Source organism: Pezoporus flaviventris, unplaced genomic scaffold (genome assembly GCF_033815535.1).
Source record: "Pezoporus flaviventris isolate CSIRO_AGI_PZ_B2104156 unplaced genomic scaffold, CSIRO_AGI_Pfla_v1 ptg000002l, whole genome shotgun sequence".
In the NCBI taxonomy this organism is placed as follows: domain Eukaryota; kingdom Metazoa; phylum Chordata; class Aves; order Psittaciformes; family Psittacidae; genus Pezoporus; species Pezoporus flaviventris.
The window spans coordinates 88,783,183-88,855,271 of NW_026892550.1; the positions used below are offsets into that span (position 1 = coordinate 88,783,183).

The 72,089-nt window shown below is 35.6% G+C and overlaps 1 protein-coding gene across 1 annotated transcript; it reads right to left on the reverse strand.

Annotated features, from left to right (window-relative positions):
* Positions 1-2,013: 2,013 nt before the first annotated feature.
* On the reverse strand, positions 2,014-52,401 carry IGF1 (insulin like growth factor 1). The gene is made up of 4 exons (XM_061444995.1): positions 52,083-52,401; positions 47,651-47,807; positions 12,877-13,058; positions 2,014-5,846 (listed from the first exon to the last, which is right to left on the reverse strand). Exons 1-4 carry the CDS (start codon positions 52,143-52,145, stop codon positions 5,787-5,789), a joined length of 462 nt encoding a protein of 153 aa, XP_061300979.1. The 5' UTR covers positions 52,146-52,401; the 3' UTR covers positions 2,014-5,786.
* Between the last annotated feature and the right edge of the window lie 19,688 nt (positions 52,402-72,089).

Genomic DNA, 72,089 nt, shown 5'->3' on the forward strand with positions numbered 1-72,089 from the left:
AAAATCAATGATTTCATACCAAGGCCCTCAGAGTTAGTATTTTACATCTGCACTTAAACAGATAGATAGATTTGTCAGGTGACAGCAAAGAAGCGTCTTAAAAATCAGGTAATTTCTTTTGCTGTGAGAAACAAAGTAATGATCTAACTTGTGACACCCATATTGTACAATGTTCTTCTAAAATTAGATTCCAATTGGATTATTGAATATAATCCAAGAGAAAAAATGTGTAAAAAGCAAGAAGTTCAAATTTTACTTGAGAGGAATAAGAAAAGCATAAAATACACGTGCACACATACATGCACATACACATGCACACATTAGAACATTATATATACACATATACATACATATGTCTCTATATATGTATATATCTATATATACATACACACTTTATGCAACTAGCATAAGATTTCCTAATGTAAGCATCAGGGAGGTCCTTCTTGTTTTGGTCTCTGCTATACTGGTATCTCTAAACTGCACTATATGAAATCAAGTTTCAGATATTCCCATAACACCTTTCACATAAAAAAAACCAAGAAGATTTATATATATCAGATACTGTGTGTTTGGACAGGTACAGTTCAGTAGAATATTCCAATGCTGTGAGAAGAAAAATGTATAGTGTAGGATTAGAATGAGTAAAAACTTTGTGTTAATAACTTTTTTCTTTCTTTCATGATACCTTTAATCTACTTGCTTTACTTAATGTGACTTCCACACATTAATTGGATAATTAGTAATCTCATCAAGGCAAATTCTTTATGTTTTGTGGATTGTACTGAGAAGAAAAAATCTTAATCTCTTGCAAGCCTCATCTCCTCCTCCTGACCACTGCCTCCCTAATCAAAACAAAGTGAATCAAGCCAAAACACCCCCTACCCCAAACAAGGAGACAAACAATAAAATTATGTTGTAATAGTGTTTTAACTAGGTTTGCTGGGGGGAGCGTGGGAGGAGGAATGAATGTTGGTTTTGAATAGAAGTTTAGTGTTCGGAAGAATTGTTTGCACTAAACAGTATCCTTAAAAGAGGGACCAGAATAGGTTGAGTCCCCAAATAAATTATTACTATTCCTTTTCAGACTAAAAATAAAACATTTTAAATATATTGATTATACCTTCATCGGAACATAAGTATTCTATCTAGCCGGTAGTTTCCTAGAATCTCTATTTGGGCTTAACTTATCATCATTTCAAAACAAAACAATGAAATGTGTAACTTTGCACATTAGGATGTTTATAGAGACCACATAAAATAAAATAATAAAAAAAAATAAATCACAGACTCTTAGCCATATATTTCAACTTTTTGTCACAATTTGAAACTGGTGCAAGTTAAAAATAACATCAGTTTCATGCTAGGATTCTTTTTTTTTTATTCTTTTTTTATAAAATCAGATGCATTTCTTTATGCCTTTTTTTTTATTTCTTAAGAATTTGGACATTTTGGGGGCATGCCATGAGTGAAAAGGTAATTGAGTAAAAATGAAAGAATTATGCTCAATGAAAATCTCGAGTTTATCATGCCAATGACTTTAAGCCTAACTCAGCTGATCTCAGGCTACAGTGTGGCTTAGAAATTTTTGTTATGATAGAGGACTAGCATTACTCTGAACAGGCTTTCGGTCATATCCATTCTTCTCTGACTTGAAGTGCTTTTCTTCACCTGTATTTCTGACATAGAATAAAGATTCAGAATTATATTTCAAGTCTCTTTTTTCTTGCCCACTTCCATCTATTTAGGATTTTTTTTTCTGTTGCTGAGTGACAAAAAGTTGAAAAGTTACGGCTAGTTGTATTTCTACTTTAATAAGTATACCTATATAATTGACATTTTCATACATTAAAAAAATATTTATGCTTTCTTTTAGATTTTAGTCAAGTACTTTCTTAAAGAAAACAATAGCACCACTTTGGCATTGTTGGCCAAATCAGTAACAGGTAAAGCAAATATGCATACACTTTTCTGAACTCGTCTTATCACACACTTGTTAAAATGGAGGGCCAGTCTTCATTAGTCAACTTTAACCATTAATAATAAGTCAACAATCAGCTCATGGGGCAGCTGAACATAGGTACTTATAGTATATGGAATTTTCTTCTGTAAAAAAACCTAAAAAAAAAAAATTGACACTGTAATCTGTCTTGGGCAAAAGGTGCCTGCTTTGATGTATCTACAAGGGCTGGACGCAATATCCCATTATTTGATTCTCTTTTATCTCTTGACTCAATGGTATGAATATGCCTCATATAAGTCTTTCATACAAATGTAAGTGTAGGTTTGTAAGCACGTTTTGAGCAGAATACAGAATTAATTTTCCATTTAAATTTTAACGATTATGGTTACTATGGAGGTGGCGATCAAATTCTGCTCCCTTGGTGAAGGAGATATGTTAACTTCAGTGGGTTTAGATCTGTAATTATTTTTGAACTAACTGAAAATAATGAGACTTAATTCACATTTTTACTGCTGCACTTCAGTGACATTCTGTGTAATAACTGGATTTTTATGTCTGTTCCAGAATGCAAAAATCTGTGACTTCTGTCATGTGATTTACATGATATGGAAGGTTGGGACTCGAATTTTCCTTACCACTTAAGTGATTTTTGAGAATCAATGAAATCCACTGGGAGCCTGGTTCCTAAATATCTGGAGTGCTTTTGAAAATCCAGCTGAATCTTTCAATTTCTCTAATTAGAAGTTTTTCAAGTCAGACTACTTTGTACTTTTGGAAGGGAGATGTTTTGGCTCATGCTTCAGCTTCTTTAAGTAGTGGATTTACTGAGATTATTGAGCTAATGCAGCCCTTTATCTTTCACACTGACTGATATATCATGTGCTCCCTGCCATATGACTGGAGGTTTCTTATACAACTGCATATTTCCCATCCATGCATTTCCGAACTCTGTGGTGATGAAGCTACTCTCCATTTTGTGATACCATTTATTCTCTAGTAAAGCAAAGTGTTGCCTTTAAACCTTGTAACTATTCATTATTTATTGTAATTTCTTTCAAGGATTGTTCTAAATTGTTTAGACAGTTGTCAAGCTCTCGTGTTAGATATTGCTGTCTGAGTGACATTTTCTAATTATGATGTCTCAACAAGAGAAATATGGCGGCAGAAATGTGAGTGCATGAATCCCAATATAAGACCAAAATCTGAGTTTACAGGAATTAAATAGCCCGATGATGTACGGCTATTTAGTTATATTCACAGTGCACCTGTAAAATGCTGTCTGCAAAGAAACTTGCCACCACAGAGATCTGTAAGTTACTATTTGCCATCACACCTTTCTTCCCTCTTCCCCTTAGAACTTCAGAGGAGGTGAGTCAAAAAGAATCATTGGGCATGAAATGGAAATATGTATTATGTATGTGACATCAAAATAATGGCATATTCTAGAGTGTGTTTCAGAATTCTTAACAACCACTGAAGTAAAAATACTTCCATTTCCATCCTCTCTGCTAAAAAAAAGTCTGTGAGAGCTGTGACAGATATCAGAATTGCTACCTCTGTTTATTGAATTGGTGGTAAACAATTTCATTTCCCCATCTGTTTCTCTGTACTTTCTTCCATTTCAACATAACTATCTCAGTCAGTGACAGCTGTGATATATTCTTTTTATTCATTTAGTGTTCTGCTTTTACATTGCAATGGCAGCCTATTGTGGATATAAACATGTATCTCACAGAAAATGAAGGGTATAAAGAATTGCACAGGAGTCATAGAATCATAAAATACATTGCACTTTCCTTGGAAAAAAAAAAAATCTAGCTTTCTACAGGAACCAAAAAGGAACTATAATTACTTGTTGGACTTTTAAGACCTACTTTTCCTGCCTGTTTTACGAGAAACTACTTGAGTAACTGTAAAAAAATTCAGCCTTCAGGGATTCTTCTCTTGAGTTTCAATTAAGTCATCTGCTCCCATGGACATAGTAGAAAGAAAGGCAGATTTGAGCCTTTAAAAAGAGATACTTCCTTTACAGCTCTGATCCAACATCTCCCTAATCGCTCCCTTTTCTCTGCCATCTTTGGGGCTGACCAAGGGTTACTTTATCTCTTGTCTGAGCTTGCCGTGTACAGGGATTTTTTTTTTGGGGGGGGGGGGGTGTGAGTAGAACCATGTTGCAGTTTTGGACAGGGTGGAACAGTGAATTCTACCCTGCCTTCTCTTCCACTTTCTCACTGATAAATTTATTGCTCACCTTGGAACACTTGGCTACTTATCACTCCTTACTGTGTGGCTGATCCAGCACTGAGGTGACTTATGAAATGGAGCATAGGACACAGTGCTATTCAAGGTCAAATCAGTGCAGTACCTATCAATGTTACATGGCAGAGATTATCTAGAAATACGTCTCCCACAAGAGTGCATGAAAGGTGATTGTAACAGTTTGAAGGACATTCTGGTTCATCTCGAGGACTCTTTCTACACTGTAATTTGGTGATTAGATTAGCTTTTGTGATTTACAGGATGATGCAGCAACCTAATTAACAGTCAATTTAGTCACATCTGATTGTGGGAAGAATTAAAATGACAGAGAACTTGAGTAACCCTCTGTTATGTTTGAATAAAATGCCTGTATTTCGGAAAGATTTAGGTCCTGATGGACTACCCTTTAAAGTTATTTGAGGGTTGTTTCTCAAATTGTCTTCTCTGGGCCTAGGAATCTATGAATTTGTGTTCCACATAACTGCAAATGAAAACACCACCATTCAAACATCTAACAGAAGAAAGGTATCTGACTTCTCTTTTGAAGATGGGAAAGTTATTTCAGTGGTGGAATCTGAAGCCATTTTAGTTCATTTAAACTCAATATTGTTTAAACTGTTTTGTTATTTAATCTTTGGCTTGATCTTTCGATATTTGCTTTTGCTTATTACCATTTTGGCCAGACCCTTTCATGTAACAAACTATAAAATAGCACCGTTGTACTATAAAACAGAGATTTTTACATACTGTTTGATATATGCGTATTATTGATATGCTAAATTTTACATACTGCATTATATGGAGGAAGAAAGAAGTTACCTATACTGTGGCAAAATAGTTACCTGGAAGAATCATTAATGGGTTGAGAGCCTATGTATGCTTTAACGGCTTTTAGAAATCTTTTGTCTCACAAACTGCAATAACTTGCATCTTTGCAAGAGAAGAAAAAATAATACTGTCTTAAAACAAATGTATCTATAACCCATATTCTGTCAAAAAGCCACGGATGGAATTAATGGATGTTTAAAACTGTATATGTTACCTTACTGCTGCTGTTACTGGGAATGTCAAACTGTGCAAATATGAAGGGGTAGACAAACAATGTTATCAGACACTGTAAAACAAACAGCCTGTTGCTTGTATAGAAGTGCAAATAAAATAAAACACCACTTAGACAAGGCTGATGAATGACTCCAGCAGCCTGTGTTCATAGGTTAATTTAGTGCAATTGGATCCATCAAAGGCCCATAAATTTGTAGGCTTTTGAGGGGCACAGGACTTTAAGAGATTTTGTGCAGGACATTTAAAACAGATTAACAAACAGTAATATATCAACCACAGAATTTTTTAGCTCTGGGCTTGTTAAAATATTCTGTTCTCTAAAGACTTGGTATTGGAATGTTTAGTTGCATTGTTCACTGGGAGAATGCCCATTGGTTGAGATTGCATCAAGCTTATTAAACCATAGTTTTTTTTTAAGTCTTCCAATGTTTAACAAATAATTTATTTACAACAAAGTATCCTGCAGATGGCACATCCATTCTTCGTTCTTGTGGACGGCATGTTCTTACATTCTGTAGTTTCTGTTTCCTGTGTTCCCTCTACTTGTATTCTTCAAATGCACTTCCTGAAGGTGTAGAGAAAAAAAATTATTCCAGATAGGTTTTAATGCACTCTATGAAACTTTTATTAGTGGGAAAAATAGTAATAATGAATGGAGAAAACAGGTATTCCTTGACTCATCTGCACTGTTTATTTTCCTTGTGGCAACAACAGTTATTCTGAATGCTGGAATTGTTAGAGCCTTTTTGCCAGTTCACAGAAAACATAACTATACAAAACTTCTGTACACTAAATTCCTTGTTCTCCGAGACATAAATATTTTGATTGCTGTCACTGTTGATCTTGGCAGAAGAAACATCTACATACTGGAACGTGGATGGGCTTAAGCATAAGGCGGGTACCAAAGATTTTCTTTCCTTCAGAACAAGGACATTTGCAAACAGGATGTGTAGGGGCCAGGGAACTTCAGAGTTGTAACTGCAGGATTTATGGAGCCCACTGGGCTTTGGTACCCCGTGGTCAGAGGTTTGCAAAATTGCTGAGTAGGACACTGTTACCTACATTTTGCGTAAATCACATACTAGATGTGTAAGGTTTTTGTTGGATAAGGCGTTAGGAGGATAAAAGGTGTGGGTTCACTGCAGGAGCTGCGGCCAAATAATTTGTATTTTCAAAAAGAGACCAGGTGATGTGCCAGGCAAATCAAAAGGGCTTTGAAATGAATAATGCACTGTTCCATGCATAGGTAAGTTTCCAGCAACAGTGCTGGGTGTGGCATGTATCTTTGAGTTTGATTCCATATTTGCCATGCTGGTAAATATTACATGTTCCCAAATCTTTGCACACTTTGTACTAGACCAGAGGCAGAATTGTTAAGTGACAATCTTCATCAGAAGCTAAATTCTCAGTTAGCTGAAATAATTTTTGTTGTCCTCAGAAACTGGCAAAGGATCACAAAACTTGTGCTCGCATAGAGCTTATTAGTTTTCACTGGTTTGATTGGGTTCTGGTGGATATGAGTTGAATTGTTCTTTTCGGAATATAAAAGAACCTCAACAAACAGTACTAGTAATTGTTAACTATACCACCAACAAGTAAGAACATTGAGACAAACTAAGATTTATCATCATTGACAAGCCAAATTTGTTAATAGCAAAGTATTCGTAATGAAAAAATGTCTTTGTCAGGAACCTGCCATTCTAGATGTTCTTTCTCTAAATGCAATACTAAATGAAGATGAGATTAACCATCTAGTCACTACTCCTGTGTTCAGTAAGGTACTGGCTTGTCTTCATCAAGTTTTGCTAATATTGCTATAGAACAGATTCTTTAACATGGATCAAATACAGAAACAAAAATGTCAACAGAATTCTGCTTATCCATTCATTGAAATAGCTTTTGCTGTTTCCATTCCTGTTTCTCTTCCAACTTTTTGAAAACTACCTTTTTTGTCTTTAGTTTTCCTTAAGTTGTTTGTAAGTTTTCACCTTGAAGTACGTATTCTGAATGAAACCTCCAGTTTTCACTAATTTTCACTATAGTCAACATCGCTGCACTTCACAGGAGTCTACCACTGTTAAGGATCCTGCCTTGTGTTACAAACGCTTATATTTGTAATAATGAACTAAAAAAACAGGAATTCCCTGACTCATCTGCACTGTTTTTTCTTCATGGCAGAAAAACAAAATATCCTCCTCAATGCTGTTTCTAGGTTCTTCTCTTTGACAAGAGTTTACTGGCATGTAGGAAAAACGATATGCTATATTTTATTTGCAAAAAGTCATACATATTTAAACGCTGCACACTCATGACCTATAAAATGGACAGTGAGAACCTTATGAAACAACAGCCATTGTGCATTACAGTGGCTTAAATTGAAAATTAGCTACATGTTTCCCAAACAAAAATATAAATTCTCTCCACTACTGTTGTGGTCTGAGTTTAAAATGGATTTATTATCCAAAGAAAGCAAATAGTAAGATGTAGCAGGGTTTCAGTTATAGCTTTTAATACTGACATTTTGCCTTGAGACTGGGGGAGGATGGTAGGTTATTTTCAAACACTTCCTTCTCTGGAATCAGTATTTTGATGAATAACTACAAAGAGGTGGCACTGAGGGTGGCAGTAGTAACATGCATGCCAGAAAATGCTTTGACTCTCTTAACAGATTTTTTTCAAGTATGCAGTTTTGAGACCATTGGAAAAAAAATCAAGAAATGTGAATGCCTGATTCAGGTTCTCAGACCTGCATTTTTCTAGAAAAGTTTGCCTCATTTCTCAAGTCTCTGAAAAAATGGCAATTAGAAATTAAATTGTTATCTGTGATGCTTATTTCATTATCAGATACTCTTAGCTGATACTCAGACCCACACAAAGACATAATCATTGTAAGATGACATGCAAAATGTCGACTTTGCATTAGTTAGTTAATGAACAGAGAAGCAAAGACTTTAACCTATCACCTTAAGGATGGTTCTTTGAGGACAACCCAGTCTTAAAGTAAGATAACAACTACCTCAGGGATGGAGGGGTATTGGGAAGCATGCAGCAGCATTCTTATCCTGTGAGGATGGACGTTCAAACCTCATATTGGCATTAGAAGATCTTTTGCTTTATTGGTAATAAGTGGAAAACCTAATGTTTGTAGTAACAGGTATGACGTCTTAGCTATGAATTCTCTGGGGTCTCTTTGAAAGCTTTTTAGTTCCGTGGGCAGTGTGATCAGTAACATAATAACAAGGCTGTAAAGTAAGCAATGGGAAGAAATAATTTTCTGAAGTGAAAAGGCCAAGTTCTTCTGTCTGTTACGCCTAATGATTTTCTCATTGGCTTGGTAATGTGGCATGGCTGTAACAGAAATTAGGATTAGTGCCACTGTGCATACTTTGGCCTGTAATTGCATCTGTGAGTTGATACTGAGCCAATTACAAAATAATCTGGGAATTATAGGAAGATTAATGACAAACAATGCAACTCTTTTTCCTATTTCTTAGTGGTATTTTGTTAAACTAAAAATATTAATATGTTCTCCCTCTCTCTCTTAGTCCCATGTAGTATTTATTTAGATTTTGAAGAGTAGATGAAATATGAAAAGGATTTTTGAGAAAATCCACTTACTTTATTCTGTTAATACTCTGTTGATACATATTTATGTGTATTTTCCACATATTAGGCTTAAAGAAGAATAAGGACTAAAAATGAGGGAAAGAGAAAAAATATACCAAGATGCAACTCTAACTATTCTATGATTCTATGTACACCTTTCAGATTCTTTCGCTTGGAGTGCAAGTGAAAGTCATGCACTGTGGGTTTTTTGCTTTCCCTCTTGTTTATTTACTGGACTTTAAAATCAGCCTTACCAGTGTTCACATTCATGTAATAATTTTCAAGATACCTTATAGCCTAAAATTGGTAAGAACTTTGTGCCACTGGTTCTGTGAAACTGCTTCATTCAGAAAGGTCACAGTCTTCCCTCATAAACACAATTGTTGTGTAAATAGCTCAATTAATTCCTTTGCTTGAACAGAGAGCAATTGTTTTTCCAAGTTCTGTTCCCTAATTTTTCAAATTGCTGTTAAAACTTCATTCACTTAAGGGTAAATAGACTAAACATTTATTAGCATTTCTCAGAAGAGAAAAAAAGTGAATGAAAGAAAAGCTAGATGGAACTGTGTACACTGAGGACAGAAGTTTAATTCCTGTTCTTTCTCCAGTTTTGCAGTTTAAAATGTTTCTAACTGCAGTTGAGGTAGAATTTTATAATGGGTTTGTATTACGCAGTTGATTAGTTTCTGGTTTTTATCAATCCTGGCAAGATGAATACCTAAGTATCTCTCATATTTCAGTAAGAATTTTACTGAAAGCTTTCACCAGAATCTTCAAATAACAAGCTAGTAAACAAAACAGGCTTTGGATGAACATAATTGATGAATGATCAGTAAATGAGTGAACAACAGATCCTGCAGCTTGGTTGGATTTTTTTCTTGATTTCTTTTTTTTTGTGACTCTGTTAATACCTCTAAGTATGTAATAACAATGTGTTTATTTTTTAATTTTTAATATACTTTTATATGTATTTGTGAATGCAGGTCTTGGAACAGAAGAAATAATGGCCCTATAGAGAAAGAAATATTCAGAGGTTCAGCTACAAACAAAACTCTACATGTACTGTCTCTGTAATGGGCCTTATAGCAGCAAATAGGCATTTTGTGGGTTCCCAGCCCACATCAATCGTTCATTGTCTGGCCTTCATCATTCAGATTTGTGCATGTAGTGTAGCAACATTTGTTTGTAATACAATGACTAAAGATCAGTATTAATGTAACCTTTAAAAGAAAGAACAGCCCTGCTCCATTGAGATAAGTTATTCTACCAAATAGTGCATAGGACAAATCATCCGCTCAAGGAACTGGGAAAGTAGACCACTTACAAAAACACTTAAACCAAAACCCAAATCCTTGATTTGTTGATTAAAATGGTTATGAAAAGATGCCAAATAAAAACAACATTAGAAGTATGAAGGGTGTAAGCATCTGATTGTGTATGAAATCTGAGAGTAACTGTACATATTATATATTCCACTTAATCCTGCCTTAAATCTTGTACCTAAATAAGAAAATATTAAAGAGGTCATATATATTCACTTTAGATGTATAAGATATATATTTCATACATAACATAATATTGAGACAATATTCTAAAGCAGAAAAAAAATTGCTCAACTGAAAAATAACTTTAGTATAATTATTTTTTAACCAAAATCAGTGACACACTGTGAATTAGCTAAATGCATTCATACTGTGGGACCCTATCCAAAGAAGAAAGTATGAACGTAGCATTGTCTGGTTTAATGGAGGCATGTACAGCTGACTGCATAAAGAAAAAAAGGAGGAAAAAATAATTATATTTCATGTAGTTATTTTCAATATGTACCGGAGCTTTTCCAGATAGAGCTATGCTTAATGAATTCAGTTTCCCTTCTCATCCCTTCCCTGTATTTCCTATCTATTATAAAAATTAATAATAGTTTATCCTACCCTTTCTATATATTTGTTTCCTCAGTCTAATTCCCTCCACGCACAGATATTGATGAAAATTTCAGTTTGTTTTTCCCATCAGATTTTTGATATTTTATTGCCAAATTCACATCAAGAAGCATTTGTGATTTTTCTGCTTCTGTTCACCTCCCTCCTCCTTTTCACACACATCTTCTTTGAAGGTGCTGGGATTTTTAGGTTCTATTTTTTTTAATTTTATTTTTTCTCCCCTTTTCTCAAAATCCTGTCTTTTCTGTGTGATATACCATGGTTCATATTCCTTATCTTCTGAGGCTTTTTCATCCAGTTCTCTCCCCTTTCTTTTCCTCTGCTCTTCACTGTCCTTTTACTGCCCTTTTCACCTCTTGATTTTTTCTCCTTTTAATTTCCTGGATGATTTCTTCTACAGCTAGATTCTCTCAATTACTACATGCTCTAATTTTTTTCTTCTTCCAGTATCCCCACTTGAGCATTACCTCCCCTGCTGCTGCGGAAAGACGCAAGGCCTTTCTTCTGCTCCTTCCTGCTTGTAAGAAAAGAGTTTTCTTGACTATCTTCTGGGAAAAGGACAGCTGCCTGAAGAACGGTGACATCATTCCTTAGCTCTCCAAGGAAATTGGTGTGGAGATCCATCAGAAAGCTGGCAGGTATCTTGTCTCCCTTTGCTTGAAGTTACAGAATGTTTTACCCATCACCTTAGCAACAAGTATGGGAAGGAGCGCACAGATTACGGGCCAAGCCTTTTTTTTCTTTTCCTGCAAGCCTCAAATATATGTGTGCCCAGACAGAAATAAACCACAGGGTTTTCTTTTCTATAGTTAAGCTCTACCTGAAGAGTAGAGGCATACACTTGTCGTGTGTGCCTTTCGAGATGTTCATGGCTAAGTGATACTTCCAAGGAAGAATCATATAGCCACTACTTAAAAAAGCTGAAAACTCTTGAGGAAGAGGTGGAAGGATTCCATTCTATGGATTGACTTATGGAAAAGAAATGGATGCTGGAATGACTACAATTGTTCTTTACAGTTAGATGATATTAAGGAAATAAGTATATAGTGCTGATTTCTTGACTTTCTAGGAAATCTTATAAATTCATGCAATTCTGTTTTGCATAATTTCAGGATTGGGGCCAACATATATGTAAGACAGACAGGGTCAACAGCAACAAAATATATCACTTGAGGCTTACAGCAGATGAATGATAACATGTAAAACAGATGTTCAGAACTCAAACAGGAGAGATGGTTGGATGTGAGCTTATTGGTAGCTTGGACTAAAATGGATTTTCTGAGCTATAGGCTGTGATGAGGAGAAATGAGATTTAACTACATATATATACAGTATATCTAGTATGACAAGAACAAAAATCTGAATACCCTGTACTCCACCCCAATGAATATTTGAAGTGCTTGCAGAATATACATATAAAATATTAAATAGTTAAAATGAAGTGTGTAATGATTGCAGTGAGTATCCAGTTAATTTAGTTTTGATAAATAAATAAATAAAACCAAAATAACAAGGAAAGAAAAAAAAAATAGAATGTTTTCATTTACATGTAAAATTAATAGCAGAAAAGCTGTTTTTTCACTCTTGATCACTCACACTACCTTTTCCAGACAAGGCAGATGAATGAGGAGGCTTTGGATAGATCAGTTGTTCAAAATTCAGTGTTTGGTTTCTCTTTTGAAAGAAATCTTAGGTGCCATTTATGTCTGGATGATGTGAGTACTTGACATTTACTACCCAGGACAAAGCCTCACAACTACTAGCTTAGCAATTCCATGTTTTATTCAGTGTTCTAAGAGATGAGATGAAACAAATAATTTCCTACTTATTTCCTACTACAGAAAATATTTTCCAAAACTCCTGTAAATCTCAGTGTCCCTAGTAGGCAAAACACATCAGTTCGCAATGTTAGCAGCCTAGAGACAATTTTACTTCCCTAAAATAGGTAGGTTTGTTGTTTTGTTGGGTTTTCTTGTAGTTTTGTTTGGTTTTGTTTTGTGGGGCTTTTTTCTCTTTTTTTCCTCTCCTTTTTTCCCCAGCCTGGCCTACCTTTTGTGCTTTTGGCATATCAGTGTGGCGCTGAGCACGTACAGAGCGTGCAGATTTAGGTGGCTTTATTGGAGCACAATACATCTCCAGCCTCCTCAGGTCACAACTCTGGAAGCAGCATTCGTCCACTATTCCCTTGTGGTGTAAGCGTCTACTGCTGGATCCATACCCTGTAGGCTTACCTATTCAAAACACAAATGGAAAATATTTATGTTAGAAAGAAAATGCAATGATCTCAGAAGCAGTCATATAAATTGCATTATTTTAACAGAATCACCAATGACAGTTGTAGAAGCTGCCTGCGTGTCTCAGTTCTAAGACCCTGTTCTCAGATACAACTTTGAAAGGTATTCCTGGAAATGGCCACCTTTGATCTCTGCCTGGTTGCTGTTTAAGCATTTGAGCAAAATTATATCTTCTTACAATAATATTATTAAAATATTTTCTTGAACTGTCTTGACATTGTAAGATGGAGCGGGAGGAAGTTAAAATCTGGCATTTAGAAGCCTTGCAAAGGAAATTTGCTCTTTAGCTTTCAGATGAAAACTGATTGTTGAGCTGACTGAGGTAGCTGGTGTTTAAAGATCATAGGTCATGCCTGTGCTGTAGGCAAGTATTTTCTAATGAAACATTTACACTGAGCCACTCTGTGAAGTCAGTGTATTCCAAAAGGGAAATAAATACCATATACCGCTGCACAGGCTGTAAGATCTGCAAGCGCAAAAGCTAGTAGGAATAAGAACTAAAGTAACAAAGTAACCAACGAAATGCAGTAAAAGTAGAAAGATGCTTGATAGGAAAGGTTAAAGAAGAAGGTATTATATTCTGTAGCTTTGCAGAAGATAGGAAATGGGAATGGCATAACATGTCCTTTCCTGCATTTTGAGTTTGCACTGGCCATCTGTAGAAATTATTAAATTGGCGGATGTTCGGTATTTTTCACTGAGCTCCCGTAAAGGGTAGCATTTTCATTCATAGAACTTCTACGCTTCTCTTTTTCTTTTTCTTTCAGTGATTTATGATTTCTTTAGCAACCACTGAATCTTCTGCTGTATTATGCAAAGATTACAGACCCATTATTTCCTAGGCTTGTTTGTGTGTAACCCATGTGAATGTGCAGTTGCCCTGCTATGACCAACTAGAAGTGAAGGAACAATAAACTCACAAAAATAATTAGTTTTTTACTTACTACATCTATTTAAAAATTCTGGTAGAATTTGGTTTCAGGCAGTAAAATTCTGAAAAGATTAAATGTTTTGTTTTGACATTTTCAGCATTAAGCGTTTCCATTTACAGAATGATCTGCATTGGTTAAGAACACAAAAATATGGAACAAAGGAAAGAAAATTGCACCAAGAGCCAAAAAGTGAAGTAACTCAGATCAGTCATCCCTACCATTTCTTTTTTTTTCCTTGCTTTTTTCTTTTTTTTTTCCCCCTGCTTCAGTTTTATCACTGAAACCAAAAATCTGTTATTCACAGAGCTTGGCAGGAGTTTACATTTTAAGAAATTACTCAAGCTAGATAAAAGATAAGGGTACCAAAAAAAGATGAAAACTCAGTTTCTCTTTGGGAAATTATTGCCTTTAATGCTTATACAGCAAATTCTAGGTTAATAGCCATATACTTGTCCTGCACTGGTCAATTTGAAGACAACGTTGCATTTTGCAATTCTCTGTGATTAAAACATATGCCCAGTGGTGAAGAACCCGTGAGGCTTTAATACATCTGTAAATAAAAAGACCTCTAGTGGTACAGTGTGCCTAACATTTTAACCAGCAATAGAGTCAGCTAGGAGCTAACTCTCCCTATGAGCTTGGTAAACCCAGACAACAGGTTTTTAAATGTCCTTTTTTTCCAGGGACTATAAATTAAACACAAAGAAAAACGTGCTTACTTAGTATATTGCAATTCACCAAGGGCCTCTATACTGTACCTTGTCTGCTAAATCATTTGTTTCATAAGACTAAAGAGAACAGCAAGCCAGGAGTAGATTACAGTAATATTTTGATTTGTCTGTGTGTGTATGTTGTTTTCTGTGTTTCACTGGAAAGTGTTATAAATATTAAGACAGAGTTTCGGGGTTTTACTTCCAGACTATTTTCACTCACTAATTCACTCACTGAATTATCATATAAAGTACAAGATATTCCCTGGAGATTTTACTGGTCTGTTAATCAGGTTGTCTTAGCCTAATACTTTTAAAATTTAACAGTTATAAGAAAATGTGGAGTGTCCTTACTGTGTAGGATTTCACTTTTTTTCCTACTCCTATATAAGACATGAAAGGGCAAATTCTGTTCCTGGATATGCAGGTCTAACTCTTCCTAATAGATCCAGCTGAATGTTGAAATCAACAAATAGTTGATGAGTTAAGCTTTCCTTAGTCTGCCAATTTTTCATAAGAAAACATACTAAAAACTCCTGTTCAAGAATTTTCCTTTCAATGGTATTTCGTAGCAGCCTAACAGTCATAGACATTTGTTTTATTCCTATTTTACTATTGGATACTGCTAACACTAAAAATAAGGATGTACTGTTCATTGGTTAATTTAAAGTGGCTTAACATGACTTAGCATGCTTAGCATCCCTGGCAGTGTTCAAGACCAGGTTGGACGAAGCCTTGGGTGATATGGTTTAGTGTGAGGTGTCCCTGCCCACGGCAGGGGGGTTGGAACTTGATGATCTTAAGGTCCTTTCCAGCCCTAACTATTCTGTGATTCTATGATTCTATGACCTCTCTACCTAGAGAAGAAATTACCTATCAAAAAACCAAAATATCTATCAGTCCAATGGAAGATTTCAGGATTAGTAATATTTTGCACTTCTAAGAAGCTTAACTATGTTAGCTCCTTATGACATTCATATTGAGTAGCTAATTCTGCCTCTAAGTGACAAAATTTAGAATCAGCAAGATAAAATGTGTTGTCCAGGAACTTCTATGAGTTAACAGAACTTGATAGAAGAAATCTTTCTTCCATGAGCAGCAAGACTATCAATGTCTAATGACTGAAAGCTGCTGTTTTATAGGATCCATTGATATGGATTATAAGGGAAATAGTCAAATGAAGTGCGAAGTTTGCAAGGCCTCAACATTTTGTTGCTTAATATGGTTAACATTTAGCTTTGTTGTGATTAAAGCCAAAGATGAACTGGTTGATAGAGGTGATTTCTTTTTTTTCTTCAATCTTTCATCTCCTAACAATCAATAGTTCTGTCCAATTTGTCTATGTTCAGCCTGTAGCTATACAGCATTGCTTGCATTCTGAATTTTTAATTTAGCTCAATTATATAATCTGATGTTTTGTTTTCCTTAATTATATTTTATTCAAGGCATAAGGTAAAACAGTGACATGTAAAGGGTTACATAGCATTCTACCAGATTATTGTTATAATTTCTTTTAAAAAATCTATGATTTATTGGTAAATACAGTCATTTCAACAGGAATATATTTGGGATTTTTTACATACATAAAGTAGAGGAACTAGAGCCATCTAATCTAACTTCTAATAATATCACTCCTTTATTTGTATGTGATGTCTTCCCAATAAGTCAAACAGGAATTTACACAATTTTTCTGTTATTTGTAATCTGAAAATTCTGATTGTTATTCTCATCTAGTTACTATCTTGTGTGATTACATGGAAGTTATTTTGCCTCTTAGTGTTTAAATTTGAACACTTACAAAGTTTACAAAGTGCCCATGACAAAATACCCATGACAAAATAACTCATGAAACATTGTGTGCCTCAGTAGCAACTTTTTGCCTGCACTATCATATACATAGTTAAACCAAATCCTGAATCCTGGAATCTTTCAGAAGAAAATCTCAGTTTACTTCAAAATTATCTTTACAGTAGCCATATCGAAGACATCTAATGAGTTGGTTTACTTTCTGACAGAATAATAACTTTATGAAGGAGGATATAATATCTTATAGCTCCTTAAAAAACAAGTTTGGAATAGAATCACATTCAGTGATGTTGTCAGCAATGAAACTTGCTGTTTATTTACAAACTTAAATATGTATTACATGGCACACTAAATGCTCATCCTTCATAAAAAGATAATATTAGTTTGGTGAAGTAAAATGTTTGATGTTTGGGCTGGTTTTGTTGTTTTGTTTCCCCAAGGTTTTTGAAAGACTAAAGCAATCCAGTATACTTAAAATATGGATGAAATAGAAAGTGAGAATACAGATAGAGCAAATAAATAGAAAAAAAATAGGAAAAAATTATTCTTTTTTAGTAATCGTGATTCTGGACTCTATTTCTGAGAAGAATCTGATGTTTAAATTAGTTTTAAGCTAGTAGATTTTAGATTGCTGCTGTCCTTGTAAGTCCTGCAGAATACAAAGAACAGTGTTATCACAAAGACAAGAGAAACAATTACAAGGAGATATTGCCACTTCTACAGATATTAACAGTATTTGGCCCATCTTCTTCTGGAATGACTGCAGGGTCAGATGGTCCCAGTTCATCAAGTTAACAAAGTATGCACTTAGTTCTGGGCAAATGTTCAAGCTTCTACAAGGTCTGTTGGACTAAGGCACATATTCAACAGTAAGCACATGCCTGAGTGCTCTCCTACGTAGGGACTGACGTAACTAAACACTTAAGTTAATTTCTAGACCAAAACCCATATTAGCAAATAAATGGCTGGTTGTTTTGCACATTTAATGCCAGTTTTCTGTTTCTTATTTTTTTCTTATGATATTACCTTAAAATACTGACTGGTCCTGCTCTGTCAGTATACTGGGCATCCATATAGTTCTTTCTCATCCTTCTGACACAATTTGAGCACTGCCTTCCAGCTGTTATCAAAAAGTCCCTTGTATTTACTCGACCTTCAAAGTGCTGCCTGTGGACATGTAACAGTCCTAGGCATTCTTTTTTGCTGAGGTACATTGATCTCCTTGGAGGTTTCTTTTCTTTTTTGTCAGTTGCTGTCTCAAAAGAGGTTTCATATCATGTAGGTCAAAGTTCACTTAATAGAATTTTTGGCTCTCATTTAATCTGCTGAACCAAATATGTGAACGTTTCTTTCCATGTGCTACAAGCAGATACGAAGTCTAGTTACACTGTTCTGAAGTCCACTGAAAGCAGGCCAAGGTACAGAATCCCAATAGTTAAACAGCTGGCTTCTATACTAACAGCGCTTCCCTCTAAATAATGCAAAGTCAGTGGAGTAATTCAGCAGGGCTTGTTTACACTTTGTTTCTTTGTTCCCGCGGGGCTTATTTACGCTTTGTTTCTTTGTTCCCCCTGCTTCCCTCCAAAATATCTCACTGGTGCTGCCATTGGTTCTGCTGTACCAACGGTTTCAATATAAGAAGCACTGGTGTAGGTGGATTATGGAAGTTTCAATTGTTGAACTATCTAGGCATTCTGTGGAGAATTATAGTCTATTGTTGTAGCATTAATGTTAGAAATTACATGAGAAATAGCCCAGGATAAACACAAAGTTAATCTACTATTTAGAGGACTACAGGAAGAACTCAGGTAACATATAACGGAACTTTTATGTGGCTCTTTATATTTGTTGTAGATACTGTTTCTTAGCCCAGCAGTAGAACCCGAGAATGCCATTTAACTGAGAAAAACACCATAAATCTGAAAACCAGGGAACTTATCACTAACCTAGTATTACAGTCAATCTTCATCTATAACTGCAACTTTTAAATTTGGAAGGGCTATTGACCTATTACTGTACTATAATATTTTACATGGAAACTCAAAATGTTTCCATCAAAACACTTACTGCTGTGTCCAGTTCATAGCTCATAGTATGTGGATGTATGTAAGAATATTATAAGGCAGTAGGTTGGTCAAACAGAATTTTTCTGTGGCCTGAGCATCAAGGTTGAGAGTTTGTGGTGTTATAGTACAATGTAGTAACTTAACGAGCACATCCTGTATGCTAGATCCAGACAGGGGGCTGGTTGGAGTGTTTTTGTGTTGCATGTACTATCTATCTGCCTTCTGGTGGCAGGGAAGACTAGGGATGCTGGGTTTGAGATCCATCTTACACAGCTGCACTATCTGAAAATTAGGGATCTAGTCTAAGATAGTCAAATCAACAAGCAGGTGTGTTTGGAGATGGGTTTATTCCTGTTTTGAATGCTTTACTTAAACTGAAATTAATACCTGCCCTCTGCAGGAGCCTGTGCTCTTTCATCAACTACAGATAAAGCTGTTTGATCCAGCCTTAGCGTATATGCACAACTTCTAGCAAACGGAACTCAAAGAAAATGAACTGCATTTAATGTAATTTGTCCTAAATCACAAAATATATCACTGTTGTACTACAGTGCCATTCTCTTTTATTTCCATTTTAACAATTAAATATAATGACACATTGTTCTAAAAAACATACCAGCCAGGCTGGCTACTGTTCATTTATGTATCTCCATACCTCTTTTACTATATTCTGTATATCAGGCTAGTATTCTTTTCTATTTTTACATTCTAAATGCGTGTATATGCAAAATAAGAGATTGTTGATGTCACTTTTCATCTCCTTGTGATCTTAGAGAAATGTTTTCATGTTATATTGGTAATACTTCTTGAGGGTTCTCTGGAGTTTCTAATCTGTATTTGGAAAATTATGAGTCAATGTTCAATCAGCAGGCAATGTCTGTATTTTGATACTTCAATGAACTGCTACAACAAACAAACAAACAAGCAAACAACAGATCTTGTGAATTGTTGTACAGAACTGTAACAGAAATACCTCAAGGTTTAAACGTTGCAAAGTAGGCAATCTGATTTTAATGTAAACAAGTGTCATGTGTTTTGAAGCCACAATATTTAATATTTAACTTTCATTTTCCTTCAATGTTTTGCTACTGCCAAAGAATAATTATGCTTAGACTGATTTTTGTTTGTATTCATCAAAATGAGCATATATTAGCATTTATAAATGCTCAATGAATGGATGCTCTAGCTCTGAAGTCTAATTTAATATGCATGAGAATAGAGGATAAGCTTTATCAGTATGCACGAGTAAAATCTTTATGAAAGCATATGCATTCTTTAATACTGAGATATTTCACTAGAGCTACTGCTTTGTGGAATACTGGAGCGCCTTAATTACCGATTCTAAGGCAAAAGGATGTTTGCTTATTGCTCTGAAGTTCTAGGTAAGACTGGGAAAACAGGCACCCCATGTTGATCTATAAAAGAAATCTATCAAGACTTCACAGAGTTTTTTGCCTGAATAATTAAGATTTATAAGCTGCACCTTATAAAATAATGAAAACTCTGGTTTTCATATAGAGGATAAAATAACTCTTTTACTTCTTTAAAGTCAGTTAGCTGACAAATGCAGATTTATTCCAAGCAGTGTTTTATTTTTTATTTTGTATGTTTTTGTTTATTTAGTCTGCCACACAGTAGTATAAAGTAATGTTTTCCTCTAGAAGTATGCTTTCAGAAGCACTTTTTTCTCCATTGTGTATTTAATTGGGAAAAAAAAAAAAATCTCTTTTCCCCCTAAATTTATTTCCAAAGTACAGCACTTGTAACAATTTCCTCTCACATATAGTTGCACTGTATCTGCCCTTTTTATGGAATGGCTGCTTTGGAGGCCTTTAAGTATGCTAAACATAAGATAGAACCATTATGCTTCATATGGTAGTTCCTCAGCCAGTTGCAACATGTGAAGAGAAAGACCTATATTTTTGTGAGTGTTGAGCTGGGAATGAAACAGAAATTTCAGAGTAAAAAATTTCAGAAAGAGTGAGAAACAATATAATGTATTATTTTACACCCGTTCAGTGCTCTAGAGGGTGAAACTCATGCCAACCTAGCACAATTTGCAAGCCTACGTCAGATTCCAGGGCTGGAAAGTGCCAGATGCTGCCAAAAAATATATATACTTTGGCAAAGTAAATGCTTTGCTGGAAAGAAACTCACTATTGCAAGAATAGCCAGGTTTATCAGGGTTTAGGACAAGATAATTAGAAACCAGAAGAACCAGTAGATCCTTGTTACATTTGAATGTTGCCCCTCTAGTGCATCAAGGATGACAACAGTAATAGAGTCATCCATTCATAATGAGAATACATTCTCTCTTCTTCTTGTATATGTAGTTAGTGCTTACCCTTGTGTGTGGTGTGGAAGGTTGATCAATCATAAGACCTTCCCATACCCTTCTTACCCCATAGTAAATATAAACCTGCCTTTTATTTGGATTACCAAATTAATAACAATGCCAAACCGTAACTGAGTGAAATCGTGCCATCACTGACAACACCAAGAAATATTTTAGTGCAGTCAGGATTATGACCTGATGAATCAGGTGCCAAAAGTTACTTATTTATAACCTGATCCAAGGTCTATTAAAATCAATGAAAAGACGTCCATTGCCCTTAGTAGGCTTATAAGCATCAGGCTGATAAGAAACTATCACTTGCTTTTTCTTCCAACCTTACAGTTCAGTGAGTAAATACAATCTTAATGGCATTTAGAGAGATTTGCAGGGAATGGATGTGGTATGATTCTTCGAAGGGGGTGAGAACAAAAGAAAGAATACTGATGTAAAATGTGAAGCCAGAACGACTGCTATGTGGTTAATGGCACTGACCACATAACTATCATTACATTGCTTTTAACTGTGTAATCAAGATTCTTCTCTCTATAAATACTCTTTCTCAGCTGTATTCTGAGACATTAAAGCAAGTAACAAATGGCAAACATTTACAAACAGGTACTTTTGTTCCTGCATTTTGGAACCATCATCTGGTTAGAAGCAGAAGGTATGAATGGGTGAATGGCTGTTGACTGAAGTAATTCCTGTTTAATACCTTTCACGCTATCCAGGAGGGTGCTTATCAACATGTTACAATTTTTATTTCTATTTATACAGTAGTAGCACTTACAGGAGGGTAAGCAGTTGAGTGCAGGCCACTGTCATCTTGTCTACTACAGAGGTAGAGATTTTTCATTCCCATATGAGAAACAAGTGTGACAATATAAAAGAAGGCAGGAGGGAGAAATAAGGTAACAGTAAGGGCCCAGCTCACTTCTCACACTAGTTTTGCAGTTTTGCACTTGTCTAATGCAGTTAACTTCAGTGGATATACTTGAATGTGCTTTAAGTTCTAGAGCTATAAGCTCTGTTTAGTAAGATCTGATATCATTGTTGAGGGCTTTGTCAGCAAGAAGCATCTGACCTTGTACAATAATGCAGCAACAGAGCATAAGGAATAAACAAGATTCAGCTTTGTATCTGTACAAGTGTCTGAGTCTGTTTAGATTTACAGTTATTCAACCTCACTGTACAAGTCAGGATGACATTACTTTAATTACTTCAAAAATTACTTTAAGCATGGTAAAATGACGTAATGTTTTTGAAAGAAGTCCAGCATGTAGTTTTCTTATGGCCAACATTTTAAATGTGAATTATTTTCCAGAAAACTTGGTTTGGATTGTCTGCTACTTTTGGCATATTGGGATACTTTTGCTTGTGAAGATTGACTTACGAGATTCCTGATTAACTAGGACAAATTAACCGCTACATGAAGAAAGGGAATTAAGACAGAAAGACTAAGGGACAGATTCTTTTGTCTTCACTGACGTTAAACAGTGCCTTATCCTAAATTAAGAGAGCTCTTTGCAGAGAAAGATAGTTCTTAATTTGAGCAGTATTTCTGGAGTCTACATATCAATTATTTGCACACGAGAAGGCTGTGACAGTGCCAGGAACTGAACCTCCATCAACGTAAGCACCAGGTCAATGCTTTAACTGTATACCTGTCTTGCTTTAAAGTTATTTTTGCATCAGTAGGACATATAAAAATTTAATCTTGAAATGAAACACTCCTTTAAGGTCATGATGCTCCTGTTAAACTTGTCTTATGAGATAAAAGGATTGAAGCTTTCCAGCAGAGTACATGGTTGTTAGGGAGTGAGGATGAAGTCACTGGGATGAGAAAGGGACAGTAAGATGTGTCTGGAAACAAAGCCAGAACTAAACCTAGATAAAATATGCTGTTGTGCTTGATTTATTTTTCACTCACTCTGGTTTTCTACCAGTTGTAGCTCCACTCTTTAGTGATTTAATACTGCAATAGGAGCTAGGAGAATCAGTTCTAGTGACAGGAAGGTAAAGAAAAAGAAGTCACTGCTGAATAATAGGTTAAGCTATTCTTGTTACCCTTGACCATCCAGCTCACCTTTTAATTACTGAAGACATGCAGAGGGATTATAAAGGAATACTGGTACAGTGCAGGGAGAAATTCGTTCCAGTATAACATTTAAAATACCAAACCTATAGTTTCTGTAGGATCATTGAAAGTGGAAGTGCTTATAAGCAGTAAGGTTGGTTTATGAAGCAAATAGGAAGTAATAATATTTTTTACAGGGCTGACAATGCCCTCTCCAGTCACAGTTTTTAAAGGGGAATGTGGTTTCTGAGCAGATTCTTTAAGTTCTCACTTGCTAAGTTTCAATGGCCTTTTCAGGGAAGTTCAAAGGTTTTTTAAAAGTTCATTTCCATTTAAAGAGTTTTTCTAAGTGCACAGAATTGTTCCTTTCTTTTACTATTTCCTTTTCAACTTGTTTAGACTTGATTAATAATTGAAATATCTTCATCATTTGAAGGTGTTTTTCAATGGCTTCAATTGTTTTTTGCAATCTTGCTGGCCTTTTGCTTCACTGAGTTTATTCTGTGGATAATGCAGGAATACTGTAAACTGTAAAAGGTTTGTGGCAAAGTTGAAGTTGATCTGGCTTTTAAATTCCATGTGATCACTGACTTCTTTTGAGCCAGAACTTCGTACATGCGTAATCATTTAAGCAAGCAAGTCCAGTTCAGAAGCATGATGAATAAGTATGCTTACAATGGTGTAGACTTTTTCATTTATCTTATTGGCGTACTAATGTTAAAACTTAATGGTGAGCCCGTAAGCACTTTTAAATGTGCTTCAGTCTAGCAAATCATTCTCTTCAACACTGGTCCAGTGTTGTTGCACATCATGGCATCCACTTCACCAGGCTGAGCCTATCCCTGTTCCAGAGCTATGGTCACTATGAAAGAAAAAAAGAGTACTGTGGAAGAGTGAGAAAAATACTTGTCTTAAGCATATTTGGCCAGTGGAGGGCTTACATGGTATCTCAGGCTATGAGAAAGTAGAGCCAGTTAATTTTTACAAGGGCATTTTTACAGAATCTCTTTGATTCCTGTATTGGTTATTAGAAATAAGAGACGTTTTTAATTCTCAAGCCTTAACACCTATCGTTCAATATTTGTTCCTTTAAATGCTAATAAATCTCAAAGCCTGGAGGACTTTGAAGAAAGATTTTGATCATCTGAAAGAACAGATTCTGAGTTGTTTCTGAAGGTATTTCTCTGACATTGGCATCAGTATTAAGCCCTTTTCAAATATTTATGTTGTGAATCTTTAGATATTTATTTCTGTACTTACAAGTTACTTAGCTGTATTTGAAATTCATAATCCATTATTCAAATCTGACATTAAAAGTCAATCTGTAAAAAGGAAAATTATATTCAGGCATATTCTGTTACTACCCAAAGTTTGACTTAATAAGGTAATAAATATTTTCAAATAACTATCCTTTAGTAGTTAATTATAATTAATCCTACAATTAAATCTGATATTGATATAAACCAAATAGAATAGGGTAGAAAACAATGCTTCCACACAACCCCCCCACCCCAAAACACCAAAATCCGTGTAATTTTTTTGTTTGCTGCTTCTATCTAATTTAATACAACTAAAAGAATGCGCAAATGCCCAGGGGAGGTTAAGTAATTTTCAGGGATTATAGATGCTCAATTCCAAATTGTGACTTTGGGTTTGTTTTTGGTTTGGTTTGGTTTGTTTTTTTAACATATTCAAATTACCTTTGTCATTAGCTACACAAATGTCATTAAAATGTCAATAATCTATAAAATTTCCTCATATTCCTAAAAGTGCTATTACATATTTGTGATAGTACTTGCAACTTCCTGCACTTTTAGTATTTATACACTTTGAATGTGGATGTAGATGCCAGGAGTATTGCTTTCTCTTAGCCTTTCTGCACCAAAACTGTTTAGAGTTCTTTCCATTGAGAGTGATATTTGGATAAAATATGACCATTGCTCTTACTGAATCTTTGGTCAAAATGTATACCAAATGAAAGTTCTCTGTGGTTTGGGAAAGTTGGATTAGGTTTTTTCCCCTTGTTTTTCCTTTTACATTCCTCTGAACTCCCCTTTGCTAGCCAGAAAAGGAGGTGCCAAAATAACCCAAGGAGCCTCTGCAGGCTGTCCAGAAGTGAGAATTTCAGCAAGTTCAGTGAGAGTCACTGCTCATGCAAGATTTCCAGAGTAAAGACCTTAACCAGGACAACACTTTAATTTTGCAGAATCGTTTTCCCCATCAGTGAAAGTTTCAGGTCCGCAGCCAGTATAAAATCCTAAATGGAATTGAAATCAAGTCACTTTCACAATTCTCTTTGTATAAAATGGGTCTGAATTTTCTCTTCTTTGCTTCTAAGTGATTACCTAAACTGCATCTCTTGTGATTTTGCTTGGTTATTTGCAATCTAACCTCATCTGTCAGTTACTTATTCCATTCATGCATCACTTCTTGTCTTCTTCTAACATCACTTCATAACTTTTAAAATGAATTTCCTAAACTCATTCCAGCATTCTAGGTATTCTTTGTTTATCCCTCTAGCAGTTAGACAGCAGGGTATTCAATAAGTTGTTATCAATTTAAACTTTATAATTGTTTTGACTTTCTATCCAGCATTATAAAACTGCTATGCAATCAACTGTGATCACTCTAAAGATTAAAAACACAAGCATAAACGATCGCATATGGTTTTCCTTATACAACTTTAGAACAATATTGCTTTTAGACTGGATAAATTTAACATATATCTCATTTAGAATTAGTGACATTAAAATACAATCAACATAAGCATCATCCTTGCTATTTATTTTAATCTTAGTGATACAAAGCACAAACTTAAAGTTTTGATGCAAGAAGTATCTACATATTATGGATCTGTGAGGGGCTGAATCTGTCTTTGACTCTTTACATATCTGCCTCCCTCTACTAGCATGAATGTGTTCTTTTGCCAACAGCTACTACACAGTGTCTTCATAGAATACTACCTGTACCATGGAGACAGGCATATCCTGCCTCTCCAATGGCTTTTTGTGTCTTCAACTGTACATATTATGTGAATATTACATTAATTACATGCTGTAGTGAAATATATGGATTTTTTTCCTCTGTCATATGAGACAGAGAGATGGAGGTGTTGCAATGAAGCCGTATCACTAGCAAATAGATCTGAGTGCTAGAATTTCTTGAATATTATTTATATTATAGAGCAAACTGGTTATGCCTCTGGAAGAGTTGAGTGATCAGCACATAACATATTAAATTTACCTTAGTATGTAAGGTTTACAAGAAAAGCTTTCTGTCATTTTAATGATTTTTATAAATTGTACTTTATGTCAAGGTCTACTGAAAAAAATGTAAAAAAAAATCTATCTGACAGGACTGCAATTTATGTCTGCATAATTCTCAAGTTTTTTGATTCCTTTTTAAATTAAGACTGGTTTTATGGCTGCTCACATATTAACCCTGAAATCACATTATCTGTAGCATCCATTAAGACTTGCTGTAAATATTTATACTTATTTTCCTTCAGCTTTGTGATCCAGGTTTTATAATTGTTGCATCTTCTAGGCAGTGTGTGTTGCCGGAATGCCTGAACACTGACAGGAGCATTGTAGTCATTGTTTTGTGACATTATTTGTGTGTAAAATATGGGTGGTAGGTTCACTTTCTTTTTTACACTAGAGGGCCCCTTCACACTTGGTTAGCAGTGTGGCAGCACCTACAAGTCAGAGCAGTGGAAACTTGCTGCAGTGTGCCTGAACTACAGGATGTAACAGGCTCACTGTGTCTTTGCTTCACAGAAATTGCTTCTGCACATTGTGAAACTGTCACCTCACCTTTGATAATTTTCCTTCATTCTTACCACATAAGGTGGGAAGAACAGAAACACTCTGGAACTGTTTCTGAACAGAGAAGTTAAGATTCATTCCCCCTTCAGTTTATGAATACACATGAGAATGAAAAATGCCTTAAGCCAGGTGTCAAACTGAAAACCTCACCTTGAAGGTTTCCTAAAATTGTGGTCACCAGGTAAGATTTTTAGGGGCTGCTGAAAACCACTTCAACTTGTCTTTCTGCTGTTGGCGTGCCTGAATCAATCTAATTTCAGTAATGGGATCAGTATTTGTACGGATTGAAGAAAATGCTTATGCTAGCTTTTCACGTTGCAGTAGCTTTTCCTGTCAGTATTTGGACCTTGGGCTACAGTGGCTCAAATAACAGACAAGAACTAGAAAGTGAGAAGAAAGCTTAACTGCTGGAGATAGGCACCCCCGTGTGATAATTCCTCTTGACTTTTTTTAGACCAGAATTTCAGATAATTTTGATCTGCAAATACAGTTCTGGGTTTTGAAAAATAGATTGGTTGAGAAGGTGTGCAAATCAGGAAGTAAAACTTTTCTCAGGTATCTGTCCCGTACTCTGTCCTTTGCCCTCTTTTTTGCATTTTTAATAGTTTTTTTAATTGTCTACACAGAAATTTCTTAGTGTTAATCAGGATAGGCTTTCTTAATTTCTAGTTTACATAAAGTGTTATGGTAGAAAACCAGGAAATTTAGAGACAAAATAGTTGTGTGCTCTACTTTAGTAACCTTTTAAATTTCTATAATAATTGAAGTGTATTCATTGCGGTTGTGTAGTAAATAGTGTTGTCCATTCAAGTAACTATATCAGAAATTTTTCCCAAAACAGAGTTATGCTGATATTTTAAAGTATTGCTACTGACCTCCACAGATTAATTTCTTAAGCCCTACCCTGCTCTTTGTCAGCTTCATGCTTGGGAAATGTCACTGGAGTGACAGCTGGTGGAGTGAAGGCAAAGAGGAGAAAGAAAGCAATGAAAAATGCTTGGAACATTTTGCTGTACTGTAGGGAGGAAAGATACCTGATATATAAAAAAACAATACGTAGCTTTAAAAATCCACAATATGTTCCATGCTATGTAAAAGACTGATTAATGTTGGTTGTAATTAAACTCATATGCATAATGAGCAGCATATTTACTAGAACTTCTTGTGATTCTTCAATAATGCAGCAACAAGGAAGATTATCCTTTCTCTTACTCAAGGACGACGTCACTGTACTGATAAGTAGGACTTAGGAAAGGTTTATGTTCTTAGCACTAGGATTAAACACTGTAATACTGCTTTTAATATAGTAATTTCTAGCTCTACCAATTTTCAGTGATTATCATGCAAGATCATTAGGAAATTCAGAAGTCATTTCTCTGGTCTGTGAGTGAAAGAGTGGGGTAATCTAAGGATAAATAAACTCCCCACTGTAATGTTCCTGTACCACTGCATCACATCTGGCAAATATCTACAAGGTTTTTCAAAATGATATGCTGTAAAATTGCTAAGAAATGCAGTCTTCAAAAATTTAAACATATTGTTAACATTTTAGTGTTGAAGCTGGTAGTGATTATTGAGTACTTTATTTCTTTCCTAATAGAACAGACGTTCTTAATTTATTATTTCACATTAGATTTTCACATTTTCAGGGTAAAATATCAGTGATAGGACACTTGTTCTTGCTTTCTATTCAGAAGAAACCAGACATTATTCCATGTCCTGTATCTTGCTCAGATTCGTTTTGACTCATTTCCTTATAGAAATTGCTGAAACCTCTCCAGAGTTCTTCATGGACCATTCATTTGTTATTGTCTCAGTACTCTGGTGCAATAATATAAAGTTGTATTTACTGGATGTAGAAGAAGAAAGATTAAGAGTTAGCTCTTCTGGATGGGCTATATGGCATCTGGTATAGCTCAAGCTGGAATCTTTGAGGGGCAGCCCAATCCCTAAAGAATAATTCATCCTGCCTTATTGCACAAAGTGTCTGAAAATTAAATACTTCTGCATAAGAAAACTAAATATCCCGTAACATTTTCATTAACTGGGCAGCAGAACACAATGTTTGGTAATCAAACATATAAATTATGATTGTTTGGCGCCATAATATTGCCATTGACACTAACAGTTGGAGCAAATAACTACACCTAAACTATACTTTACCTGACACTTTCTGATATTAATCTCTGCCTCAATGTTATAGCTTAACCAAATCTTAACTGTCTGGGTTTTAAGTTTCGTGCATTGTGTGTCTTTGGTACATTTTTAAGGTTTTTTTTTTCTTCTAGTGAAGGAATGGGACAGAGAAAGTTGCAGCTAAAACCATTGAGTCATTTCCAACAGTAAGATTAGAAGCCACATGGTTTGCCCCTATTAAAACAGAACCCCCTCTTCTTTGAAGTGTATGGCTGTTTTATTGAATAACCCTTGTGCTTCTGCAATGTGAAGGTGGAATTCAGGGAGAAGGCAAAAAAGAATTTTCTTTGGTTCGGATATGTGCACTTGTGTCCTGCATATGGAAATTCACCTAAAATTGCAAATTTCCAAGGTTCTGAGGTACTTCTCAGTAAAGGTAGGTATAGCTATTAGTCCAGCAGAAGTGTTTACCAGTTTGGTTCTTTGAAGAGCTGGGCTGCAACAACTGGGTTTTTTTTATACACCCCTCATTATAAGGTCAAGGAGTTGTCATCTGGCAACTCTCCTCTTTAGAATGGCTGCTATCATTTGTTACTGCTACCACAGCTGAACCTGCTGTCTGATACCGACATTTTCCCATCTGAGCATTGAAATGAGCGTTCTCTTAATATTTTTTCTTGGACTCAACTGAGATTGAAGGTAAATGAGACACATCTACTTTGTGGTTAGGTGATCTGATGTGAGTATTTCTATAGACATCTTTCACAGTTTCCTTCACAGTCTGCACTAACCAGGACTGCAAGATTGATACTTATATAGCTATTCCCTGACATGCAATTGCTAGTACACAGTGCAGTCACTGACCAACCCAGATCTGGTAGGAAAAATTGGACAAAGTTGCATGTGCAGAGCGTTTGTGAGAGGAGAACTGTCCTTGAAACCTGGTTCAAACATGATTCACCCTCAAAGGAATCAAAGTCCTAGTTCAGGTAAGGTAGCTGCCAAATACAGAGCTTTATTAGCAACTTTTAAAAGCCTCTCTGTCTTAAATCATGTTTTCTTCTGACTCATCACTTTTACGCCTTTACAAATGAAATTTTTCTGCCTTGTTTGCAATGCCTTTCTCTTACTGCTAATTCTCGTGTTCTTTTTTTTTTCTTTTGCATGTAATTCTGATGTATAATGATTGTTTTTAAAAGAAATATACTAGAATATTGATTCTTTTAAATTAATGATGGATATCTCAAAGCTCAGACTAAGGGGTTTTGTTGGGTTTTTTTCCCTATTGTTCCTGCCTTAAGAATAGTGGAAACTTTTGAACAGAGTTTCTATTAAACTTGAAAGAGCAAAACTTTTCTCAGTGTTTTTTTTTCCCAAATCAAAGTTACTTAGCAATTCTGAAAAATAATATGTTCACAGTTCATTAACACAGTATTGACCCAGAACCGACAGATATCCTACCTGCAGGGAAGTCATTGACTTCAGGAAATTAACCTCATGGGAATATTGATAGGAACAGGGTTAGGAAAACAGCATGCAAGGCAAGTGCACTCTTCTCTGAGGCGACTTTTTGATTTATTGCCTCATCTCTGTGTTAGCATTGGCAGAATGTTGTGGAGAATGAAAAGAAATTGCTTACTAGACTCTACCACTTTATTGAGAGGATGCAAGGAAAGTGGTGCGAAAAGTGGAATGTGTGGGGAATTAGAGTGAGAGCACAGTATTTTGCTGCTGGCAGATGTCTGCTAGGCTTCACCATTTTACTGGGGTGGTACAATTCAGTTGTTATGACACATCCAGGAAGAAAAACAGAAAACACGAGCTGGAGGCTGGAGAAAATTAAATGATGATGACTCAGAACTTACATCCCAAAGTAAAATGAAGATTGAAACACTGCAGTGTTTAGCAGAGGAATCTGAAGCACACATGAAGAAATGAGCTTCCAATTTGCTGAAGCTTTGCACCCATCTTCAGATGAAGAGGGTAATATTAGAAAGCTAGTGTCAAGGTGAAAAGCAAGGATGATTACAAATAAACTGAAAGCTGAGCCTATGTTTTTGCTGCCATTCCTTTTCAAAATATCCTTTTTGTTCAGTGTGTAGTCAGTCCCACATCTGCTTCTGCTGAAATCCAAGGAAAAGTGTTTCAGCGCCTAGAAGTGTTATTGTTTGACTCGTTTGGCTGGGAGAATGAGTCTCAAGTAACCTATGAACTCTGTGCCATATACTTGCAGTAAGCAGAGGGCCTGCTGGGGTGATCTACTTAACTTGCCGTTAAGTTTTATGTAACTGTTATAGTACTGTTTAAAAATGGTTTGAGGGATTCTCTGCAGTAATATGGCATGCATTAACTTCTAGTTTTAAAGTAGTAGCCAGTTTTTATCCCTTATGTAAATATATCTATTTTTATTGTATTTACTGAACTGTCTTCCTAAGTCAGATAGACTATTACCTATAATTTATCATCCTTACTGCAATGTGGCGTTTTGCTTGAAACTTTAACCCTTCTAGTGGTTGCGTTATATATGAGTTACATATGAGCTTCTGAAAAATAATATTTCTGTGGACCTGAAAGGTTACCTGAATCAGGGGATTTCAAAAGCATTTAAGTGGTGAATAAATATCATTGCCTCATTTTCACACATGGTGAAAGTAAGACAAATACAGATAAAATTGGTTTGTTCAAGGTTATGTAAACTGGTTAGTCCCAAAGCTAGAAATAGTCATAGCCCTCCCAGCTGCTTTATTCTTTATCCATTGCCTATCTATAGAAGTACTTGATCTGTCCTCTGAAATATGAAAGGTGAGAGAGAGTTTACACCAATTAGGCTTCTCCTATTAGGAAGTCTTATTTCTGGATTTGTCAATTGCATAGAAAGGGAGTGTGTTGGCCATAATTGTGCACTGCTGGACTAATACATTTCACTAATGCATTCACCTTTTTTTTTTTTTTTTTTTAATGAGTGCAAAATTTTTTATGTATTTTCTGTACATATGAGAAATTGTTTGGGAACGTGATCATCTTATGCATCATATCGAGAAATCAAGTTACTATGGGTTTGATAGTGGAAGTAATCTGTGTCCTGAATTCTTGTGCACTTTAAGTGGCAGTTAAAATTGTGAAGTGTTGAAAGATGGGCTGGTGGTCTTGTTATTTATTACCAGAGAAATTCAGGTCCTTTTATCTTTGCCAAAGAAGCTGTAATTCAGTGTAACCCAGATTATGGTGTTGTATGGGATATATCATCCCATATCTTGTGAAAGCATAGCCTCAAACCTCATTGAATAAAATGGATCCTATAGAAAGCCCTTATTTCATATTTTTATGTGTCATTATGTGTTAGTGGTCTCCTCAGTAGATTATTGAGAGGGCAAAGGCTGCATTACACCACTGCTAATGACTGTGATCACATAAAAGGAAAATCAGTCCAACATAGTGTTTCTGGTCTACAGCTCCAACATAGTGGTATTGTAAAAGGACAGCTAACAGATAAGAACAGATACTCCCTACTGCATGTCACTTGAGACTAAGGGTATGTTTCATTTCCTTTAGCAGTACCTGGCAATACTGAATTTTGTTTATCACCAGACACTTGGCAACAAAAAGTATTCCTGGTCAGTACTTTGCTGCTGCCTTGCACAGCGGCTGCACTGGAATTTCTGCAGCTCTCAGGAATGAAGCAATTTCTGTCTCTCCAGCGAGAGTAGGCTAATGATTATTTGGAAGAGTGCTTATACTTGAAGAAAAGGAGAGCAGGATTACATTCCCAGTTTCTGCTACATGCTGTTCTCCATTGCTTATAGTTGTCAGGCCTAATAAGGACTAAGTTAACTTGGACTGATAAATAGACCATTTACTCACCAATTTGGGAGTACCATGCTTTTATTTATTGACTGCATATGTTTATTTATTGACTGCATATGTTTTAATGTAGAAGCTCAAGTTTATTGTCTTCTATTAAGGTGATCAGGACTAGCTGTTTTAACAGACTATACCACTATGAGTTATGCTGATGATGAAACTTGTTCTTATTGTGTCTCTTTTCTGAATCCAAGCTTCCAGTGTTAACACTTGCTTAACAAGTTCTAGATTTTCTTTTCCCCTTATAAAACAAAACAAAACAAAACCCATCAACATAAAGGGATCATACTTCAAAATAAATCTCCTGAATTCTACTTGATTTAATATCTTGAGATCTTTTAATCTCGATTTATTTAACAGTTGAGATTTTAAGCTGCTGAATGCACATATTATGCACTTTTAAAAGTGACATTGCTATGGTTATGAGTTACACAACAACATGATGTCAGCCCTCTGATTGGTGCCATGGTATTTAGCAATGCCACTTGGACAGGAAAGTTCACACACAGAAGCATGGCCAGCAGTTCTAAGAATTTTATATCTTTTGAAGTATTCAATATATTTCTTTATGTGTGGAAGCACTGGACTTCCAAACTCTTGTTTTTATTTTCCAGCAATCTCAGTGAACTTAGGGTCATTGGATTGCTTGCTTTCTCACTAGCTGCACTGAAACCAAGCAGCCATCAGCTAAATTACTATAGTTCAAATGTGTCTAAAAAGAATTCAAAATAGTACTTTAAAAAAAACATTATGACTCTGCTTTCAACATGGCATAAGGATGTAATGGAAACTGAAGAGGTAGACGTGATTCAAAGAAAAAGTGGATTTTCTGTACTGACTCAAGAAACAATGGAACTTTCAGATTTCAACTGCCTACTTCAGCCACAAGCTTTCTGTGATTATAGTTGTTTCAATAAGAAAACAATCTGCTGATGATACAAACTAGGTAATGAGGTCTTAGTTTTCCAAGACATCTCTCTGTCTCCTGAGACTACAGGGAAACAGCAAAATGAAAAATTTACCAAAATATTATCAATCTATACTGGTAATATGGCAACAATGATAGTCTATCAATTTCTTTGTCTGAAAAGAGTCAAATGAAGGACAGTTAGGATGGACTCAATCAACAGAATCTTAATTTACCTGTTAAGGTCATTCAGAACAGTTTTCTAAGTAAGTGTTGGGTACAGTATGGTGATGCACAGTGGGGAAAGCAGGAATAAAAGCGAACTGAAATATGAAGTGTTTTTTTTTATTTTGTAGATTATTGTTCATTGCCAACAAAGCTTAGTATGTGAAAAAACATTATGTTTTTATAGTGACTGTTGAGAAATGCACTGGTCATCTCTGCTAACACTCACATCATAAATTACTTGAATGAATTCTTGTCTAGTTGGTAGTTTCAACTGACTACCCATGAATTGATAAGCCTAATTTATGTTGTCATTGCCAAAGATAGGAGTTTACTTTTTCCAGCTGCAGGTTTAGCATGGATCTCTGAGAAGTATCTACATAACCACAGTACTTCATGAGCTTGTGAACAGATACAGGTTTTTTCCGTACCACCTTTCATGAGCTCCTTCATTAGCTGAAAAGGAAAAGAAATGGTTTATGTTTTTCTTAATTGTTTTTAACTTTTTAATCTAAAATCAGGTCTCCTGATAAAGAGATTTCAATCACTCAAAATTCTAAATGATTAGGCACTGAATACTATTTATTACCAGCCGCTTGGCAACAAGACCAATTCCTGGTCAGTGCTTTGCTGCTGCCCTGCGCAGCACCTGCTCTAGAATTTCTGCAGCTCACAAGGATGAGGTAATTTCTGTCACTGCAATGAAAACAGAGGCTAATGATTTTTTGGAAAGGTGCTTAGATTTAAACAAAAAGAGGAAGATTGCATGGCTTTTGTTTCCAGCTCTCCTGGCAAAAGTGCTTTGTTAGCTCAGGTAGGATAGGGTTTATGCTGAAGCTGCTTTTGAGGAAGCAGCACACTTACAGCTCCTTGGTTTAAAATCTACTTATGCCTTTTTGCTTCAGTTTCCCCTGTGTAAAGAGAAGTTACTACTTCACTGTATTTCTAGGTTAAATTAACTGCCATTTGTATTCTGTGTTGAACATAGAAAGTACTAGCAGAAATGTTAAAATTTCTGTGCAAAAAAATCCTGGCCATCTCCAGTTGGACATGCAACTACTAAGGCAATAAAACCTTACAAACACTCAGGGAAACAGGTGAATTCTTGCAAAATTGTAGGGTATAATGTATTTGTTTTAGTGTTGGTATCAAATAGTTTTACGATGAACACTCTAGGAGAGTTTACAAATAAAATATTAATTCTTATTGTCTGCAATGTTTGAATCTTAGAAATCAATAGGGCATGAGACCATCCATTACATAGTGAAGACAAAATAAATATTAGAATGCTTTTTTCCTTCTCAGAAGGAGTATTCATCCTGCATAACCATGGATACAATTTTCGTGTTAAAGACTGTAGTCATTTAGTGATGGACAGTATCATGATGTGAAACTGATTAGCCTGTGACCAAAATTAAGGCTAATATTCCCTGATCCTTAAGATCACAGCTTCAGTCACTAGTTGTTTCATTAAGCTTTTCTGTTTGAGTTGCAGTACATGTTTTTAAAATGCCCGTAATTCATAGATCCCTACATTATTTTTTGTTACACAAACTAATACTTTTTAATAAAACCTGCAGACCTACATTTTATATTATAATGTATTTATTTGGAATTATTGCAGTAAATTCAAATGCTGGCAGATGGCCTCACTGAAGTGGAGAGTAGGTCTAAGTCACAAGTACATGAAACTCCAAAATAAGACACCCTAAAGAAGTTTGTGGAATTTTTAATTATATTTTTCTCGTTAGAAAACAAAAAACCCAATAAGATATTCATTGTCTCCAACTTCCTTCAATGGTTATAATTTTTCTCATGTTCAATTTTTATTTTGTATTCTTTGGGATCCACATTTAGACACTGGCATCTTGCAAATCAGGTTAGTAAAAGGGTAACACTCACAGTACTTACTAACCACTGTCTGTTTCAGGATGTCTCCTATAATTTTTTTTCAAATTCAGCCTTCATTATTTTTAGCTCACTTGGGAACTTATTAGCTTTCATCTGATGCCTCACATATTTATGCTAGAAATAAGAAGATTTCATACTAAGCGTATTAGTATGTTTAACGTCAGAGAGGAAGTCAAGTCATTATGCCAATTCTTATTTTAAAGAGCTTTTAATAGTTATAGCTTTTTCACAAGCAGTCAATAAGGTCCATAAGCAAAATTTAGACAAGTAGCTAAGGACCCTGACTCATATTTCCAAAGATACTGAAGCAACTAAAAACACGGACTTGGACAGGCCTCTGCCTAGGATTACCTTTCATTGATTTCAGTGGAAATTAGATACATGATAGTTTTTGAAAAATCTCTCGAGTGCCCATCTGCCTCTTCAGTGCCTAAAAATTGTTGAAAATCTGCCTCATATGCCTTTACAAGCCTCCAAGGTCTCACTGACTTCTCATACTTGTTCTACATTTTGATAATAGATTAACACTTCTAAACTTTCAGTGTTCAGTCTTTCAGATGTAGCCATCTACCTGCCACAAAATCAAGACCAATTTAGACGCTTCAGCAAACACTAAAATATGAAGAATTATTAATTTTTAATAGTTTGTACCATGAATGGTAGATAAACTTAAAAATTATATTACAAACCTTTCAGGCTGGTTTAAATGAATGTTAAAAATTAAGTTTTTTGGTGTGCATGTACTCTTTTCAAATCAGACGTAAGTAGTATCTATTGATTGCTCAAAAGAGCTTCTATTTGCTGTATTTATAATACAGAAGGAAAAATATCAGAAGTTCAGCTGGTAGTTCTTAGGAAAAACAGATGACTAGTTAGAAACCAGTGGGAATCCAGTCAAGGGAAAATATTTGTGGTGCAATGACACTTATGGCCAAAAGACCTAGGAAAATCAATGATCAATGTTTTCTTTAGTAAGCATAGAGAATTCCTCAAATTAACTCACACTATCCTCAGTGTACTGAGCCTAAGCCAATTGAAGTTAACAGATAACTGTGCGTGAGTAACCCTGGACTCTTGATTGTAGATTATGAAGTGAAGAAACTCCTGGATAGGGCTAGCCTGAATTATTAATGTCACTAATGACCCCTTCTTTGCTATCATCTTTTCCCCTTTTTTTTATACTACATATCAGTTTTTCCTAGACAATGTCTCTTTTCTCTGCCATATGCAAATGTAGATACACACTTTTTTATTGTATGACATCCTAAAAATAAAAAAAAAAAAAAGAAGCCAGCAAAAGCACTCCCTCCTATTTCATTATTCGAAGATAATTGTTTTGCATTCAAAATCTGTTGCAGGTTATTTGATTCTTGATGGGGGGGTTCAAGCCTGATTTATAAAAAAAAAAATTGCTCTTTTTCGCAGATCTGATCTTCACCTGTTTCATATCAGGGTATAAATTTCTATTTAAAAAGAGCAGTGGACAATAAAAATATCACCACTTATGAATTCTGCTCATTTTGTTAGTCTTCATCTTAGTGATAACAGGAAATAATTGTCTTTTATTGCACCAAATCCTACTGCTTTCAAAAACTAATGTAAGATGACTATGTAGCAAAAATTATGGTAGTTGGTTTAACACTATTAGAGATACAGTCGCAGAATTTCATTCCACTGTTTGCAGAAAGAAAGCTGAGTGTTAAATTCTACAAACTATATCTTCCTATTTTTTTTCAATGGCCATATTATCTTGACTGTTCCACTTCTTTAAATTATTGTATCTTGGGATAGTTATATTTTATCTACTGTATCTAATTCTTGAAATAGAGGTGGAACTCTGCAAGTGCATGAAAATCAAGCATGTATCTCATACAGGATCACCCTTCCTGACTTTTAAATGCAGAAGTCAATAAATAACTGTGAATTGAGAGAATGTTGTGGCAATATTACCTTCATTTCTACCCTATTACCCTCAAGCCAGAGCAACTGGGAATGGTACAATGCGCAATATTAAGGGTAGCCTGAAATAAACTAAATTGAATATATGTTTTTTTTCATAGAGAATAAAAATAATCCTTTCTGGTTTTTTTGTGCTGTACTCTGCTTCAAAGCAATACTTACTGAAAAAGGTTTATCAAGATCTGAACAACCAAAAGTACAGTTCCTACCCTCCATAGCTGGTTTGGAAATTTTAACTACTGCACTGCTGTTCCCTGCAAAGGGGTCACTTTAGAGAAGATTGTGGAGTGTGGTTATCTTTGAAATGGCTCTGTACTGTTTCTATATTGCCTTGGATGAAGGGTCGACTTTGCTCTCCTGATTCTACTTGTTGAATGGATAACAGTTCAAGCAGGTTTTGTCTTAGTTCTGTTGTATTACTGCTTTTATAGATGAGCTTGTTAGATCATCAGCTATTTTCTAAATCTTCAAATTACCTGAGTATCTCAAAACTGTATGTCATTTATATCAATGAGTCTTTAACTGTACTTGAGCATCATTCTGTGTTCTTTCTCCATGATGGTGCTTCATGCACAGTACTCTAACAGAGAAAATGCTTCTTTAATGACTTATGATATTTAGAGGTCACTCTAGGTTTTAAATATTATTGTTGTCTCAATTTCTTAAAAAGACCCCTGCTGGACCACATATATCCATAGGAATAGAAATGAGTCCATGTGAACAGCAGTGTGAAAAAATGTTTCGTTATTTGCTCATGGATAAGGTTACCTTGTCTAATTAGACAGTAATAAAACATGAAGGAGTGTTACTTATTGTGGCATGTAAGAGTATATTCTACCTATCTATTGTATCAAAAAAAAAAAAGAAAAGATAGATAAATGTTTCCTCCTACTTTTACTAAGTGCTTTCTCCAACAGGATTCACACTTGATCAGACTAAGGCCTGGGAGTTTGTAAAGGCCAAAGGAGCAGCTCTAACTGGTTTTACGACATAAGGCATGCTCTGTGTCTTTGCTTAACTGTATCATACCGTGGGAGCTAAAAGAAGCTTGGATTTGCTTTGATCTGAAATGTACTCTGCATGAGCGCATGCTTATCTCCACCCTGAAGTTCACTGTATGGTTTTAAATAGATTCATCCCATCAAAATTTAGGCTCTTAATGAAGTGTCCTTTACTCAATTGACTTAACTAACTTACGAGTACAATTACTGTAGCTTCCTTTCTTAGTTTAGTGGAGGAGAATATCCTACTAGATATTTAGTACTTAATGAGAGCTGTGAAAGTTTCTTGCTCCTCTCACTCACCGTAATAAGCTTGAGTAGGCTCTTAATTCAGATACCTCATTTAAATGCACCAAAGTAAAAGGAATTACTCTGAACCAGGATCTCCTTGTGTATATTAGATCATATGTGGGTAACTGAAAATGACGTTTGTCGCAGACTGTTTAGAAAAAAATGAATTTAAAAGACTTCTGTCTGAAAAGAGGTGAAAAGAACCTTACAGTTAACAATATAAAACATAAATTAGAGCTTTTTAATGCATCTATCCTTCTCTATATGACTTGTGAAGGGATAACAACATCACCTATTCTTTTCACACCTCTATTCCTCTATCCTCCCTTGAAAAAAAAACCAAAAACATCAGTAAGAAATACTTTGATATTACTGAATTCCAAAATATAAGTAGGGTCATAATGCAAATTATTACAGTCGTACCTCTGTTTTTATTCAACGCCTACTGTTTTAGAGTAAAATACCTGAAACAATTAGAAAAACAGAAGTGTCCTAAGGCAAATATGTATGGTTTTGCATTTAATCTTAGCTATATATTTCAGGAATAAACATGGCTTTTATTCAGGACATGTATTTGCCAATAATACATCTGATTAAACTAGAAAAATTAGACATACTATCAGCAGCTTGCTCCCAAATTACACAAGAAGAAATTAGATACATTTTCAGTAGCTTGCTCTCAAATCTCTTCAGTCTATGAGTCACCAGATTCTTCCTGCCAAACTAAATATGTCTGTGAAAGGCTGGAAACTTTAATGGAAAGAAACATAAAACTTGAAATACGTAGGAAAAACTAAGTTTTTTCATGGAAGACCTGTTGACTAGTAATTCAGGAATTCAGGGGATGTAGAAACAAATTATTACATCTTATTTGTCTATGGAAGCTTCAAGGTACGAAACGTATTCAGTTTAAACCTGCTGTGTTAACCTAAAATAGATGTCCTTACTAGCTTCCATGTAACCTAAAGTAACCAATTAAGACTTACAAATAGAAGTTGTAAAAATTTCAGTATAACAGTAAAAGCTCTATCCAGTCATTTTGATGGGGCTCAACTAAAAGAAACATTCAGTACTGTTAATGTAAGTCTGAAGAAAAAAAAATAATATTACAGAATCCCTGAATCAACTAGGTTGGAAAAGACCTTTAAGATCATCAAGCTCAACCATTCCCCCAGCACTGCCAAGCCCACCACTAAACCATGTCATTAAGGGCCTTGTCTACATGGTTTTTGAGTACTTCCAGGAACGGTGATTCCACCACTGCCCTCAGCAGCCTGTTCCAATGCCTGAACACCCTCTCGGTGAAGAAATTTTTCCTAATATCCAGTCTAAACCTTCCCTGACGCAGCTTGACGCTGTTACCTCTTGTCCTATCACTTGTTGCTTGGGAGAATAGATTAGCCACCTTCTTGCACTATAAATTCAATAAATCCCTCTATTGTAAATTGAATTTGTTATACATACTTTTGATGGCTGTGTTGTACTAATTAGGAATGTACTGATCTTTTCAAATCCTCAATCATAACATGTTCTCTACCATTTTCTCCACAACACTTACACTTTCTCTAGCTTTGCATAAGCAATACATTTGCAAATATTCTTTAGAACTTGTGAAATGCAGAGTGTGTGTGCATAATTTAAGCTTTTATCCGTTGCCTTAGTAAGATATGGCTGTTAATTAATATTCCTTTGAAGTCAGAACAATTTTCAGTAGTGTTTACTTTCCTTAGAAGTTGCTGTTTATAGGAGCTGGGGGAGTTACCTCAGTGTTTTCTTGTTTGGAGATAGAAATACTTAATAAGTATTGCTAGAATATTTATTTTCAGAAAGAAAACAGCTTGTTCACTGAGGTGGTCTGAGAAAACCCCTTCCTATTTCTGCGTACTCAGCCTTGTGGAAATTTCTGCCCAGCACACAAAAACACTATAAACAAATAGTTCTGTATCAAAAATAATCATACAATTTCAGGTTTGAGTGTAAGCCATAATTTCCTAATGGAAGTGTTTCAACAAGACACTCTATTCCTTCTTACACTCTGTTATGAACACATAGGGAACCAGAAGGGTTTGATCTCTGAAGACATTCTCTTACTCTAGAACAGTCATATTACATAGATGGGAAAACTGCGATCACAGTTGAATTTCTAAAGTGAGATAAATATATGAATATACTGTAGACTTAGCAAAAAAAAAACAAAAAACCCAAACAAACCGTGAGCCCTAAATTGTTTCTTTGATAAAAGGAAGCTACTCCAGTTTTCACTAGCAAACAGTTTAACATTAGGTAAACAACTTCCACTCTTTCTTGTAAGATTAAGAACACTGAAAACATTAAACTTGACTGCACATGGGATTCAAACTGAAAATACAGCAAGTATTTCAGACTTGCTTTCCAAACCAATGTACGAGGAATTGACATTGGAAAGGCAATCAGGAATTTAACCTAAAAGTTTCCTAGATAAAACTGACAAGAGAAGCACACCTCTGTAATTTGTCTAATACTTAAAGAAGTCTGAAAAGAACTTTGACTTTACTTGCTTTAATAAAGTAAGAAAAGCAATTTATCCCATTATTCTGAAAGTTATGTGTTAAACAGTGCCTAAGGTACAGCCTCTTGGTTGAAATTGGCATTTAGTATTTAACACGATTCAATTTTAAAACTTTTATTTACAGTGACAATAAAAAATTTTCTAGAATTTGGAGTGACTATCTGGTCAGTATACAGTATGCCTCTCCAAAGGCTATGGGTTTGTTAAAATTCTTGTTCTCACAACCTCATTCACTGATGCAAACATGAAATATGCCTGTCATTACTGAACTATTAGACACAGTACTTGGGTATGTCTTGCATAGTGATTTTGCATTAAATGCATCACAAAGAAAGTATGAAGAAATGGCTTTTTCTTTGTTCTGACATGGAAGTTCCTGTGGTTATTACCAGAGATAAATTTAGCATAAATTCTTCAATAAGTATACATTTGTGGTATTACTTTTGTCTTGATTTCTAGACTGAGAAATTACTTAACTGTTGGTTACCCCTTTCATTCATTGTCATATATTTTAACAAGTAAGCTTGTATCAGAGGGAAATATTGACATTTGAGTATGGTTTAATAAACAAGTTCAGATCTATCCTTTTTTTTTTTTTTAGCAGAGTTCTGAAATGGAAATGGCTTCAAGTTTCTGATTTTCAGTGATGTGAGAGGGTTTGAAACATGCATAAGAGCTAAAGTGCTGAATAATCTCTAGAGAAATGGCTGTATGAACTTCCTTCTTTGAATGAGCACTTTGTATAGATTGCCCTAGATGCTCAAGTAGTTAAGGCAAAAGTTTTTAATTAAGAGACTGTGGATTCTGCTAAACTGAGTAATTTGCTTTACAACTCTTGCAGCTGTTGATCAAATGCATTATTAATACCAGAAGAAATGAAGAGGTCCATATGCAAAGGTTTTGGCCAGTTGCATAAAGTCTATGCCAGAATTGAAGTCAGGGTTTTTCTTGGTATTTAAGATTCAGTGGAAAAGTAAGAGGGGCAGCTATGCCAAGAATTAATGCTGATCTTGCCAAGTGCTTCTCTGAGTGACTTTATCCAATATGAGACTAAACAATGTATTAAATACACATATAGCAGTTAAGAAATCAAATGTCAAATAACAGCTTTCTGCTATTTGAGACCAAATTTGAAATTTGGTCTAGTGCATAAATAAAGGCAAACACCATTACAGAGCATTTTCATCTCTAACATCTAACAGCTAATAGGGACACATTTAAATTAAACTTATGCAGAAACTGTACTTATTTGGTTTTGGTAGTAGCCACTTTTTGCAGAGATGTTTCTTGCTGAAATTCTGATCAATGGTTTACTTCCAATCACCTCATTAAAATTACCATTACTACTACAGTCGCTTTTAATGAACAGGTTGAAAAATTATTAAATCCTTGGTGACCTGAGAACTAGCTGTAGAGGAGTCCTGTTTGCAGTCTAAATTTAGTGTGTTTTAGAGGCTAAATCCTCCCAGACCCAGTGTGACCCATACAGAAAGAAGGCAGAATATCTCCCTCTGTTATTACAGAGCTAACTTAAGAAGATTAAACTCACTAAACTAAGGTTAGTCTTTATGAAAATTCCCTAGCCTTACTTAATGAGGTAAAAAAGGACAAAATTCTTTGAAAGACTGGCTTATTTTAAGAACTTCCTCAATGATTACCACCAGTGGCAAAAAAGCACACACCAAACTTAGGTATCATTTATTTAACTATACGGTGATACCATTCCAGAAGGCAGCGCTGTTCTTTTTCTTACAGAGGTATATCAATAATTGTGCCTATAGTTCTGGTTCCCTGAGCACTGACCCTGCAGACTTGGCTAAAGCACATTTTAGCTCATTTCTAGGTTAGCTTTCTTGTAAGAAGAATCTGGGGGTAAAGGAATACACTCAAATCTTCAGTGGATACAGGATTTGGACATGAATGGGGCATGTAGCCAGACCAAGGAACTTAAAAACACTGTCAGATCTTGCTATGTGAACATAGCCAAGATGACCAGCATTTGTTTGCAGAGATTTGTAAGACTGTCACTGACACCACAGGCTGTGTGTGTCCATGGCAGTTTTTCAGCTTGCCTCTCCTGGGCTTGTAATGTTAACAATCCTTTGAATCAGGGACCCAGAGAGCTAATGACTCATAGCTCCTACAGGTATGGAGTAGTTAAAGAACCGAGTGCCATGCCATCTCTTGCAATTAGTTGATAGGTTTGACAGGCCTAGAAACTTTAATAGCATCTTAAAAGCAGACTTCCTGAAGTAAACAAGAAGCTATTAAAGGGAAATGGAAGAAACAAGCAGTAATTTCCTAGCACTATGCCGTTTATTTCCTGCTTTGAAAGGCATGAAATCCTCCATATATACCTTAGCTCTATAAAACAATGAGATTCGATGACAGTTCTAATACCAAAAAATGTGTTCACTGTCTGATCCTAATTTTTTATATTTTCTGATGATATGTGTATTTGGCTTTTTTTGGGGGGTTGTTTGGTTGGTTGGTTGGTTTGGTTTGTTATTTTTGTTGTTTTTTTTGAGTAATCTACAAACTAAAATTCCTGTAATAAGACAGGACTATTTCAAAGAAAACTTCCTCCCTCCTGGGCTATTGCTTTTGTAAGTTTCCTGTAACTTGCACTTTCAGTTTTTCTAACATTCTCTGCCCTCAGCATTGTTTTGTAATAGCAGTGGCATGGTAGAGCTTTCTAGGCATTCAAATTCAAATGAACAGAGCAGACATCTCACTATGCCCCATGACTGTTGAATCCAGAGTTTTTGAGACCAGAGAAGCATTACTGGGAAGAGTTGTGGAGCCACTTGTGTAACTCTGGCCAGACTCTCTGTTGGCTTCTCCTAAGAGGAGCTAACACACAGGAACTTGAGTGGCACAAATTTTGCTAGAGAGATGTTACTGGATAAAAGATGCCAACACCCTGTTCTTCAATGGTGAATCATGTGGGAGAAAAAGCTGTCCAACAAATAGCCAGTGTTGGCTTTGGTTACATGTGACTAAAGGAAAAAGCAGATGCTCCATTTTGGGATTTCTACGATGTTCTCCACTAAAAAACTTGGAGAAATGCTCCTTGCCAGTCTACCTCATGAAGAAAGCAAGCAGTAGAAACCACATTTGACTTCCTCTTGAAGTCAATACTTTTATTTCTGTGTGGTAAGCAGCTGGGACATCTCTTCAGAAGCCGTAAAGAATATCCTTTTATACCTAGGAACTTGGGCAGAGTAGACTATAGAAAGGAAATTTTTTTCTTTCAGTCCTAGCCATATATATATAGCCTTGTGGTTGTGGAGTACAGAGTTTCAACAGAAAGTAACTCAATTATTTCTATATTCATTTCCACCCACAACTCCCAAGGAATAGTCAGAAGCTTTGACCTTGAATCTGAACCAGGATTTCCACCTCAGCCGAAAGGTATTCTTTATATTTGTAGTCTCTAGTGAAATACAGACTGATGGAAGAAAAACCTTCCCTCAAAGCTATTTCCTGTGCAAGTTAAAGGCAAGCGTTACTATTCATTAAATTTTGTATAAAGGAAACAGACTATGAGAATACAAAGCTTAAGATACAATTTAAACTGACATCCTCTTCACAATGAAAGAAAAAATTTCAGTGGTTTTTTACTTCTGCAAATTATGTGGGATTCTTAAAGTCCCAAGAAAGGAGCAACATTTTTAACTTCCAACAATATGCTACATTCTGTAATGCATTTAATATGAGGATCTCAATTTGTTTTACCAGTGTTACTGGACTTACTTTTCTACAGTTCTGTATTTTAAATTAACACTGTCAAATAAGAGGGAGAAGGCTAAGAAGATTAAATTGCTGCCTCATGAATCAGAAATAGTCATGTAGAGGACACACATTTCTTAACATCCAAGGGCCACATATCAACTTCGTAAAATTGCTGTTGAATATTTCAGTTGTAATCTGTTGATTACAGTAAAGTAATCAACAGTGACAGACTTTCCCAACACAGGGTGGTCATTCATTAGTAAAACTTTCCACAGTCTTCTATACAAAACAAGGTAGACCTTTATGGTGTCAACAGTTACATTATTTCATGTGAAAACTCTGAATGTAAGAAAACAATAAAGTAAACTAGAGAGAAATTCTTTGCTCACAGCAGATAAAACTCAAGATTTCAAGGGTAAAGATCTTCAAAACTTCAGAAACCTCTCCTGGTATTTTAAAGTAAGGGTGATTTGGCTTAGGGAATATAGAAATTTGAAACAGATCATGCAAACCTAGAATAACTGAGATAGATTGAAAAAGGGAGTTATTGCTGATTACGAGCATTTCACATGTCCTCTTACCTTGAGGAACACAAAGAGTACACGTAACAATAAGTCTGATTGCTTGGCAGTAAAAACCACTCTTGTAAGCAAGCGTGATAGTTTTCTGAACAAGCAGCAAACATTTTGCCAGGAGAGGCATGACTGGGAAAATGCCTTTGGTTACATGCACAGTAAAAACCAATTGTTGTAGTGTTCTAAGGATGAAGTGTATTGTCTCATTGTTTTCTGGTGCAGAAAAAGGAGGGGGAGATGAAAGTCTTCCTTTACATTTCTTCCAGCCACACAGAGAAAGTGTTTGTATGACTCAAATAGCCCTTAAGTGTAACTCAGCTACTGATATATGTAAGGGATTTGGGTGTTTAAGTGAACACATAAAGAGTTGATAGGAAATAAAAAATTTCTTTATGAGGGATTTCACTAATTTTAATGTTATGTTTAACACCAGAATGCTAAGTTAAACACAGCCTAAACTAGATGCTCATGAATGATAGCTAAATTCTTAAATACAGAAGAGTTCTTCAGTGAATCACTTTGCATATATAAAAAGTAGGCTGCCAGTTTCAAAGGTAAACCTTAATAAAAAGTGCCAAAAAGACAGTGGAAATGTCTGTAGCTTGTATGTTGAGAAAATCAGTATTTTCTGTAAATTAAAGGTGTGAGAATCTGGATTTATATTTTTATCTCAAGCAAGGAGAAAAATATCAAAAGCAAATATCCTATTAATAGAAATTTATAAGAATGGGGTGGGTAAGATCAGAAAAACAAACATAATACTTTAGAAGGCAGGAAGAATTAGGATAAAATGAGGATTACATTAAAAATAAAGGAAAATTAAATAGCTAGACCTTAGAAAGAATATAGAAATAAACAAACAACCCCTCCCCCTCAAAAAAAGACCAAACAAAAAACCTTCAGTCAATTTCTTGTCTTTATAGCCTACCCCCCCCCCCCCCCCCCATATTTCCTTTTTTTAGTTATATTCTTGTTTAGATCAGTAACTGAGGCCCAGAAGGAGAAGTAACTTCAGACAAGAACTTCACACAAGCACATAATATAATTAGGAGTAAACACTATCTACAGAGGCTCTAAAAGCACAAATTTTTGCATGTTTTGAATAAACATATTAAGGAATGAATACAGAATTAATACATTCCTAGCTAAAAGTTTCATTAATTTTATGTTATTTGAGTGGCAAATAGCTGAAAATTAGAAATAGATTTCTGTTATGTAAAAGGTGTGCAGTTCTCAATCTTGACAGCACTTGCAAGATGCTAAGATAAAAGAGTTACTTTTCTAAATACTCCAGTTTGTACAACCTAAAACACAGCAAAGGAAAATTATCATGCTGTTCAAAGTGTAGGTCTTCCTCCACAAAGTAATTTGAGTACTAATATATCCACACTGTTGTAGACTTAATTTTATCTATTGACTGTGCTGGTGTTAGTTTTTATTGTCTCGCCATGCGTGAGTTTCCCTTCACCTGGATTTAACCGGTCACTGAAGATTTTGGCATCTCCAAGACAGAGGATACTAGTCAAACTTGGAGCTTGGTCTGATCATTTCTAAGCTTGTAGAGCAGCTGCAAACTCCAATGTATTACATGGCAAAGTTAGCTGTTGAATGAAAGAAAGGGTTGACTTACTGAAGTAAAACCCTCTGTCTCCACACACAAACTGAAGAGCATCAACTAGCTCAGCACCACAGAGTGTTTCTGGGCCAGCAGCAGCAGAACTGGTTAAGGTAAGCAAACACAGGCCAAGGTAGAAGAAATGGATGTAGGACACAGTGTGCATCTTCACCTGCCAAGGAAGCAAAAGCAGTGTCAGAATTTCCCAACAGAGCCTTAAAGAGAATGCTTGCTGCAGCCTTGTGAGTTCAGAATGCATATGTACTGTAATTTGTTAGACAATAAACATAGTATCAGGAAATGCTTCACCATAATTTTGCAACTGTCCACATATTCTAGTCTGTGTAGTTTGTAAGCAGACTTTTTCCTCTGGTGAATATTCTTGGTTCACATTCACACACAGTTAGAGAACCTTGTAATAACTATGATTTATGGTTGCTCCTGCAAAAGGAGGGGATGGAAGAGTGCAACAGACAGGCAGAGGGAAGCCCAGAATTATGAGTAAGGAAGACTAAGCAACATTGAATTATTTTGTCTCAGACCAGATAGGCTAAGAGAGAATATGATGGCTGCTTGCCAATGTACTTTGGAAGATGGAGGTGGCATATGACAGAGAAAAGCTACTTAAACTAAAGAGAGACCACTGGTGCAAGAATAAATGTTTATAAACAGGGTGGAAGGAAATTTGGCCCAGTATGAAAAGGGTTCATAATCAGTTCTCCATGGTTCTCCAGCCACCTTAAAAATGGAAATATCAGGAAAAAGCAAAAGTTTCAAGGTAGACTTTGCCAAAGTTACAGAAGAGTTGATGTGGGATCCTCCATAGTAGGGAACTACATTCTACAATTCTCACAATCCTCTGTTACTAGCAAATTAACATTTGGAAGCATTCAGGAAATTAAGAGAAGCACTAGTTGGAATGTTTGTATTTTTACTTGATGGAAGCAGCTATACTTTCACTGACCTCCATTATATCCTCTTAGATTTGGGTACGAGGTATATACGTTTTCCTCATTTACATTTGGTTACAAACTATCTTTGTCCTGGCTTTTTGATTAAAGAAAGGCCAGTCCTCAATGGGTGTAAATTTGCACCGTTCCTTTTAGATCAGTTTATATCCACCAAAGGTTATACCTAATGTGCCAAAGAGAACATTGTTTTTTTTTAAAGACCAGGAAAAGCTAATTATATTTAGTAGCAGGAGAGTGAAGAATGTGTTTAATGCATGTTCTAAACTGATTTAGATGACTTGCCAAAAATGCTAGTTTTGAAAGGTGTAAATTTTATTTTCTTTCAAGGTTAACAGTAGTAGTGCAGTTGGGTAAGAAGTTACAAATCTTTCTTGCACACACAGTTAACCTTCACTTAAAAGTGCTCTGTATTAGCAGACTAGTGTAAAGTAATTGGAGTAAAATGATTAATCTTCCCTAAAGTTTTTTTCAGGGTTTAAGGGACCATTTAATATTATGAAAAAGCGATGTAGTTTTTTCTGTAGTCTGCTCATATGCGACCTGATCCAGTGGGGTATTGAGCCTTCTCTAGTTAACAATTTTTAAGAATTCTTATTTTCTTGGCAAAGGATCTTAGTACTTTGCTGGATGAGTCCCCTATTTCAACGTAAGTCAAAGCTGAATAACAGGAAAATCTATAAATAAGAGAATTTATCCCACTTCTTTTTCCTGATATTTCCACTGTGATAATAATGAACAAATCTAAATCCCATGATATAGCATAAAAAGAAAGAATAATTATTTTCCCATTCACAAGAGTCTTTAGCCAACTTTACCATGTACAAACCAGCAAGGTTTAATGCATGGACATGACTTCAATGGCAGATGGAGGAAGATCAGGTTACAAATGAATGACAATGACTCAAGGCATTATTTCCTGTAATGATTCTATATCTTAACAGCATCAATGTCTTTTTACCCTTGCCATGTTTTTGAATTTCTAAGATAAATGTAATGCACCTGCACTTTAAGATGGTTCCTGGTTCTGAGGAGGTAGAGCAGAAAGCTGTTCAGCACATGCCTCAGAAGGCTGGAAGACATTACAAATACAAGAACATTATGTATTTAACACTTTGTTCTTGTATAACATTTGGGCTAGAAATAAACATAAATCTTAGATATTTAACAATTCTGTATTTTTCAAGAGTTTTCAGCTGGCAGATAAATATCAGCACTGAACTACAACAAAACATATTATCTACTGTTTTTCCTTTAGTGGAAGCCAAGAAGACTGCACAGTATAAACCACAGAGAATTTCTAACTTTATCTCCAAATTTAACAACAGTCAAGAACTTTCAAGCAAGTAAAAACTTTGGGGAAAAGAAAACAGACTCACATGTTTCTAGGGTTCAATCAATTATTTGTTAAATTGAGTGCTGTTTCATCAAAACTAAATCCAGAGCATAGTTTAAAACTTTAGCTTTACTTCATCATTTTAATTAAACATAACAGTAGTCGATTCAATATGTTTGTGATAAAAGCAAAGTTCCCATTTATGTCTGAGGGAAATATTCTTCAGAAAATACAAAGTTGTAATCCAATTTTGCTTCAGGTTCTTTACAAACAGGCAGGGTGCTTGCAATGTCCCAGATTTGACTAGAAAGTTGAGAGCTTAAAAGAAAATGCTTTGGCATGTGGGTGGGGTTTATAGAAGCATCTAATTACATTTGGAAATTGAATACAGGTTCAGGATGAGCCTAGTTAAGCACTTCTTTCAGTTGCATAGAATGACTGACTATATTTTCACAGCTGGAATTTCCTCTTTTTTTAGTAAAATAACCAGCTTTTGCTGCATTCCACTTTTAATAGTCCAGAAGAGTGGCACCGCAGAGGAATGTCATATACGAATACTCCACATCTCTTTTATTTCTTAATTGTCCTATATAAGTCCTCTTTGGCTAACAAACTATCAGTTGGCACAAGTTGTGCACAAGAATTTTTTACATCCTTGGTCATTTTAATAACATATAAGAACATCCACAATAATTAGAAATATCCTGAAGGGGGGGGGAACATTTTTATGGATAGTATATGCTATAGGTAAAAAACCAAGAGTTATATTCAAAATTGCATTTTGCTATATAGAGGTTGGACCTGTTAACCAAACCATAGTAGAAGTGTGTAATTACTATGTAATAACAGTATTCATTAGCTATTATTATACAAATAGAGCATAGATACACTTTAGAATGGATCAAGATAAATACTGCTAACTTTGATTAAAGTATCTGGGCTACTTCCTAACCTAAATCAATATGTTCTATTGATTCCAAGGAAGCTTGGCAGGATGTACCAGCTGAGGAGCTAGCACATTACTTTTATGTCTCTTAGTGCCTTGCACAGTACTTACTTAAAAAAACTCCATCTTTCAAGTATATTGCAAGGGGTGCCCATTTATACATTAAGAGAATGGTTTCATCCATAGTAATTACAGACCTGGTGTTTTGAATCACATTAAGGAATGAGCTGTGTTTTAAGTATAAGACACTCAAGAAAAAAAAAAAATTAGGCCCTAAACAGTTAAAACAGGAGAATTCTGTCAGCTGCATAAGTGTCCTTGCAAAATATTAAAGAAAAAAGTTCTTGAAAGGTATAAATTTGCTGATAATGGAAAGTTGAAATAGGGCCAATTGACAGAAACAGAGGTCAGTGCACCTACTGAAGCCAAATTCACTTAAAGACAGCTTATATTAATGTGTAGAAATTACAGGGTCATAACATGAAACTTCACATGCAAACTTTCCTGAAACAGCCCTCCCTGGAAGGGAAAACTTGGAGATGAACATGTAGGGCAATTTCCATTTTCTTTATGTACAATTGCTTAAGCTATACAAACATGCAAGGTCAGCAAGAGTCGCAGCTGGTTTCTAATGTAGAAAACAAACTGAACTTCACATTTACTTTTTATTTATGAAAGCAAAAAGCAAATAAATGCTACAGTGCTGCCAGAAAATTGCTGCAGTGACAACATCCCTTAAAAGTTTCCCTGTGAAAGCCTGAACATTTTATCTATCATTATGTATAATAAAACTGCAGAAACTTAACATGTGAATAATACCTTTTTCCTATAAAACCCTGCACCTGCAGAAAACAGCTAAAAGTTCTTGTTTTCAGAAGCATTAATTAACAGTATAGACAATGATGTAATTGACCTCTTAATAATGACATAACTGAAATAGTGCAAAGTTGTCTCAATAGAAGTGAAAATCAAGACATGTATCTGCAATAGTTTACCCTTACAGTTATCTATGTAACTGCAACTATTACATACAGCCATTTTCCAGATCACATAAAATTGCATGTTCAGCAATTTATAAATAATTCTCAGTTCTAAAATAATGTTATTGAAAACTGCACAATACTCTTCAAACCAGAAGCAGACAATACACAGTAAAATCAAACTAAAAAATTATTTGAAATAGTAATAAAGATTTACCTTCAAGAAATCACACAAGCAGCACTTAACTAATTGTGTTGAAAGACTGTTGATTTTTTCCATTGCTTCTTAAAAGTGCAAAGTCTGGAAATGAATTTGTTAGCAGTAATGATGAGAAAAAAGAAATCCAGAGAGATGTGAGATGTTGAGAGCAATGTCACATTTCAATATTGAGGACTTTATTCCATTGCGCAGGCTCTATCTGCTCTGATTTTAGCAGTGACAGTGAGATTTAGCAAACAGAAGAGGGATTTAGAGAAAATCCTCACATTTATCTACATTACACAGACACTGTAGACAGGAAACAGCTGGGGGAGCATTTGCCTTCTCTCTCTCTCCCTCTTCTGGCAAAGTTACCGAGTAAGGACTTTTTTGGGCATGGTGACAAATAACATCATACCTTTGCATTTTAAAACTAGAGCACAGAAGCATATTTTTTTCCCTTTAAAAGAATGTGAATTAGTGACTGAGGGGTTAGCAGACAAAAAAAAAGCTTGTGCTGCCATGAAAAATAAGTAAATGTATTCTGGTGAAGTATCAGATAGCTATGTTTTCATTGGTATTTACGTGTGTGTGTGTGTCTGCATTTTAAATAAGTAAAAGCTTATATATGTAAGGGCATTGTTTTTATATATGCATACCTTTGTATACATGTACTCATTTTCTTTATGCACAGAGGCGCAGGTATTTTATTTATATAGTATATAAAGGCAGTCGATTATATACTTTTTTCTTAATACATCTTTACATTATTGAACTTGGCAAGCTTATATGCTGACTAACAATTAAAACCTCCAACTCTCAGTGCTATTAACCCTAAAATAGCAGTTTGTAATTTACTAAAAATAACAGAATTGTTGAGCACTACTTGTAAATAGGGAAAAATAGCTTTGTGATCTTTTAACAACCACACAGAAGACGTATTATTTCCTAGAATTTACAGTGCTATGAACACAGTACCACAAGTAGCCCAGTTCAGGGGGCTTCCACGACATTTATGGTAAATGTGCTGTTGTAATTATAAAGTGATTTTCTCCCTTTTTAGTAGTAATCTGCATAATTACTCTTGATAACAATTAAAATTACACTGGGAAAGAGAGAATTCAACTTTGTTCCTTCTGCAATACCTAACTTTTGCCTTTTTATTTTTCCCTCAATTATGAGTATATTATAAATAACACCAGCTGGCCAGCAACATGCTCTCACGGGTTATGATGTCATTCAAATCCCTCAACTGTGTTAGTGGCTTGCAATGTGCTCCAAGCCAGCTGTTTTTCTATTTATAATGTATGCTTGCATTTCAATAGTTGGCTATTAAGAATAAAGTTGTGATGCTGTTTTATAGATATAATTTGTACTTGTTATCCTTTGGCTTTGGAAGAGGGCATTTAAATGTAGAGGAATAAACAAGACTGTAGCTCCACAGACCAAATACCTGTCACAAACAGTGCATGCTTTCCATAAGAGCTGTTTCAGAACACTGCATTTTGTCCCTGTCCCCTACCACATGAGTGTTGCATGCTAAGGCACTAGCCTTACTTTATTATTGAAAATAACAATTGAGATCATGTTGGCCCAGGTCCCTTCTGAGTTTTCAGATCCACCTTGAACTATATGGTGCTTGCCAGGCAGAAAGGACACATTTAGGTTTTTGTATCCTCTATGAATGGCTAATACTCTGCTCCTTGTAGTTTTAAATGCTGTACATTTAGATAAGCTGATTAATCTTTGAAAAGGATTTCTTCTAATGTAGCATAATAGCAGAATAATGGGGGCTTTGAGGTGGGTTTGTTTAGTTCAAATAATACCTATATTTCAAGTACTCTAATACACCTTTCTATTGTAGGTACTGTATTTTAATATTCTGGTCAGTTTTATTCTTCCCTCTGTATTTCAGAGGTCATTGAATAGTGGAACCATTCTATACATAGCTTGACATAGCTTGCTGCAACCTGTCACACATGTATCCCTTATTTCACCAGCCTAATAGAAGAATGTGGGAAGACAAATTATCGAAGATCTGATATTCTTTATTTTTTACTTTCACAGTAGTACAGATGGGTGCACATACTTTTTCTTCCTAAATAACAGAAGGAATCCACTCATTCATCGCTTCCCCTCTGCCTGAGCTTCAAACCCTCATTTCACTCCTCACTGCTTGATTTCTCCCAGGTTTCCCCAGGCCTGTCTTGATCATGAGAGCAGCATGCAGTAGAAGACGCAAACTTTAGTGTTCAGGCTAGCTAGCCAGACAGTCATGGTGTCTCTACCCAACTGCTAATAATTTTTCTTTCCATGGATTATTTCCATTCTGAGCACCTATCCTCATTCCACCTGACGAGCCTAAGTCTCTGATGCCTAAATCTCTGATGCATTTCACTTCCTTCTTTTAGTTCTTGTTTTAAAGGGGTATTGTGAAAAGGCAAGAAAACAAGAGATTCAATAAAGGTTTTTTGTAGTAATTTATAGACTGTTAGTGCAGTGCTTTTCCTCACTAACAAGTAATTCCACTTTTTTTCTAGAGTTCCTCAGGACATATTGACCTCGGAATCACTACTTTCCTAAAATACAGCTTCTATTCTGGTGATAATATTCCAGTCAGTATAGCAGTCTGTTAAATAATGGAGATTTGTTCATTTCTCCTTTGTTAAATGTAATAGCTTTTACTTTATAAAACATTTAGAATAAAGTAATGTATGATAACTACTTTATGATTGAGTGCCTATGCCATCACATACATTCTCTTGAACAAAATGCACCTGTAAACTACAGAGTGTATGGTAGCCATCAAAATAGTCACAAAAGATGTCAGGTCAGAAAAAAATATTTAATTAGAACGTGTATAACAATTCAACATTAAGAGGCAATAGCCTATATATCATTGTTTGGCTTCTTAAATATAACCTGCAGTGATACAATAGCCACAAAGATATACGAAATGTGTGAGATAGATAATAAGATATTTAGGAATTTATGTGTATTGATACTCATCTTTTGCACTGTAATACTCCTATGAGATCACTAACACCATAATGATGTAGAGCTCATGCACCAGTTTTTCTGGGGAGTACTCCACTTTATAGAAGGCAGTAGCAAAACTTCAAGTAATCAATTATCCTAATTTATATATTATCTCTCCTTAAACCCTTTCTTAAAAGGTAGGAATGTTGCCACAATGGCTGACAACTGTTATGCCATCCTCTTGCATTCTTCTTGATTAGATCACTTTAGCTTCATGCAGTTATTTGTTATCTGTACCTGTTGTTTTTTTTCTTACATTGGGATTATAAATTTTCTGGAACCGAGATAGAACCACTATAATATATATCACCTGAGAGGGTTATAGGACTGGGAGCAAGGTGGCAGACAGGATGGAAGAAGACAATAATCACAGTGGCTGCTAAACAGCTGTTCTTCATTATACGAAAGAAGCAGAGGCAAGAATTTCTTTTACTATGTTTTTTTTTTTTAAGGACATTAATCCTGCACAGGACATACACAGATGCAGTAGAAGATCCATGCAGTGTGAAGAGATGATCGAGTTATATTGAATGCATAAATAATGTGTACCCTGTCCTTTCCACCCCCCACCAAAAAACAGAAAAGCCTTTCGAAGGTTTGATGGCTTACCAGTTTTCTTTAGCTTACTGCCTGGTCACTGAATTCGGTCATTCAGTTCATTGGGCAAATGGGAATTGTATCTTTTGTGTCCTTTTTTTTTTTTTTTTCCTTTTGAGATCTCAGGTATGATATAAGACATTTAGGACATTATTAATTTGCCTAAATCTAGGCAACTGGTGTCACTTTTAGTGCTGCAGAATATCCTTCATGCCCCCAGCTTCCACTACAGGGTGGTACTTATTTCCCATAAGTCTCTGTGTCCTAGCTACTGACCTCATATAGATATCTTGCATAGTTTAGGGCATCTCAAATGGCCTTCAGCACCTGCAGGTAACTGAACCCCACCATAAGGCCTTCTTTTGGCATGCTGATCTGGGATTCTTGTAAGTGCAGCCTTTGACCTGAGAATTACCTTTGGCTTCTTCATGAATAGAGATACTCTGTCTTCTGCCATTTACTATTTTTGTGATCCATTTGTGAAGAGGTTTTAAAGTGGAGAACATGACAATTTCCATTGAATTTCGGCATGGTCTGAGTGTATATTTTCCTTATTCTCTTTTGCTTAGCCTCCAGCTTAAGGTCTTTTGGTTTGGAGCTGTCTCTTTTTATTTGCTTCATAGATCATCTTGCTTATTTTTGGGTAAGACAAAATGTTATTTACAATGTTAGTATTATTTCCTGAAACACACAAATGATTGTTTAGCTCTTACGGTCTCTAGTGAATTTTTTGTTAAATATTATGTGTTTACTATTGGAGAAGATTGGCTTCCTTTTCTAGGAAACAACTTTGGAGAAAGGGGTGAAAGTGCGTATTTTATTAATATGGAAAGTTGTGCTGAAGTTAGTGATAAGTCAAGTATATGGTGGAAAATTCCTTTCGTCAAGTTAAAACTTAGGAAATCAATAAATAAATAATTTTACTAATTCATTTGAGTTAATGAACTGTTTAAAAACAAAACCAAAAAACAAACATCTTTTCTGGTGGCGGCCTAAGGGGCATGAAAAACAAGTAACAAATTTGATGGGATGGGTGGGGGCATGCAATTTGAGCTGTCATTATGCTGCCAATATTAAAGAGACACCAAGGAGAACACAGAGCACTGAAAAGCAGTTTCTCACTTCAGCAAAAAAAAGGGAAAGTGCAAGTTTCCTGATTAAATAAAGATCACGAAATCAAAACCTTTCATATTTGCTGATAAGAAAAATGAGTGTCTAAACAACAGGACGGATGCATGAAAACCTCAGTGCTGAACTACTGCTTATAGGTAGTAGTGCTAGAAACAGTCGGTGTTAATAACAGGTCAGAATTAATCCATGGACTTGTAAACTGAATGTACTCAGTACTTTCATTGTATGGAGTAAGAATAGTAGCTTTGCTCACAAGAAGGCAAGGACCTTATTGCTTGCAACTCAGATACAGAGAAAGTGTGTGCTTAGAATTCTGTGATGAATGTAATGAAGTGCTATATAATTTTAATTTATGGTATAAGTTTAAGTAGCCACCAGCTTGAATATCCTTGTGTTAGTATGCTTTTTTCCACTTTTAGAAAGTTTTAGAAACAATTGTTGCTAAAAATAATATAAAGCCAAATGATCATATTTTCCTACTCAAACAAAATATGCATCAACTATTGGATATATTTTTTCATTATTTAAATACAATTTTAATTATATTATGCAGATTAATTATTAGTAAGTGTCATGAGATGATAGGTAATTATGACTTTAAAACAAAAATATAAAATATGAAAATTATTAAAAAAGACCTAAAAAACTCAAACACAATGTGTTTCAACATTTTTGAAAGCACTTCTTTAGTTTTTTTTAATTTCAGTTTTGTGGAAAATTTTGAAATAGTTTATTCTGATTCAGAATAATCAGAATACCAGAATTTTCCATTAAACTGGAAATTCCCAGTTTCAGCTGTCTGTAGTCTTGCTCTTCCTTTCCCAATGTTAAGAACTGAATAGATCATCTTTGTTCCCAAAAGTTCCTTTCTTCCTCATTCCTAAAAGAAGCAAAAAGCCAAAATTAACAAAGAAAGAAAATTGGGACGTGTAACAGCATAAGCTCTATGCTTGCATGCACAGAAAAAAGGCAAAACAAGTGAGAATTGTGGTAGGCTGGGGTTTACATATGTATGTGTAGCTTCCTGGTAGATGAAGGGTGGTGATTTCCACGAGTCACTTAAATGTCTGCATCGCAGGAAGAAAAAATCATGGCTTTAGATATTCCCTTTTATTTCTTAAAATATTACCTCCTCATTTAGATGAAACGTAGAGACATATTCATTTTTTCCTGAGTCGTCTCTGAGTTTTACTAGATATATTTAATGGTGTTTAATGGTATTGTGCTTTTTCTGTAAATTAGACAAATGATTGCTAATGCATATGTTTGACTGTTTGTTTGTTTGTTTATTTGCTGACTCAGAAAGAACTACAAGACTAACTGAATACTGTCAATTTTATCACAAACAGGTTGCACATTTCCATACAAAGCAAACAGTGTGAGCTCATGGCAAAAATGCCTATTTATTTTGTCTTGGCCTAAAGATTTTTTGCATGAGTTACAATAAGGAATACTTTCTGAAGTCTGTACTTATAAACAAACACTATTTGAAGATGACATGTCTTCAAACAAAAAGAACATCTGTTTAGTCCATTTTTAATTTCTTTAATTTACAATTAATCTGGCGTCTATTGCACTGCTAGAAATCTTTCTTCTGGGTTAATTTTTCTTCACTGCCTGTTTTACTGCACTGAAGGAGCTTATCTCAAAATTTATTTAGTGTTTTGTGGACTGAAGCCAATATGTTCTCCAATTTCAAAGGCTAAGCCCCCTCATTGATATCTTTATTTCTATTTTCTTCAAATAGAAGTTACAAATACATTGCTCAACTCTAGTTTTGCCTATTAGTAACAATGATTGTTTTATTTTGATCAAAACTTTGGACGTTAATGAAAAAAATAACTCAAACCCATAAACTACCTCAACTAATTATAATTTTTAGATTTTGGTCAACTGTGCTGTCATTAAGAAACTACTGAATAATTCATTTAACTACTGAACTGCTAAAAAGGACTCACAGAATGACAAAGTTGCCCCAAATAAAAGCTATATTCTGATTCTCTCTAATTAAGACTTAACTACTGTCATTTAAAGCTCATTCCTCAATCTATACTGTAGCCCTAGGATATAGCGTCTCTTCAACTGTCATATTAAACAGTATTATCTGATCAACTGATGAAATAGGATTTCCTTCCCCTATTTTGATCTTAAAATACATGTTGGACTATAGCAGAATGAGGCTCTGCATTTAGTGAAAGAGGAGTGAATCTATCTTAACTCATGTATGGATTCTGTGGTTCTGAACAGTATCTGCTTATATGGGGTTTTCCAGGTTTTTTTGTTGTTGTTGTTGGGTTTTTTTCATCCTTTATTTTCATCCACTTTGATTTTGATCATGTTATTTTGTCATTGGATATGTTTTTAGGTTTTCTGAAAGGGGATGGCAGTTTAGGCCATTGGGACTGAATTTTCAAGTCTGTGGTTTTGGATTTCAGGGCATCCAGTCTGTGAAAGCATTAAAACAAACAAAAACGCACCTTTGATCTCTTACAGATCTTAACTACAATTGCATTGAACTTGGCTCTTATCATTTCTATGTCTGTATTACCTTGAGCCTCTTGAGCCATTTCTCCAATCAGATCCATATTTTCCCATCTGAAATATTTTGTGAGGTACTTTGAGACTCATAGAGGGAAAGCAAAGCAAGCCATGTTATGTATTTTCTGAAAAACACCATCGTGGCCAAAAAACACCTCTGTATGTTTATAGGAAGTGACAAGCTACTGTGTTATCCCTGCGTGTATTATGTCTCTGTCATCTTCCAAAAGCGTTAAGCATAGCTGAAAGAATTTGCAACAGATTCCTCCTTTTACTTATTTTCTTATTTTTTCTTTTACACCATTCACAAGTGTTCTTGTCAAAGACCTTCTTTGCAAAGCTGTTTCTGGAATGATTGCTCTTTTTATACGATACTAATATTAAAGTATGATAAAAGTTTGTGCTTCATTGCCCTGCTGTTTGAGAAAGCAATGCTGCACGTAAGTGAGGGTACTTTGTCTGAAAACAATGAAATTGGAACAGTGAGAAAGAGAAGTGCATCCCATGAGGTGGCAGGCACCAGTGGTTAGCTGTATATTACTTGAGATATATAGCAAAGAATACAATAAATAATCCTTAGCCTAAATATGTACATACGGCTACGTGTTGTTTACAGAATATAGTCCTGATTCTACAAGCAGATTTATTAGCATGAAACAATTTTTTCAGTCTTGGAAGCTGGCAATGGGTTAAACCATGCCGCTATGCAGAAAAAGAACTGCTGTCAAAGAGGCTACTTTCTGGGCTGCTTTTCAGAGATATGAGCACCTGTAGCACTGACTTGACTTCATTTGGTGCTAATGGGAGTGGTTACTAGTTAAAATTTGTAAGGCTGATTTGAATCTGTAATAGCTCGACCTCATTTCCTTCAGTGCTATGTAGAATAATAGATATTTTGTAAAAAATAAATATCATGAATATGAAAAGTTTTATCACTTGAAAAAACACACAAAGAAGAAGACAGGCTTAATCCTTATTAGAGAGGCAAGTTCTGTGGGAATTATTATAGGTTAGAAGTTTAGATGATGAAGAGAAATAAAATTCTTAACCAAATAATTTGTTTATAATTTTAGCTTTTCTCACAATGGATCAAGAGAACACATTTACTTCAGATTCTGTGTTATCTATTTAAACAGGAGTTTCCTCTTTCTGTGTCTACTTTTAAAGCTATCACATCCTTAGTTTTCTAAATCTTTATTTTATTTGCATGATTTTTGGGGTTATGCTCAATGGGATATTTTCTAGATCAAAAATTATTATTACTTCTTTAGAAAAATGTTACTGTTTAAAATCCTTCTTTTTATGGGCAACAGCATCATCGTGATGGTAAAGAATTGAATGTCGGTGCAGTTTTGAGATGCTTCCGAACATCACCAGTTTTTCAAAACACTCCTTCAAGATTTGAAAAGAGCAGCAGGCTTTGTAGCAGATTTTATCAGTGGAACGAAAACCTTTGCTTATGGTTTGATTTAAAATGTTTTTTTTTTCTTTATAGATTTATTTCCATTATTTTGTCTTTTGACAGAAAAGAAAGCATCTAGACAAGCATGATATCTACCTCTACTTTGCAATGTTTATGAGTTGTTTTGGGGTTTTTTATAACAATCTGTCTTTTGGTGAATGATTCATATTTTTAATAGATTTTGAAAATGTTTCTATAATGACTAATACTGGATCTACATGCTACTGGGTCATTCAGAGCACAAGTCTGAGCCATATCAGCTGGGAACACAAGATGACATTTCTGATGAACAAGGTACAGCAGAATTCAGCACTGATGTAGTTTTATGCTGGTTGCAGAAGGAGACAAGGTATTTATTCTTTGTAATATTAGAGGGGTACAGGCAATCATTATGTGAGCTGGCATAAAGACTGCAGATGCAAAATTAACGTGTCAAAACTTGAGCAAATTTTAACAGGCACAGTGAGAGTTTTTTTTGAAGCTTTGTGTCATGCATGCTTGGAATATTTTTATATAGTATTAGAAGCCCTAAAACTGAGTGTACTTATCACTGAACCATGGACTCTAGCAAGATTAGAACATACTGGCTTAGAATAAGTTGCATTTTTTAAAAGAAAATTAGTGCTCTGATAAGCATGTTAGATTTGTGTTTCTTTTATTCTAATCTTTACTGATAACTTCTTATCATTGTCTTCCGTCGGAAGAATCTATAACTTTTCTACAATATAAAAGTAACAGTACCTCCCCTCTCAATTAAAAAGGGGGATTTTATGGTTGAAAGATAAAGCACATGATACCAAAAAAATTAAATTAAAAAAAAACCAAAATTTACAATTTCACATGAACCCTTTCGTCAGCACCCACTGTGAATTCAATTTCTTCCCTGAATGAAAAAGGAATTCTTTGTGAGAAATACTCTGTGGTCATGTAATTACAGGTTAATAAAAGGATGGACATTAGGCTACATGATTGGTCACATGTTTGGCATTTCTGAGACCACTTCCCAGTCTTGCAAAACATATGTCAGAATAGCTAAAGTCATTTCTTGGACTTTGTGCATGAGGCTCACTCCTTTTGCTCGTGCTTTAGTCCTCTTGCCAGAAAAGTGGTGTCTTATTATCATTTAGCAAAATTATTATTGCTTCTCTGTGGCTGAACATGACATGGAGTGCTCAAAGTTAGGAAAACCAGTCTGTATTACTGTGTTCAGTGTTATTATTTAGCAGCAACATTGTTTTTGGAGGCAGTGTCTAGGTTGTCATAGGGTGGGCAACCTAGGCACCAACTTTCTTTGGAAAGTATAGCAAAGAAGGTTGCACGCTCAGGTCTTGACTCAGCTCAGGATGTCGACAGGATGTGCGCTTCGACTGGGGAACTTTGAACTGCTTCTCAGTTTCACTCTCCATATGTTGGCATGGGAGCCTTGTTCGCTATATATTGCCTGGTAAACAGCCTCCTAGAATTTTAATGTAGCTCAGTCTTCCTGGAAGCAACTGTTACATGGTCTTATATGTGAAAAGATCTGACACAATCCAGATGCATTGTATACTAATTACTTGTACTTGCTAACTACTACTGCATTTTTCATGGCTGTCAGGTGAGTTGAGAAGTCTACAGCAATATTCATTCCAAACACATGAAATCCCTTTTCTATCTCAGCAGGCACATGGCCTTTGGCTACCACACTACTATATATGACAAACTAACAAAGGTGTTCTGATGATTTAGTTGGGAAGCTCTGCCAAGAACGTCTGTCTGCTAAAAGTAATGGCTTAGCCGATACTATTATTCTCCATAAAGGTGTGAAGGCATACACTGATGCTGAAAGAGAAGGTTTTAGCAGATGCTAATGATAGGTTTTATCCTTGTAGTCACAGATGGTTGTGTTTTATTTTTCTTCCTGTCTTGCACTACATGCTGTGCATAGTAGGGGAAAAAAAAGGTCTGTTATGTTCCACTGGGGCTCTATACAGGGAAACATTTTTAATATAATAGACCCTTCAAGATGCATACAGATTACAAATATTTATTAATTTATTTATTTCAAAACTTATGAAGCCTGTATTTGGTTTTGATCATGTGTGACTCTGGTTTAAAGGCAGTGTTTGAATACCAAGTGAGACAGAATTGTTTGATTAAAAAAAGAAAAATATATATATGTATATGCTGTTGTCTCTTCCATCCAAACTGATAGGTGGGTTAATAGCTACAGAACTGTAAACATCTTTACTTTTATGCTGAAATACTCTTCAACATGATATGTGTAGTGAAATCTATTCTCAAAATAACTGCTGGAACTGGTAAGTAATCTTACTATTAATGTTCTCAAAATCATGTTTTACAATACAGCATTTTAAATATGCATTATGTGAACACTTCTGGTTTGAGTTGATTCATGAGTTATAAGAACCAGCTGAAGTCCATGATGTAACCATGTTAACACTTTTTAATAGCTTTTTGAGAACGCAGCACAATTGTGTTAATGATAATCAGTTAAAGACTTTATTTGTTCCAGATGTTACTTTCCTAGGGAAAAAAAAAAAAAGGAAAAAACATTACAAAAAAGCAGTTCTTCTATGTCCCTGTTTAATATCAGTTACTCAGAAAAGTCCTGATATAAACCTAATCTCTTTCTTTAGATAACATACTAACAAGCCATAGCTTGAATTGGATATGTGAATACAATTGTGAAAGAAACAGAGATGCCTAGAAAAGCATTTTCTTTTTCTGGCATGGGCCTTTAGTTCCCAGTGGCCTAAAGTCTCACACCACAAAATCACTATAATTGGCATGGCTGGCAACATCTTTTCTCATTGTCAAACAGATCTTTTACAGTAAATTTGTAGGAAGTCTGAAATTGAGCTAATACCAAAAGTATCAAAAGGAAAAAAGAAAGCAAACCACACACAGATTCAAGCATACCATGAAATGACTGACTTTTGATAAACTGTAAGATTAAGTAACCTATAGTGACAATAAGAAAAAAAAAAAGGCATTTATTTATTATTTGCTTATATTCCTCCAAGAGAAACTTGACATTTAATGCCTTATTGGCAACATGGGATATATTTTATTAGACTTCTGTTAGATAGACATTTCCAGGCTTTTTCATAATGTTAAATAAACATTTATCTTAATGGTTATAACTTCAGAAAAGAAACGAATCTGGATCTTGGGACATGGTGAAATAGTATACATTTATCTCTGTGTTGCAGTAGTATCTGGAAAATATCTTTAAACAATAAAATATGCTTTCAGAAATTCCTATTTCTGAACCTCTTCTCTGTATAAAGTAGGAAAAGATATGATGGCCCAGAAATTCTCCTGCACTAGGACAAGCTCAAGAAAGGAAGGAAGCTATTTATGGGTCCTAGATTCCTACAGTTACGTAGCTCCTCTATATCGCTCCAGAGGAACTCCTAAATAAGGATATCTCAGGCAAAAGAAAATGTACAAAACCACAATGAATATCCAATGATTTTCAACCACACCATCCATGTTCACAAGTTATCATTTGGATACATTTTTTTTGTAGCACCTCTTATAAGGATACTTGCTCTCTTCTTTGCTCTATACCACGCACACTCTGTGGCCCATTATGCTGTTTTTATAAGAATCCTCACTGTTCCCCTTCAATGTTACCATTGATCTTTCTGTGACTGCATGTTCTGATTAGTTATAAATAACAAGGTTGGAAAGGAGTGAGGAAAGAGGCAGAAGGCTCTAAAGAAGGAGGTGAACCTATGGCCCAGAAGTAAAGCAACATTCTTCTGTCCTCTGCACATACGGTCAATATATCTTGAGGACTGCGTCTTTTGCTTGTTCTAGTCAAGTCCCAGTTTCTCTTTGCCGCACCAAGAATATAAGAGTTCTGGCCAACTGTGTCTTGGTTGTTCCGGACATGAACTGTGAGCATCCTTGGTGCCGTTATACCATGAGACTACAAGGAACAGCTGCCACCTATCTATCTGCTGAGTTTTCCTCTTGTTCACTCAAAACACAAAGGCATTGCCTATGAAGCAGGTGGACTGGCAGCGTGGAGAGTGCCATAAGGATCACTCAGGACTAAAGAGTTCTTAAAAATGCCTGTAGGGAAAGCACAGACTGTCGCTGTTTATTCCAATGCAGTGAAGTCCTTGACCTTGGTAGGTACTGCTCTTGCAAGGTAAGGGAAATATACCATCTGTATCAGCATATATTGGGCATTAAGCCAAAACAGTAGTTTTTTTTGTAAGCAGCAAAACCAATTTTTTTTGTTAAGTGTAAATGTCATTTCTGTTTTCCAATTTAAGCAGATTTTCTTAGCATTACATGGAGAAAAAAAGTCTTAAAACATAGTGAAGCATGAAAGAGACCTTTTTCCCTCTGTTGTTACACACAAATACTCACCCCCACAAAAGACAGAAAATGTTCTTTTGCCAGTACAGTGAGAATCTACATGAAAAGGCTACCCATATTAATCACAGTCAGATTGAGCATTGACTTTTTACAGAAGCACTGTGACATGTTCATGCCCTTGATGGGCTGCCTTATTTGGGTGTTTCCATAGTGTTAATGAATTTTTTGCAGTTTGTTCAAGGAAAACCAGAAAATTTAAATGCAAGTCATGTAGTGACAAGGCTATTTTTAAAAAAATATTTAAGAAAACAAAGCATCCCATAACAGCAACACGCTTGTGAAAGAGCAGTGAGCAAAGAGGAGTGCTACTAACCTTCTCCGTCATAGACTGTTGAATTCTCCACTAAGTATTCATTAAAAAATGCCTAATATCACAGTTACTGTATATGACTGAAAACAGGATATCCTTCCTCATGAAAAACAAAATCAAGAAGAGCCCCTTTCCCACATTTGTTAATAATTCTTTGTGAAACCTGTACCTAGCAGTCACTTTACTGCCCAGTGTTGAGGATATTATGGGTTCCTCCGTTTCTTGGTCATGTGGGTAAAATCACTTGCCTGGATCCCCTAGTGCTCTGTGTTTAATCCTATTAACAGTGTCCCGTTCAGCCTGCACTAACTGTTTATTTCTGCTGAATGGTGATCCTGCTACCAAGGCTGTCTTTGTCCCTTAGAGTGAAGGAGACTGTGGCCATATGGATAGATGTTCCACTGCCTTTATCTGCATCCTTACCACTGTAGACCTGAGTATCTGCCTCATTACATTTCCTGTCTCAGAGAATCACAGAATGGTTTGGTTTGGAAGGGACCCTAGTGCTCATTCAGTTCTAACACCCTGCCATGGACAGAGACACCTTCCATTAGAGCAGGTTCCTCAAAGCCCCTTGCAGGCTGGTATGATGTCCACTTCCTGTTGCTTGTCTCTGAGGTCCTGATCACCCCCTTCTCATAACTGTTAACATTTTGTCTTCAAAGGAAGAAATCCTTGCCGTAAGAGTTTGGTCTGTTCAGCAGGGTTTTGGAAGGGACATATCTCTGCAGAGCTACAGGGGTTAAGCTGTCTGATATGAGGTGAGGGCAGCATTGGCTATGCTGTGTTATGTGTGATGTTTTTGGAGTACTGGTGTAGGCTGGCAGGAGTGCAGATCATCTAAGCTTTGTAAAGAATTCAGAGGATGCTGGAGGAGAGGTCTCTTAAGTTTTATTTCTTGACATTAAAACTGCAATGCCCTCAGTTTCACAAAAAGGAGATTCGAAGTGCTAGACAATGTGGGCAGTCAGAGAATCTGGTCTGGAGTGTGCTGCTGAAAGTGTAACTAGACAAAGTGTAGCTGCAACACAGCAGTTGACTTGACTTGTTCTGGCCATAGCCCTGGCATGGCTGTTTTAACATGTGCCAAGCTGATTATAGTCTGCAGGAGACTATGTGCCAACTGAGAATTGCTGGAAGGCAGGCCAACATCAAAACAGTTAGAGGGTAAACTGCTTGTTGACTTTGTGAGTGACTTCTGGGAAGAGCAGCAGCCTCCTGCAGCCTCTGAAATTGCTGAGAATGGAAGTAAGTAGTGTCCTCTCAGAAATGCATTTTGGGGTGGTTATGAGAAAAAATAACCCTTGTGCCTCTTTGAGACAAGAGTTGTGGGAAAGACAGAGTGAGTTCATAGACTTAGTGTGGGGGAAGGGAATGAAGAAACTTGCTGGTTTTGTTAGGAAATTGGTTAGTTTTTCCTTGCTCACTCCAGTACAATCCAGACCACTGGGGCCATATATAAGCCAATAAGTCAGGATGGTTTGGAATACTTTGTTCACACTGGCCACAAAAGCCCAAAAGGGAAGGTGTTTAAGTTCACCCTTTAATAAAAAACGGATTTTATAAAAAAGTATTAATAAAAATCCTACATGTACCCCTGGATTCTATTCTGCCTGCTGGTAGCAGGTTGACCAGCACCCCTAGGTTGATCGTTGACAGTCTTCTTAATAAGGACTGAAATACATGAACCATAGTTGCGTTTCTTGGTTTTGGTTGCTGCTTAGAAGCCTCACAGATGGAGCAGGAGTTGATAGGCAAACTTGTGACACTTAAATCCAGGCACTTATTTATGATAAAATGAATTTAGTTTGTTAAATCAATCTCTCTCTAAGCATTTTTTCTTCTGCCCTCAATTCCCTTGTATCACTACAAGCAAAAGGAGTTGTAGTGTCTGCATCTGCATTTTTTTTTTTTAATAAACAGAAAAATCCTTGATGGTGCTGGACTAGATGTTCCTGATAACATGTTGCCAATAGAAAAGTTCTCATCCTTGAAGAAAGTTTTTCATGTGGTCATGACACTCTCAATCACGTAAGCCTCTCTTCAGAACAGACATTCGGTGCCCTCAAATGACTCTTCAGACTTGGCTCAGAAACAGGCTGACACAAAAGGGGCTAATTAACACACACATTTTCATGTGGAGGAATCTGGTTTCCAAACAGATTTTTACCAGTAATATAGCTGACAAGCTGAATCTGCTAGGGATGTTTCTTCCGTCCAATTTGAATGAAAATGAAAACAAGGGGTAGGAGAAAGAGACATTTCATTCCAGTGATGATACAGACATGATGAATTCCTTTCAGCCCAACTTCTGTCATGTTATAATTCTTCCTAAATGAGCCAAGGCAAAAGATATCAGAGGAAGCAAATTAAAATATACATAAAGGTTACATGTGCCACATATGTTTCCACAGGAAATGTGGGTATGTACATTTCTGAAGTATGTATGTAGTTATGGAGAAGAGGCAGAAAGAAGGTACAAAGGTGGTCCTGCATTATATAGCACTGTCCTAAAATCATGAAGACAACACTCCATTTTTTGCTTCTGCTATAGACTTTTTATCCTCTAATTCCTTTTTAATGATTGCAGTAGTATAGCCTTACTCTGTAGAAATGTTTTAAGGCTGCATGTTCATCTGTCCATACAATTGTGACAGAACAGTGAGACAAATTTGGTATTTTTGGTAAAACCCAGAAATCTGGTAGTAATACCACTACCTCTACTCCCTCATACTCCCCCAACACCAGTTAGGAGAAGACATCCTTAATGTACAGTGCCTCAGGTTCTCCTACTTACTTTCATATGCTCCTTGTTCTTCCTGGATTGATTCTGAACCAATTATTATTTTACTGTCATCATTATGGGAAATTATATATGTCTCTCAGCTACCAAGTGTTGATAGCAAATTACTCCAGACTAATGTACTGCATGTACGCTTGTATCTGGCAGGGTATTGTAAGGCTGCTAGTAAAGGGCTCTGGAGATAAGAACAGATTTTCACATGTTTTAGTGTATCACAAGGAGACCATTGTAACATTGTGCCCTTTGGATTAGCATTAAAGAAATGATTATTTTGCCAGTTTATCAAAGGAAAATTAAAGTTCCTTAGACATCAGTTACATTGAATCTGAGCCTTTAATCGTACTGACAAGAAAAGATAGAGAATTTGAGCTGAAGAATGTGTTCATAGCTTTAATCTTGGGTGGCTAATATTTAACTCTGTGTAAGCTACTGATATTTACAGGGAAGAGTTTTATCTCACTAAAGATGTATATACTGTATCATTTCCATTTAAAATATTCTACCCCACATACCTCTATACATTTACCCACATTTACTTGTTGTGGTAGGTGGGATTTTTTTTTCCATTCCAAGGCGTATTAGATAGATTTATAGAAATGGATCGTTCAGAAATCAGTTTGTTTTGCATCTAGCAAGACCAGGAACCCAAACAGAAGTTTAGGATAAAAATATCACAATTCTCAAATGACACAGCCTGAGCAGCCATTATTTACAGTATTACCAAATAATCACCAATATACTTAAAGCTGTTATGAATGAGTACTGGACCAACTCTCAGAAAAACCTTTTGGAAATGCTTAATGAAAAAAAGTGCTGAACTTGAATCTTCTCTGTAAGGAAGTAAGAGAATCTAAATAAAAATCATATGCAAACAGAAGGTGATCTGGTTAGTACACGAACTACTGTACAGTTATTTGGGATTATAAGCTTTTCCACATCTGACCAATAGAAAAATGGACAAACAAGTTAAAGTTCTAGAAAGAAAGCCTCTTGGACAAACAGCTGGGGGGAATGATAAGACCATGACCAAGCCATCAACAGTGTAGGTGTTACATTCAGTTTGGAGCCAAAGGGAAAAGGAGACACTTAAAAGCATTCTTTGGGGAGAAGGAGGAGTAAAGAGCTGTAAACATAATATAAATGAACACCTTAAAAAAAAAAAGTAGTAGGGGTAAGTAGATAGCATTCTAAGAATAGAAAATATGCACATTCAAGAGAAAAGCACAATTTTAGAAGCAGAATTCCCCCCCCCCCAAACAAAACCTAAAAAAAAAAAAAAAGTTTATCTAATTTTGTCTTCTAGTCTTCCTATGGTGAGCTTATGGCACCTTTTTTCTCTCTTGCTATATAATTTTCTGGTTTCTCCTTCTATATATTTTTGCAGTGCAGCAAGTATTCTGTAGTTCTCCTGTATTATGCGCTCATCTTCTCTTTTATTACTGTGTACATCCATGGGTTGTCTGCCTTCTTTAGCATAAATTCTCTTCACTGCTGTCTATTTACTAACTGCAAATATGTTGAGCATATGGGATAGCAAACTTCAGCTGGTAGGTGGTATACAAGAGGTTTTTCTTGGGAAAGCTTTGCTTTAATTAAACAATATTTTTTGCTACAAAGGGTGTTCAGTCATTGAATGAGTGATAGCTTGTACCAGCAAAAGTATTTGGTTAATATTAAGGTACTGAAGCCCAAATCCTAATGGGAGAAAGATTTGTGTGGTATGATCACTGAAGAAGTGATAGCTGAAATCTTGCAAGACAAAAGGAAAATATTGAGATGTGGGATGTATGGTGGAATTAGCCTAGGAGGAGTGTAATTTTATGTTGCTTTAAAATAGTATAGTGTGTCTTCAGTGTCTTGCTGAAGTATCAGTCAAAAATAACATGAACGAAAAATACCCAACGAAAAAATTAGCATTATTACAGAGAAGGCTGCATGGTGACCTCGTAGCAGCCTTCCAATATCTGAAGGGGGCCTACCAGGATACTAGAGAGGGACTCTTTATCAGGGACTGTAGTAATAGGACAAGAGGTAATGGGTTCATCTTAGACAGGGGAAGTTCATGCTGGATATAAAGAAGTTCTTTACTGTAAGGGTGGTGAGGCACTGGAACAGGTTGCCCAGAGGAGTTGTGGCTGCCCCATTCCTGGCAGTGTTTGAAGCAAGGTTGGACAGAGCTTTGGGAGACATGGTCTAGACTGAGGTATACCTGCCCATGGCAGGGGATTGGAACTAGATGATCTTATGGTCCTTTTTAACTCTAACTATCCTACGATTCTACATAACAACATAAGTGTTTACTGGAAGTCTACCATCTACATTTTGGAAGGATGCAGTTGTATATCCATTTCATGTTTCTCATTGTCTTTAATCAACAGAATAGTGTTATAGCCAGTACCACTAAATAGCTGAGAGTGATGCTCTTTAAGTTTCCCTTTAAGTTTCCATTCACATATGTTCTGCGGTGATGCAAGATGCAGAAAATATTTATCAGTATTGCTGATTCAGAAACAGTAATATTTTCTGTATGAACCCTTAAAAATGTGAGCAAGACAGACCAGTTCCAGGGTCTGGAGGAACTGTGAGATAAAATTCAGTCTCTTATTCAGTTTCAAAGAAAATAATGATGGGAGAAGGTTGATATGCATCTGTAAAAGAAAAAAAAGGGGTAATGAGAATGAAAGAAGCTAAGACCTCTTTCTGACTAAAAAACCTCATCAGAAACACTTCGTACAAGCAGACCTGTAGCTTCCTAGTTTTGTTACAGTTTAATTAACGTACAGCTGAATTTTTGTTGATTTTGAATTTTCAGACTTTCTGATATGTTCTCTACTGCCAAACTAGGGTTTGGGTTTTTCCCCCTTTTGTAAATTGATGGCCTGTTAATATTGTGCAACACACTTTTTACCTTTGGAACTACTAGTTAATGATCTGGAACTCTGATTTAGTATTTGAATGACACTGAGAGGCATTAGATATAGGTTTGAACATTTTTTTTGTGTAAGTTCTTGTGGAAAGCACTATATAAACACCACAGAATCTTTTGACAATAGATGTTGAAGGCTGCTAAAAGAAAATGTTGAGACACAGGAAACAACCAAAAAAAAAAAAAATAAATGTGCAACTTTAACTTGTGGTGTTGGTGTAGACTAGGCATGTATTCCTCTGTTTGGGAGGTGTCAAGTTGAGCATGCTATCTAACCACAGCCTTTTATAGTGGCTGAGGTCTAAACTTGACCCAAGTGCATGTTTAGCCAGATGTCATTTGTGATTACAGGAATTTGGACTGACTTTCAGCTAAACCACAAACCTGGATGAATGAATGTTGTTCCAGATGCATTATCTCATAATCCTAAAGAAAATAAGATCTCACATGAAAGGACTATAGAACTTTCCTTTGTATGAGCTTTGAAAGCTAGGGCTAATCCTGAGATCATTGAAAATGTTTAACCTACCACTGTGTGAAATTTTAACCAAACAGCATTTAAGAGCTTTAATACTTTTAGAATCCCCTCAAATTAGTAAAAGGATATTCAAAATTGGTTGAACTGGTTCAGTGATCTTGGAGCATATAACCATTTCTCACTTTAAAACACTTCAACATATTATTCAAGTTTCTTTATCTTTCATAATGCTAGTGACATCTTGATCATGTATGGAATATTCTTCATTGTGGGGAAGTCCTTACACATAGTGTTATTCAGAGAGACCACAGAGATCCTATAGTTTAATAATACCTCAACACAA

Bases quoted from the DNA above. Each gene is read 5' to 3' on its own strand.
- IGF1 (XM_061444995.1), bottom strand. From the start codon at position 52,145: ATGGAAAAAATCAACAGTCTTTCAACACAATTAGTTAAGTGCTGCTTG. The intron at 47,808-52,082 runs GTAAATCTTTAT...CTTCCTTGGCAG, and splicing joins GCTTGTGTGATTTCTTGAAG to GTGAAGATGCACACTGTGTC. The intron at 5,847-12,876 runs GTAGGCCAGGCT...CTACACCTTCAG, and splicing joins ATATGCCAAAAGCACAAAAG to GAAGTGCATTTGAAGAATAC.